The sequence below is a fragment of the Saimiri boliviensis genome, chromosome 19, assembly GCF_048565385.1.
Source record: "Saimiri boliviensis isolate mSaiBol1 chromosome 19, mSaiBol1.pri, whole genome shotgun sequence".
NCBI lineage: Eukaryota > Metazoa > Chordata > Mammalia > Primates > Cebidae > Saimiri > Saimiri boliviensis.
The window spans coordinates 37,845,998-37,918,086 of NC_133467.1; the positions used below are offsets into that span (position 1 = coordinate 37,845,998).

Below are 72,089 nucleotides of genomic sequence, written 5' to 3' on the forward strand. Positions count from 1 at the left end.
ACTGAACAGAGACGTGCATGTGGAAAAGCAGATTTATCTTCTACAGATGAACACACACACACTTTATCAGCCATGTTACATTACAAAACCACCCTCATGACCATGAGAGCTTCAAGGTTCTCTGTTTAACCGTATCAAGTCTTCTTGTGTAAGGACTTTTAGACAACTCTGAAGAGCTGCTTATCTTTTGTCGTGGGTGTTCTTGTCGCCATCTTCATGACTGGCATCATGTATCTATTGTCTACTGAGAGCCTACTATCACTAGTCACCAGGAAAACCTCTTAAGGTTAAGATTTTAACCTCTTAAGATTGTGTACAGTTTATTTAATCTATACACAATCCATGAAGGAAAAGGTATTATATAACTTCCATGTTCAGAGACGAGGCCGAAGCTTAGAGAAGTTAAAGGATGTAAAGAAGTTAAAGCTCCTAAGTCACTGAGCTTATAAGGGAAGGAGCCAGAATATATTCTGAGCTCAGTTGGCCTGCAAAGCCCTCAGTTTTCACTGGAACAGCAACAAAAAAGTTATGCCTGACCAAGGACAGGCTAAGAGGTTAACAGTTTAGAAGCAAAGAAGGAGGCCGGAGGCTCTGAGTCCCTTTCTAACGGGTTGAAAGTTGAAAGAAGCTATCATATGTGATACCATGTGGTGTCTCCAGGCACTACACTCCTGCCTCAGAGAGCTGATTCTGAGGGCTTGCCCTTCTGCGGGCCATCCTCGCCCATGCCCATAGTCCCCAGTGCCCTTGTTCCTACCCTGCTGAGAGGGCTGTAAAAGAGGCCCTCACGTTGACAAAAACACTTTATCTACCACTTAGGGGCATTCAGGCTCCCTATCTCACCCCAAACCCACCATGGAGGCAAATTTGTGCAGTAAGAAGCCTACTAAGCCAGGAATAAACACACACACACACACACACACACACAAACACACACACACACACACACACACACACACACACACACACACACACACACAGCTCCAGTTCCATTGATGTAGGGAAAGTTCTTGGCTTCACTCAGGAAGAAATTCAAAGTCAGCCAGTGGTACAAGAAAGTAACTTTACTGAAGTGGCAACAGAGTTACAGCTCCCTGACTGCTCCTGTGGAGGGCTACCCCATTGGCAGGGCACCCAGAATAGCAACAGGGGGTGGGTTGCAGTCATATTTATCCCCACTTTTAATGACATGCTAATTAAGGGGCAAGTTATTCAGAAATAGCTAGAAAATGGCCAGTAGCTTCTCAGTGTTGCCATGGAAGGGGGTGTTCACTTCCAGGTGTTGTCACACCATTGGTAAACTGTCATGGCGCTGGTGGGAGTGTCTCATGGTGATGGGCAGCAAGAGCAATGGGAGATGCTGCCAGTGCCTCTTCCCTGTTGTAGCCACTCTCCAGTCTGGGCCAGGGACCAGTCTTGCTTGCCTCTTCCCTTATTATCTCCACCCGAAGTGGTCAGTGTGACTTTGGACATGTCATTTCACCTCTCTGAAACTCAAGTTCCTCCTGTGAAATATGGGAAGAAGAACCTTTCAGGGTATGAGAAGTCAAGTTGTTACGTGTGGGAGTCACCTCAGCATCATGGCTGGCACACAGTCTTTTTTTTTTTTTTTTTTTTTTTGAGACAGAGTTTCACTCTTGCTGCCCAGGCCGAAGTGCAATGGCATAGCCTCTGCTCACTGCAACCTCTACCTCCTGGGTTCAAGTGATTCTCCTGCCTCAGCCTCCCAAGTAGCTGGGATTACAGGCACCTGCAACCATGCTCATCTAATTTTTTTCTGTTTTATTAGTAGAGATGGGGTTTTACCATGTTGGCCAGGCTGGTCTCAAACTCCTGACCTCAAGTGATGTGCCCACCTTGGCCTCCCAAAGTGCTGAGATTACAGGCGTGAGCCACCGCATCCAGCCTGCCACACAATCTTTGCACCATCCAGAGCTGCTGAGCCTCAAGCCAAGCCTCCATCTCTTCATTAGTAAATGAACTGACTGTGTAGGACTAGCAGAGTCTCATCCAGACTGTGTTGGACTCCCCAGCATCTCCTCTGCAGTGTCTCCTAATGCTCCTTGTCAGGACGTCGATTTCACCTGAATTTTGCTAAGTCCTGAGTGAAACTTTAGCTGATGAATCTTGGCCTTTGTAAGCCAGGCACTGTCACCGTCCAGTCTTCCCGGTCTTGCCTGTAACCAGCTCCTTTGGCAGCCGGTGTCTCAGCCCTCGTTGTCAGGCCCACCCTGGAGAAAAGTGACTTGTGTCTTGGCCACTGCTGCCACTTCACCAGCCTATGTTTGAAGAGTAATAGCACACACATAGTGTCAGATTCCTTATGCAGCCATGGTTGGCAGGCACATGGATTTGTGGAAACTTTATAATAATTGCAAAGGCCACCAAGCACCTGAAGCCTTCAATTCAGGAAAGGAGATAGACATCATGTTCTTAGCACTCACATGGAAAGACTGGTCACCCCAAATTGGTCACTGCCTCAGAGAGTCCTATACAGTTCTACAAGACAGTAACTACTTACTGTAAAGCTCACTGCAAGTCTGTGTCTAGCTTTTGGCAACACCAAAGTTGTAGAAGTTGAATATTTCTTCTTTATATTCCATAGAGAACTATATTTTTACTTTGGATTGATCTGAAAACAATGGCTCCTAACATTAGCTTTCTAGACTTTGTTCTGAAATAGTGAGGATATATAAACTAATACAAAAGTGACTGGAGAAAGTCTTTAGCAAATCCTTTTGGGAGTAAAAGGACAGTTAGTGAAAATTGCTCATTGTTTTTTCTATTTTTTAATTTTTCAAGGTATATGTTATTATTTATAGATTATGATTCTTAAATGATAGAATGTGTGATCCGTTTGAATATTAGTATCATGGACCTTCCTCTTCTTGGTCTTCAAAAGGACTATTCCCTACTTGTACTTTAAATAACAACAACGATGAGGTTTTAGGGTTTGTCAGTTTACAATGCACTTTCACACGCAGGGTGTATTTTTAATCTCACAATAACTATTTGGTGTAAACAAAGGTTATCACTATATTATAGATAAGAAAACTGAGGCTCAAGGGTTTAAGAGCCTTCTCAAGTCATGCAGCCAGTTACACTGTGGAGCCATGTTGGTCTCTGCACTCCTGGGGATGAGAACCATGCCTGTGACCCTTCTAATCTTCCCAAAACTGGCTTCATCAAGGTGGTCTGAAGAAAATGAATGCTTAGGTTTAACAGCAGCCAGTGGCCTCCAGAATGGCCTCACAGGCCCTTAGTACTCAGCAGCCAACTCTCTTCCTGTTAAAGAAGAACAGGATTTCCAACCCTCTAAAGTAACTTCCTATTTAATGGCCTTCATCTTTGCATGCCTTTGGTGCTCCTTTGTCACTCAGTTTGCAAGAACACCCTGTCATCACCTTTTCATCCTCGATAACAAAACTCCCTGGAAAGGATAGGTGCTTTGATTAATGGAGAAGGAATTAGGAAGAAACTGACTAACCCTAATGGAGACCAGTACCAACAGGTTTGTAGGGTTAAAGCCAGCACAAATCCAGTCTATCCTGATTAGAGGGGCATTGGAGTTTTTTACCAACTTGTTCCTGGAATCCCGCTTTGTCTTTAGATGTGGAGGTATCCACTCTATCCCCATGAGCGTAGGAATGAAGCCCAGGAGCTCTAAAGGGGTGGAAATATGGAGCCAGGCATAGTTCAAGTGACATAACACCCAGCCCTATGCTTTCTGGAGAAAGCTGTGCTCTCCAGAGAAATGGGCAATGCTTTCGTATCAACTCATCACATATTTACTGCAAACCAGCCTTGTCTTCAAAAAGGGAGATAATCGAGAAAAGATGATAAAGCAAATAGACAAGCAATGATAGTGCTGGTAGAGTAAAATAGATGCTGTAAAACGTACCAAGAAAAGAATATTGGGAGCAAGTGAACATGTTTGCAGGAGACTTCATCGAAGTGGGTTTATCTGGAAATAGGTGATGGAGGCAGTGCTACTGGAGTTGTTCTGAATGGAAGTGGGGGCCTTTGCACGGAGGAGGTGGAGAGGAAGCATTCAAGGCAGGAACAAGGGCTGCAGGAAGTCAAGAAGGCAGCAGGAATTGGGGCTTTGCAGGGAATGATTGGCCCCTACTTTACCAGAGATTATGATAGGAATAAAGACATAGTGAGAAAATTAGTCTGTTTCCCTTACATTTAAGTTGATAAACTTTTGACACCACCAGGACTTTGTAGGGTTCTGAGAAGGGGCAGTAATGAAGTAGGAAAAGGAGCGAACTGGTCCTGCCATGACTTTTGTTATTTTCCCTCTGGGAAAAAAAAAAAAAAGGCGCTCGGAGGCTTCCAGTTTGCATGTTCTGGGAGCTCTGCCTATGGATCGGACACCTAGATCTAGGCTATTCGGAGTCCTTACTAAGTGGCAGATTCCAGCTCTTCTGGCCAAACCAAGGACACTAACAATCGCTTTAGCCATGCGCCTGCTGCCTACATCAGAACTCAGAGAAACTGCAGGGCCAACACAACCTGTCCGTTCAGGGATTAGGCCCAGATGGCCTGAGAGCTACTCACTAAGTCACTGGAAACTGTGTCAACAGGCCCGTCTACAGTGTCTGCCTAATCCTCCCTGGCACTTCCAGGGCAGAACTTCAGCATCTGGGCTTCCAGGATCTTCCGATCAGGGACTATGTAGGGTGGGTTTGAGAAAAGAGACTCCAAATTAAGCAGAGAGAAAATAAGAAGGTCCAGAAATTCTCACTGTTCTTTTTCCCTCTAAGAACCATTCCCCCATTACCCTGTCTTTCAGTAAGGATACATGGGCAACAGGGACCAGCAAATTCTCTCATAACCCAAGCAACTCTAGGAAATAGCTTTCTGGCTTTCAGATTTGGTTTTGTTCTTTTCTGAAGGTCAAGCCCAAGATTATGGAATTTGCTCATCTGCCACTTTTTGAGAGAGATGTGAGTGGCCATCCTGCAGCCATTCCCTGTACCTTATGACTGTTGCGTGCTCCTGCGTGAAGGTGAAGATGTCTGGTGAGCAGCATTCTTTAAAGGTTGGGCTTTTTTGGCTGCCTTTATAATGGCAGAAATTTGAAAGGCAGCCATGTCAGGGTTGACACTTATCTGCCACCTGACCCAAGAGGATCCAGATATCCAGGTAGCTTACCAGAGTATCTCTCTGTCCCCTTCATCTGCCAGCCAATGAGGACCTGACGGCAGACACTGGTGAAGCTGCAGTGGAAGAGACGCTTCATTAGACAGACGATGTTTAGCCTGAAGAGCAGTCTGCCCCGGTCTCCTCCGTGTGTGTGTGTGTGTGTGTGTGTGTGTGTGTGTGTGTGAAGTACATCCCTGTTTGGGGCAATCAGGAGATGATGACCATGATGTAGGACTAGAGGGAACCCAAAGAAAAGCACCCCCTCCATGAACTTACAGATGCTTTTGCCAGACATTCTGGATTTTGCCACTGAACAAGGGGGAAGAGGGAAGGAAGGGTCAGTATGAAGAGAGATTCTTTCCTTTGGCTTTGTCCCCAGCATCTCACGGGGCCTCTGGATTTGGGAACTTGCCCTATTTGTTACTGTCTGTGGTTCCACAGCTAGTTCCCATAGTGGTTAAGCTGGAACACACCATGCTGAGCTGGGTTAAGTCAAAGGGTATTTCCCAGACTTAAAATAAGAAACTTCAGCCAAGAGGCAAAGCAGAAGGATTAAGATACTTGGCTCTGAAGTTGAACAGGTTTGGGTTCAAATCCTATCTTTGCCATTTATCTTCTGTCTTTGGGAAGTTAAGTTAGTTCATGATAATTTCTTCATCTATGAAATTGGGATATTATCTTTGCTACCATATGGTTGTTGTGAGGGTTAAATAAAATTATATGTGCAGTTTTTAGCACAGTGTCTGTACATAGTAGGCACTCAGCATTAGCAAATAAAATAAAGTAAAATAAAACTAGCGAACAAGTCACTAATGTCAACCTAAATAATAACCATAGAGAGGATCTCTTAAAAAAGAAAAAGAGATATTTATTTGAGAAAAGGGCATCGCAATGGGAATACATGTGCCATAGCAAACTACATGCATATTCAGGGAGGTAAAGGAAAACTAGCAAAACTAGGTAAAGGAAAATGAAAGTTCTTACAGGAAAAATGATGAAAACTCCATAATTGTATTAAAATGCGTATTCTTGGCTACAAAGATCAATAGCAATGGTGATGCTAGCATAAGGTTGGAGAGGCAGTTGCTGGGCAGCTGGCCTCACAGAAGCGTTTATTGTGTAAGGTCGTTGTGACCTTTGTGCAAGGTTGTGGGTTTTGCAGTCTTTTGTGATGGTTTTGTTATCAGGTGTACAAGCATGAGAAGCCTCTCTTCACAGGCTTCCCTAGCATGGGGCAAGGAAGGCATTAACTTTTTTTGTTTTAATTAAAAGTGAGACCCAACTTTAAAGAGATAAAACTGGCTTTCGTGTGTCTCATACACTAGGTGTGAAAGGCGCTTGCAAAACAAGAATTCAAAAAATGTTCTAAGTAATAACATCACCACGAAAACATGTGTGACCTCCCAGACTGGCTACTTAGTAAAAGTTAACCTCAATAGATATATTCTTGAATATATATAATTCAGATATATATCTGTTTGTATTAAAAACGGAGACAGTCCCATGACTTTGCAGGCTCATGGAGACAAAGAATGTTCACCAGGACCCCAGCCTGTGCCAAACACTGCTGAACCCATCACAATGGAGAGATGCTTTTCTGCCCAGAGGACTCAGCTGCAGAAGGCGCCAAATGTGGTAGGAGGGGCCTGCTAATTAGACCAAAGCAGCCACACATCAGCAGGTGAAACAGACAAGAGGAGGCGGGGCTGGGCTGGGCTAAATCTTGGATGAATCAAGCCTTCCCATAGGGCAGGGTATCCTGTCTAAAACATGAGCCTTGGTTAAAACCCCTGTAAAAGGTTCTCATCACACTGACCTGGTACTCCTCACACCACTTAACAGCCACTTGTCTCATCCCGCCTGGGCCTTAGGTAAGTCCCCTCAGAAGAAACCTCTTTTTCATCCTCAGTGTCTTGGTGATCTGAGCTCATAAACCCGGGACTGTCAGGTATGGGCTGTGCGTCCTTCAGAGCTAGCTGTGGGCACTGGGCGAGCAACGCTACCATTGGGAAACACGCTCTCCTGGAGCAATCAGGCTTTCTTCTCCGGCCTGAGTCTGGCCTGGCAGCAGCTCCTCTCTCTGGAAACTGTGTGGGCAGCTGCTACGGGGCCACCCATGTGCCTTCCTGGATCAGCAAAGGTTTCCTGTTTCTAAGGCTCTGGGAGCTTCTTTGCAGTGCTGAGAGTATGTGGGAAGAGAATCAGTTTATTTATGCCAACCTAGACAATGAGATCAAACTGTGTCATGAAGGGGCTTACTTGATTCCCCTCTCCTACCCCAGGGTGATATTTAGGCAAAATGTTTGTAGATTTATTCTAAGGAATCTAAAATGTAACTAAAAGTTCATCTTATTATTTTTATTGTCTAAAGGTCAATGGTTAAAGTTGACTACACGGTTTGCAAAAAAAGAAAAATATTTTTCATCAATGTTGAGGAAAAATATTCTATTTTTTACCTTGATGAAAAGTTTGCCTGAAATTGTTGGTTACCAGTACCTAGAAAGGGTTTCCCCTGAACAGCCCGCCTTTTGCTATAACCTACTAAGTCCTCAGGGCCACACGGACCTGCTTTTTCCAGCACTCACGTTTTTCCTTCCTTTCTTCTGTCTTCTCCTATGTCTACCTCGTCCCATCCTCACCCTGGTTTCCAGATGCTGCAGCCTCTGTCTCCCCTTGCATTTGAGGCTTGTCATCTTTGATGTCATCTCTTCCTTTGGGTATCTCCAAGGCTTCTGCTTAATGAATCTTCAAGTCTCTGTGCCTCTCGCTCATACAGTCAAACCCAGGCCTCACCTCAGCCTACCTCCAGATTCCTAGCTAATGAAAAAGAAAAGCTTTCCCTTTGATTAGGACCCAACTCATAGGTCACCAGAAATCTGGGCCTGATGGAGCCATATGCCATTTGGGCAAGCTGACTTCTCTGATAGGTCCCAGCACTGCAGAGAGAGGTGACATGCAGAGAAACCTGAGCCCTCAGAACTAGAAGCTCTCCCACCCAAAGCAGGTGGCCCCTTCCTGAGCATTCTCAGCAGGTGGTAGCCCAGCTTCTTCCTAAACAGCTTCCCAAAAAAAGCAAGAAAGGAGGGCTGGGTCCCTGGAATTCCTGCTTGGCTCCCACTCAAAACAAGGGTTGACTCACACGTGTGTTTACTTCCTCTTAGTGTTCCCAGTGGGACCCTAACACCCTTGTGATAAGCAAATAAATCCTGTCCACAGGAAACATTCTAGAAAGCCTATGGCATTTGGGTTCAGGAGAGATGGATTCTAGATGTCTTGTTTCCTTAAAAATTGTGGGCCTAACTTCTCTGAGTCTGTTTCCTCACCTACAAGAAAACGTGGAAAAATAAGGATGACAAGAGAGGATGCACAGGAAAGTGCCTTGTGAGCAGCAGAGTGATTATATAGGTGTGTATGTGTGTTTAATGGCATAATAATTATGTTTAATAGGGAGCACTTAGTATAAGCCAGGCATCTGCCAACTGCTTTTTATGAATTGTGTCTTTAAATAGTCACAATAATCCTGTCGAGTACTAGTATCACCTTCATTCACAATGAGTAAGCTGAGGCATGGAGAGGCAAAGCAGCTTGTCCCAGCTCACACCATAGGCAGGTAGTGGAGCCGACTCAGGAAACTGCCTCCATCCTGTGTGCTCCTTTTTCCCACACATACGATGCATTGCATAGGAAAGGACAAAGGAAACGCAAAAGCAGAGCTGAACACGCAAAGGAAGACCTAGCAGCAGACGAGCTCTAGAGGAAACAGCTGTGGGTGAGTGTGGAGCCTCCGAGGAGACTTTTCATGTTTTCCAGGTTGACTGCAAAGATGCCTCAGTTACTGAGAGACATTAACGGCATCATCGAGGCCTTCAGGCGCTACGCAAGGACGGAGGGTGACTGCATGGCCCTCACCCGAGGGGAGCTGAAAAGTCTCTTGGAGCAGGAGTTTGCCGATGTGATTGTGGTATGGTGTGCTGAGCTGAGCGGAGAGGGACGTAGCAGGAGACTGAGACCTTGTTTGCCTGCAGAGGCCTTGCCTGGGGAGTCTGCAGAGGCAGCAGCTAAACCCAGGCCTGCCAGGACAGATGGCAGCTGTGCAGACAGGAAAAGAGAAGGTGAAAGAACCAGGGATGGTCACAGGAGTTGGCGAGTCCTGGCTCTTTAGAGAAAGTACCTTGGTTTTAATCAATTCTAACTTAAAGATGAGGTAAAAGAGCTCTAAACGGACAACTCAGGGAGGAGCAGAGCCTTGGAATGTTTCACAATGAAAATAATTGCTGCGTTCTTCTGCCTCTCAAACTTGATACAGTGAACATTTCTCACGTCTATCTGAAATGGAATCATCCATTCGCAGGCATTCATTAGAAACCTAGCTCTGGGCTTACACAAAGACGTTACTCAAAAATATTAGCGGACTGATCACATCAGAAATGAAATTTTGAAGAGCAGGTTGTTAATAACTAGGGAAAGACTTTGGGACCCCACCCCACCCCACCCCACCTGGCAAACCAGAACCAAGGCCTTCATGCCCTTTTCTGTCTTTGGTTTGCGCCTAAAGCAACCGGGATGATGATGGCCTTGGGGTCAAGGATATGTGGGCACAGAAGGATGCTGCGTCCATGCTCAGGGCAGCTCTGCAGGCCCACTGCACCCCTCCCTCTTTATCATGGGAAAACATCTGGGCCTCAAAGAGGAGCGCACAGAATTCCCATGGGGCTGTGTTCCCACCCTGCTGCTCTTTGTGCTGAGCCTACTGAAGAGACTAAGGCCTCAGTGCCAGGAGAAAGGTGCCACGGGCAGTCCAGACCAGCAACCTGAAAGCCCAGACGGTTGCACTGTGAATTCAAGAATCCATTCACTCTTCGATAAATCTTTATCTAATTTTCCTGCAGGCCAGAAATTGTGCCAAACAGAGACTACAAAACAAAAAATACTCCCTACACTTAAGGGAGAGAGACATGACTAAAAAAAAAGGGGCAATTAAGTCTTGCTGCTGCTCTAGTCGTACGTGTGTGGACTGTGGGTTCCGAGGCAGGGGAAGCTGGCCGCAGAGTGGACGGGGCCTGCCCACGTCCTCCTCAGGGGAGGGATGCTGATTCCATCTCATCTTCTCCTCAGAAACCCCACGATCCGGCCACTGTGGATGAGGTCCTGCGTCTGCTGGATGAAGACCACACAGGGACTGTGGAGTTCAAGGAATTCCTGGTCTTGGTGTTTAAAGTGGCCCAGGCCTGTTTCAAGACACTGAGCGAGAGTCCTGAGGGAGCCTGCGGCTCTCAAGAGTCTGTCAGCCTCCGCCCTGGGGCCTCGCGGGAGCTGGGGGAAGGACAGAGAAGTGGCACTGAAGTGGGAAGGGCGGGGAAAGGGCGGCCTTCTGAGGGGAGCAGCCAGGGACAGAGCGAGCAGGCTTCCAGAGGGCAGAACAGGCCTGGGGCTCAGACCCAGGCTCAGGCCACCGGCTCTGTGTGGGTCAGCAGCCATGACAGGCAAGTTGAGTCCCAGAGCCAGGAGAGAACAAGCCCACAGACACAGCTCCGGGGGCACACAGAGCAGACCCGGGCAGCTGGAGAAGGCCAGAGTCTTCAGACAAGGGAGATGAGGCCAGAGAGACAGCCACAGACCAGGGAACGAGACAGAGCCCGCCAGACAGGTGAGGCTGTGACTGGATCTGGAACTCAGACCCAGGCAGGTACCACCCAGACTTTGGACCAGGACAGCAGCCACCAGACAGGAGGCACCAGCACCCAGACACGGGAGTCCACCAGTGGCCAGAACAGAGGGACTGAGACCCACGGTCAAGGCAGGAGCCAGAGCAGCCAGGCTGTGACAGGAGGACACGCTCAGACACAGGCAGGGTCACACACCCAGACACCTACTCAGACCGTGGAGCAGGACAGCAGCCACCAGACAGGAGGCACCAGCACCCAGACACAGGAGTCCACCAGTGGCCAGAACAGAGGGACTGAGACCCACGGTCAAGGCAGGAGCCAGAGTAGCCAGGCTGTGACAGGAGGACACGCTCAGACACAGGCAGGGTCACACACCCAGACTGTGGAGCAGGACAGAAGCCAAACTGTAAGTCACGGAGGAACTAGAGAACAGGGACAGACCCAGACGGCGTCCGGCAGTGGCCAAAGATGGACACCAGTGAGGAAGCCTGAGGCAGGAGAGACAGCACTGGGAGGACAGGCCCAGACTGGGGCAAGCACTGCATCAGGAAGGCAGGACCCGAGCAGCCCTGGTGCGACAGAAGGGCGGGGAGACAGACGGCCCGCAGTGGTTGTTGAGGAATGGGTTGATGACCCCTCAAGGGAGAGAGCGATGCTCAGGCTGGACCATGGCAGCCTGCATACAAGTGCTTCCTCAGCACAGGGCCGGGATGCAGCCCAGCCAGAAGAGAAGCAAGGCATCACCGCTAGGGAGCTGTATTCCTACTTGAGAAGCAACCAGCCATGACTCCCCCTGACTCCAATGCCTAGTACTGGAAGAAGATAGCTGGAGACAGGTTGGCTTGTCCCACATGGCCAGTCTAGTGGGTGCATCCCTGGACATCAGCTCTTTCTTATGCAGCTTCTCTGTTAGGTCTTTCTCAATGAGATCATTTCTGCAAGGAGCTTTCTATCCTAAACTGCTCTCTCTTACCTGCTTTGCAGTGCAGACCCTCTCAGGAACAGAAGACGTGGAGCAAGTCACTCCTTTGTACCGAACTGTCTCATCTTGTGGGGGTTTTCAGAACTATTTTTATCTCTGACATCTCTCTATTGCGCCACCTACCCTAATGCATCAATAAAATCTTAAACAACTGGCCTCTACGTCTCATTCAATCACCTTCTATTAACATGGCAGGCCAAGGGCTGTAAACTGGACATAGTCCCTACCTTTGAAGAGCAGAGATGGATCAGCAAAGGTTTCATACCAAAGGAGTTTCCTTTATGGTGGCCCTTAAAGGACAATTAGTATTTATGTAGGCAAAATTCTTGGTCTTTCACTATCTCTGATTCTATAGTGTTAAACTTCTATTCACCTGTCAGGTCACACAGGAAAGCTGATTGAAGATTACCAATAAATGGAAGAAGGCCCCTAGCGGCCGCACAGGGCAAAAATGAGGCTTGTGTTACCAGGTACTGAGCCAGGGGCCACAATTTTGTACTTCCCTTCGTACCTCCCCATCAGTAGCAGCTCGGACCTCTTGTGATGTTTTACCCACCAGATATAAACCATGTTGTGGGGCAGAGACTATCAATTCTGGTTTATTACAAGAGTGACCAGAACAGTTCTCAAAGATTTATAAACCTGACCCTACAGATGTTGGTTCTAAGGTTTGGAGCCAATGAATATTGTTTAGAAATTCCTTGGGGGTTCTTGTGCTTTTGTCGGTACACAAGACTAGATACTCAGAAAGATTTCCGAAGGTAAAATAACTTGATCCTGCGTAAAGCATATTTTTCACTGCGTTAGTGGTTTACAGGAAGTAAGGGAAATCGCCAAGGAAAAACCAAAATGTGGGATAAGCAACAACCAAACAAAAACAAAATGTAAGCTAAATAATGACCTCCTAAGACATCCAGGACCTCATCTCGGAAACCTGGGAATACGTCACCTTACATGGAAAAGGGACTTTGCAGATGTGATTAAGTTAGGGATTTTGAGATGGAGGGAGGTTATTCTGGATTATCTGGGTGAGTCCAATGTAATCACAAGGTTTCTTATATGAGTGACACAAGAGGATCAAAGTCAGTAAAAGATAGTGTGGTGATGAAACCAGCAGCTGTAGCCATGTGCTATGAGCCAAAGAATGTGCAGAGACTAGAATCTAGGAAAGGCAAGAAATTTTCCTCTAGAGTCTTCAGAAGTAACATAGCCCTTCTGCCACCTTGATTTGAGATTTATGACCTTCAAGGCTGTAAGAGAATAACATTTTTGTCTTTTTTTTTTTTTTTGCGACAGAGTTTCGCTCTTGTTACCCAGGCTGGAGTGCAAGGGCGCGATCTCGGCTCACCGCAACCTCCGCCTCCTGGGTTCAGGCAATTCTCCTGCCTCAGCCTCCTGAGTAGCTGGGATTACAGGCACGCGCCACCACGCCCAGCTAATTTTTTGTATTTTTAGTAGAGACGGGGTTTCACCATGTTGACCAGGATGGTCTCGATCTCTTGACCTTGTGATCCACCCGCCTCAGCCTCCCAAAGTGCTGGAATTAAAAGCGTGAGTCACTGCGCCCGGCCAACATTTTTGTCATTTTAAGGCATTACTCTTATGGCAAACTATTACAGTAGTGATAGAAAACTAAAACACGAAACAAAATCCTAGAGCTGGTGTCAGAGTAGTAAAGGGTAAATGTGTGAAAGGCCAGGTGGTTCTTCTGAGGAAAAATGGATTTTCTATCCATTCACACTGGCTTATGCGTATAAAGTCCAAAGAAAAACAGCAAAGAAATGGAAAGACTCAGGGAATATGGCTCCCATAAGCCCTTTCTGGGGGAACTACTAGAGAATAAGTGCACGCACACACACACACAAAAAAAAACCCAGAATCACAGAACTGTCTGGCATACAATCTGATGTGATGAGGCACATTTAAATATATTTACCTCTAGAACTAAGACTACATAATGTGGATAAAGGTGACAGAATAGCATTTCATGTTGTATGCATTGAAAACTTAAATATAATACAGCTAACAAAAAATGAAGGGAGGAAGAGAAGGCATACAGAGAGTCAGCTCTCTGATGGTCTTATGTAAGCATATGCCTACAGGGAAAAACTGGGAGGAAACGGATGTCACTTCACATTAGATATTGAGGAAGGAAGAAGGAGAGCAGGGCGAAAATTTCCAGAAAATTTCATTATTACTTAGATAGGGAGTGAATATGCCATTTATAAAGGGAAGGGGGAATACAGAATACATGTTACTTAAAGATGCACTATAAGGTAACAATACAAATATGAACCTTCCTCAACACCGAAAGACATTTTAGAAAAAAGCAAATACCACAGACAACAGAGGGCATGAAGTTATTTATGTAAAAGATATATGTTTTCATAAATAGGACATAAAAGAGTGTGATCAAATATATTTGTAATAATAATGTCCAGAGCCAAAAACTCACTGTTAGAAGAACAAGTTTTCATATTAGCTCTATACAAGTCTATGCTACTTACGAGAGGTATCCAAATCAAGGAGAGTTGGAAAACAGTCCATAAAGGGGTGATTGAGTGGATATACATCAGGAAAGTGCAGATTAAAACAAAATTTAGAAATCAGACGTCATGATCTTGCTCCCAGATTAGATCAAAACCATTCAATAAGACTAAGAATGATGCTTTAAAATGCCAAATGCAATATTTTCACAATGAAGATATAATGGTTTTTAATATGCATTCAATAATGTGGCCCAACTCTGATGAAGCAGAAAACTACAAGAGATACAAGGACAAAATTAGAGAAAATAACATAGCAATAATAGGGCACTTGAATCATCTCTCTCAGCTCAAGACAGTAAGTGTAGAGAAGAAACAGTACATTCAATAAGATGTAAAGAACTCTACAGACATATAGTCCAGCAAGGTATTAACCTAAAAAGAAAAAAACTATACCTTCTACACATGAAATATTCAATATCAGGTCACAAAGAAAACTTCAATGCATTATTTAAAAACAGAAATAGGCCCAGGTGCGATGGCCCACGCCTGTAATCCCAACACTTTGGGAGGCTAAGGCAGGCAGATCACTTGAGCTCAGGAATTCAAGACTAACCTGGGCAACATAGTGAGATCTCACCTCAACAAAAAGAAAAACGCAAAAATTAGCTGGGCATGGTGGTGCACACTTGTAGTCCCAGATATTCTGGGACCTGTAATCCCTATAGGTATTTACTGGACTTCCTTGACTTTTAAAGTTTCCACATAGAGCCTTCTTTCAAAAAATGTGCATGTTATTTTGGAGACAAGAGGGAACATTTGTGGAAAATACAGAGACTTGATGGGAATTAAATATCTTTATAGTTTCTAAGACAGACTCTATTTTGTTCAAAGGACAGAGAATTCATCCTTCCCAATCATATCAAACACATTAAAATGCACACACACACCACTTAAATATAATCTTTGCTGAAAATTTTTTGAGAAAATTTTTATAGTTTCGTTTATGAAATTAAGATATAAGTTGTACATTTGTCTCATTTTAGCTACGACTTCTTTGCAACTACAGAACACATTTTTGAGAAAAATATAAATATTAAAATTGCTTAACCAGAATTTTTAATCAATACTAAATTTAACAATAAATGAGATTTACAAAGCTTTATATCTAGACATTTAAACTTAAGTGCTTATAAATTTCCTTTGCACATTTGTTTTGGAGCTGACAGGTATACCTATGGAAAGGCATCTATTTATTTTATTTTATTTTGTTTTGTTTTTGCAAACAAGAAAATCTTTTCTTTTAAACCACAAATTGTCAGCAGGTGGCTACAACTATTCATGTTTTATTAAAATCACATAAAACCTAGGTACAAAAGCACCACTGATTATATTGCTCAAGAAAAACTTCATGAAAAACTCAAATACGCACAGTAAAACTAAAACACCCCGGTTTGCACAGCAGGAAATTTTGTATGCCAACTAGCAGAGTCCTAAAAAAAAAAAATCAGCATTTACAAAATACTAAGTAAAAGCAGCTTTTAAAAGTTGACCGAAGAGATACATAAAATCAACCCAATGTTTCATGACAATTCGTTCTCCCTGGTTATCTACAGATTCAGTTTTCTGTGCCCCTTCAGCTTTAGTTTCACCATTTCCAGATGGTGTAGTACTTTCCTTTCCAGCTTTCCTTCATTCTTTGCTTTAACACCTCTGCTAACCTTTGCTCCAGGTTCTTTCTTAGCAGATGTTTTTCTTGGTTTGGGTTCAGGTTTTGGTGGAGCAGGTTTTGCTGACAATCTGGCAGACAGTTTTCTGGGCTCCTGTTTAGTTACTGTGGATCCATCTTTGCCCTCTGTATTCTCCGGAGACTTTCTCATCTGCATAGTGACTATGTCGGTCAGCAAAAAGTAAAGAACAGGCTGGGACTGGGGGTGCCACCTCTGGATGCTGACTCTGCCACTGCTGCTGCTCACGCGCGGGGCAGGGCATAGCCCCTATCTATTTATTTTTGATTCAAATATTTTTGTTGTCTCGTGCAAAGCTCATAAGTGCCAGTCACACTGGATTGGTCATAGTGTGTAAAATGGCCCTGTCCTCAGGGACACTCAGGGCTGAAGCCTTGCTTCAAAGACCCAAAAAACCTCTTTCACCAGGTAGCTTCCCAGTCTGCATAGACAGCAAGTGCACTGTGCTACTGTCCCCTGGTGGCAGTTACGGCTAATACCTGCAAAGGAGCTCCCACAGTAAATCTGATTTTGCTGGAATGGGAAGGAAGACGCCATCAGACGGCAAACGGGCTCAGTGGTGTGGTCTTGGGCACAGCAGCACCCAGGGTAAGTAGCCCTGAAACCTCAGTAGTGAAGCTACTAGTAGTGAGGGCAGCCCCAGGTTGCTCTGAGCCATGGGGCTGAGACAGAGAGAGAGAGAGAGAGAGAGAGAGAGACAGAGAGAGAGAGAGAGAGAGAGAAAGTGTGTGTGTGTGTGTGTGTGTGTGTGTGTGTGTGTGTGTGTGTGTGTTTAAGGAGTGCCCTTCATGGAGCCATTCCTACTGCCCACTGGCTGCCAGCAACTATATATCTACATCATATACAGGGCCTCGGCCCACTGTGTGAGGATGTCCTGATTATCCCACCTGGGAAAGTACATTTCTGGAGCAGTCCCTACAGAGAGCCAGGGAGGTCAACATCCTGTGGCTTTCCCTCCTCAAGGCAGAAAATGACAGTCTGTGCACTTTTTCTAGGAGCCCTGAGACCAAGGCTGTGTAGCCTGCTGTTGTCCTGGTCACTCACAGAGGCTGTGGGTTCAATTCCCAGGACTAATGTAGGCCACTCAGCTCTGTAATTTTGTGTCTGTCAGTCAATCTCTCCCAATCCTCCCCTCCCCTCTACTCTTTCCAATCTCTAATGCCGCCAATTCTACACTCTACTTCCATGGGATCTTTTTTTTTTTTTTTTTTTTTTTTTTTTTTTTTTTTTTTTTAGCCTCCACATGTGAATGAGAACATGTGGTCTTTATCCTTTTGCGCCTGACATTTCACTTAATGTAATGTTTTTCAGGCGCATCCATGTTGCTGTGAATGCCAGGATTTCATTTTTTAAGGCTGAATAGTATTCCGTTTTGTTTATACATATATTGTCTTTATCCACTCATTTGTTGATGGACATTGAGGTTCATTCCTTATCTTGGCTATTGTGAAGAGTGTTGCAATAAACATGTGGTTGCAGGTATCCCTATGATATACTGATTTCCTTTCCTTTGGATACATGCCAGGCAGTGGGACTGCTGAATTATATGGTAGTTCTATTTTTAGTTTTTTGAGAAAACTTTATACTGTTTTCCATAATAGTTGTACTAATTTACCTTCCCACCAACAGTGGATAAGAGTTCCCGTCTCTCCACATCCTCCAGCATCTGTTATTTTTTGCCTAACAGCCCTTTTATCTGGGGTAAAATGATATAGCATTGTGGTTTTGATTTGCATTTCCCTGTTGATTAGTGATGTTGGGCATTTTTTCATATGTTTGTTAGCCATTTGTATGTCTCCTTTTGAGGAATGTCTATTTAGATCCTTTGCCCACTTTTAACAGGATTATTTGTTTGTTGTTGAGTTGAGTTCCTTGCATGTTTTGGATGTTACTCCCTTGTCAGATGAATAGTTTGCAAATATTTTCTCCCCTTCTACAGGTTGTGTCTTTACTGTTTTGTTTCCTTTGCTGTGTGGAAGCTTTTTAGTTTAATATATCCCATTTGCCTATTTTTGTTTTAGTTGTCTGTGCTTTTGAAGTCTTAGCCATAAAATATTTGCCCAGACCAATGTCCTGAAGTATTTTCCCTGTTTTCTTTCAGTGGTGTTATAGCTTTGAGTTTTATGCTTAAGTCTAATCCAGTTTGAGTTGATTTTCATATATGGTGAGAGATAGGGGTCTAGTTTCATTCTTCTGCAAATGGTTATCCAGGTTTCCCAGCACTATGTATGGAAGAGGGTGACCTTTCCCTAGTGCATGTCCTTTGTAACTGCTGAAAAATCAACTGGCTGTAAATATGTAAACTGATCTCTGAATTCACGGTTCTGTTCCATTGGTCTACGTCTGACCCAAGGTTTTTCTCAGGCATTGAATAAGTTTGTACTGAGCAAGCAAGAACTCAGTCAGTGCATGTTTTTAAATTTCCTAAATAAAGAAATCCAAATCCTTTTTTAAATTAAGGAAAACTAGCTACAAATCATCATATATTTATCACAGAGCAATCAGAAAAGACACAAGCAAAGAGATTAATATTTTTTAAAAAAAAGTATTAGAAATAAGCACTGTTATTTAATTTCTCTAGACCCTCTTTTATATGCAAGTTACCATACAAACATCTATATGAAAGTGTATGTCCATATGTGCATATTTATATGTAAATCATACCTATAAACTGTGTATCTATATGCAAAACATACATAATGTATACCTTTTGCAATCTATATTTATAGGCATATATACCTATGTACTATACGAATATGTATGATTGTGTAATAGCTTCTATGGACTATTTTCAGTGATTTAGGGCAGTCCATGTTAATAGAGTTTGATGATTAGGACTGCATGCTTGAGAGCAAGTTTACCTGAGTTCAAACCTTGGCTGTGTACCTTAGAAGAGATGTGTTCTTGATCAAGGCACATGACTTAATTATCTCATCTCTACAGTGGAGAAAATGATGGTAGTTCCTCACAGGTAGTTGTAAAAATAGTTAAATTCATATATTTAAAATTGCCTGACACATGACAGGGTAAGCCCTCAACAAGTCTATTTTTTTTCCATCAACTTTCATTTTAAGTTCTAGGGTACATGTACAGGATGTGCAGATTTGTTACACAGGTAAGCATGTGCCATGGTGATTTGCTGCACAGATCAACCCACTGCCTAGGTATTAAGCCCAGCATCCATTAGTTATTCTTTCTGATGCTATCCCTCCCTGCTCCGCCAGACCCCAGTGTCTGTTGTTTCCTTCTATGTGTCCATGTGTTCTCATCATTTAGTTCCCACTTGTAAGTGCAAACATGCAGTGTTCGATATTCTGTTCCTGAATCAGTTTGCTGAGGCTAACAGCTTCTGGCTCCATCCCTTTCCTGCAAAGGACATGATCTCGTTCCTTCTTTCTTATGACTGCATAGTATTCCAAGGTGTTATGTACCACAATTACTTTATCCAGTCTATCAAAGGAACTGTTATGGGAGTGAACAGACAACCTACAGAAGGGGAGAAAAATTTTGCAATCTATTCATCTGACAAAGGTCTAATATCCAGAGTCTACATGGAACTTAAACAATTTGCTAGAAGAAAATAAACAACCCCACTAAAAAGTGAGCAAAGGACATGAACAGACACTTCCCAAAATAAGACATTCATGCAGCCAACAAACATGAAAACAGGATCAACGTCACTGATCATTAGAGAAATGCAAATCCAAATCACAATGAGATACCAACCATCTCACGCCAGTCAGAATGGCGATTATTAAAAAATCAAGAAACAACAGATGCTGGTGAGGTTGCGGAAAAAAAGGAATGCTTTTACACTGTTTGTGGGAGTGTAAGTCAGTTCAAACATTGTGGAAGACAGTGTAGTGACTCCTCAAAGAACTAGAAGCAGAACTACCATTTGACCCAGCAATCCCATTACTGAGTATATACTCAAAGGAATATAAATCATTCTATTATGAAGATACATGTACGTGTTTATTCATTGCAGAATTATTCACAATAGCAAAGACATGGAATCAACCCAAATGCCCATCAGTGACAGACTGGATAAAGAAAGTACATTTTCAGTGAAGCATTTTTTAAGGTCATTTATAAAGCAAAGAATGTTTGAAGAAAGAGAAAAAGATACAAGTGGTCCTAATCAGACAGACCCTCACCCAATATAGAAGATTCTCATGGACTAGACTTTCACTTTATGAATATAATTGTGGCTTCTAGCAGGTGTTCTAGACCATGGCTTAACTGTGGGGATTTCCATCTCAAAGAAAACCTACAGAGTAGGGTGAAATCCATGTATTATTCTAAATGTACCAGTGTAACATCGACCCTCCTGCCCTCTCTCCCAAGCCCCTGTTCTGTACATCAGGGCCAAATCATCTTCTCATTGTTCCATTTCTCTCCCTCTCAAGACTAAACTACTAGACAAGAGGAGATGAAGTTGATCTCTAATTGGCTTATTTTTCCACAGGATTCAGGCAGAGGAAGGGAGGGTGTGTGTCACTGGAGAAGGCATAGCCAACCATTTTCAACACTTAGAGAGGAACATTTAACAAACTAAAACAATTGGAGCCACACTGACAAGAAATTCTTTTTAATGATATATTTCATCATGTATCATGACATATTCATCATTCAGGTTCTTTTAATTTTTATTCCAAGAGAAAGTCACTATCTGCAGTGGAAAATTCCAATATACATGCTGAAATCTACCTCATATTTCAACCCCAATCCCAAATATAAATAATCACAAATAATAAAGAATGCTGTTATACACTGATTTGCATGCTACTATGAATTTGTGAGCACCAAATTTGTGCTAGCCATACTATAAAATGAACCAGACTTAGGCTCTAGCCTAAGGAACTCTAGTCAAGGAGCTAGCATGAAGTTAATAGATGAGAAATACATTGAAATAACCAAGGAATCTTGGCTCAGAGTGCAAAACCCCATGCCCTCTACCTGTGGACTCCGAAACTAATCTTAGCCTTTATCTGGTTCCAGACGGTTCTGTTAACAGCCACCATCAATTCTGCAACTGGTGTTTGGGGGCACATTCTCAGGTTTAGAGAAATATATGTGTAATGGAACTCTACTCTTCATAACTATAACCTCCTTCTCCCAAAGCAACCTCTCTCATTTCATCAGGGATTTTTTTTCCACTGCCTCCTACTCACAACAAATATAGAGTTGCCCTCTTAAAACTGACAACTAAAATCCACTTCTATGTTCCATGATACACCAGTCAGGAACTCACTGCTCCAATTACCACCAATTTAATGATAAGATCAAAAGCCATACCTACTGTTGAAGTGTTTGTTTGTCTTATAAATAAGTGTTGTAAAATTCAATTACATCACCTTACCCACAATCAATAAAAAAATTAAGTCACGCCTTTACATAACAAAGGGCATCGTTTATCTCAAAATTAAGCAGCAATGCAGGAATCCGAGGTAAACCACAGACATATTTTTTCCAGTCATGACCTGATCTTTCTCACTTAACTGGTTCTGGCATTCTGCCTCTCCTCTAGAGTTTTGCTATCACATTAATCTGTTGATTTCTCTGCTCTACACCCTTACGTAAGCACCTAGGTGGATGTGGGCCTGCAGGTGGCTCTGCTGTTATTTGTGGCATCTGTTGAAACCAATCAGTTTATCCAGCTTGGTGGCATGCCACAAGTGCTAAGCCCACGCTTCTTCAGAGGGAAACTTGACTGGCCATCAAATGGAGGCCCTTTTCATTCCCCCTACACAGAATGGCAACCCTCATGTCTCCCAAGACCCAAGAACTAATGATAAAATTTGTACATGCCAAGCTTTTTTTCAGTTCTGAATTTGAAATTTCTCTGCTCTCGTCTATCTCAGAGTGCTGACCATCACCTGAGAGCATCATGGTGTAGTAGAAAGATGCCAGTGCTGGCCCCTGTTATCAGAGGGACAGATAGACCTGGGTTCAATCCTAGGTCTGCCACCTACCATTTGTGTGGCTTTGGATTTTAGGCTCTTTCTGAGCTTCGCTTTCTTCACTGGAAAATGAAAATTATAATATCTCCCTCAAGAAAGGTTGGGGTAGTACTAGTATCTGTCAAGCAACTTTCATGTAGAGATGTTCGATAAATGTTGGTGCCCCATGCTCGCCCTTCTCCCATCTGTACCAAGTCTTCCCACCATCACAAATGTACTCTCCTATTTTCTCACACAAGAAATTGCCAGTTTCTATTCTTTTTCTCCGATAAGCCTTGCGAAATCCTCATTTTAACCTGCCCCTTTTATCCACAACCTCAGCTCGATAAAGTTCTTGGGAAGCCAGGACCAGAAATGTGTTGTTGGTGGCTCAGTTACCTGGGGCCACACATTGCAAAAAGAATGAATTATTTTTTGAGAAATGTGGAGTGAGATGGGCTAGACACCACTGGAATGGTACTAAATTGGAGCAAACCTTATAAAAATTATGAATGTACATTAAGGGTTTTTAAAATGTTCATACTCAATAATCTTACCTCTGGGAGTTTATCATATTAAGGAAATTATCAGATAAATCTTAAAGATTTGTGTATAGGATATTCATTACAGTATTGTAATAGTGAAAATTCGGAAGCAATCAAAATATCCAAAAACAGAATACTGAAATATTGAAGTAAATACTAGGCTGTCATTAAAAATCATCATTTAAGAGTCCATAATGGCATTGGAATATGCTTAAAATTTGACGCAAAATTGTGAGTATATCATCAATTTTAGCACTATGTTATAAAAACATAAAATCATAATATATAATCTAGCAATTTCACTTTGGGGTATATACTCAAAAGAAGTGAAAGCAAGAACTAGAACTTTTTTTTTCTTTTTCTTTAAAATTATTTTATTGATATATATTAGTTGTACATATTTGGGGATAGGACAGATATTTATTATGCCCACATTCATGACAACATTATTCATAATAACCAAAAGGTGGAAGCAGCCCTGGTGTCTATCAAATGAATGAAAAGGTAAGCAAAATGTGTTATACACACATACAACTGAATATTGTTCAGACTTCACAACCTCAATGACCCTTAAGAACCTTACGCTAAATGATATAAGCCAGTCACAAAAGGACAAATACTGTATGTATAATTTCACTTATGTAAAGCACCTAGAGCCATCAAATTCACACAGAAAGTAGAATTATGATTTCCAGAGTCTGGGAGGAGGGAGGAATAGGATGTTAGTTTTCAAAACGTACAGAGTTGAGTTTGGAAAGATAAAATATTTCTGAAGATAGATGGTGGTCATGGTCGCACAATGAATAAGGGAGGAAATGGTCTTCTTCCACCTTATGCAGCTAAATCGCACCTTTAGAACTGGATTCAGCTGGGGTGACATATAAAGAAAAATATTGGTAGGCTCAAATGCATTTAAAAAGAAATCATCGGGATTATAAACCATGTCATAAGAGGAATGTTTGAAGGAAGCAGTGATAATTAGATGAACAAAAGATTTGCAAGATTCAAAGGGAGCAGGACAATAGTAGAATGCAGGAAGTATAGGATAGGTCCTCATGTAGATAGCATGTGTATCAGAGTATAAAATGCACTAAACAAGTGGATAAAGAAACCGTAAGGTATATGCATATCTGTGGCTATATATATAAAACAAATGGATAAAGAAACTGTGATATATATTATATATATAAACTGTTTTATATAAAACAGATATATATAAACTGATATATATATAATATACATACACACTGTGATATATATAAACTGTTTTATATATATATCACAGTTTACATATATATCACAGTGTATATATATATATGTGTGTGTGTGTGTATATATATATATCTCAGTTTCTTTATCTACTCATCTAGTGCATATATATAGATATATCTATATATATGATGAAATACTACTCAGCTATAAAAAGGAATGAATTAATGTCATTTACAGCAACCTAGATGGGTTCTCCATTTCTGAGTTACTTCACTTAGAACCAAATATTAGATGTTCTCACTCATAAATGAGAGCTGAGCTATGAGGATGCAGTCATGAGAATGACACAATGGACTCTGAGGACTTAGGGAAAAGGGTGGGAAGCGGGTGGGGGACAAAAGACTACAAATTGGTTTCAGTGTGTGACGGACGCACCAAAATCTCACAAATAACCACTAAAGAACTTAGTCATGTAATCAAATACAAACTGTTCACCAAAAACCTATGAAAATAAATTTTTTTAATGGAATAATGGACCATCGTGGAGTCTGTCATTACACTGGCCACTGTGAAGCCAAATTTCAAGTATGGAAATTCACCCAGTACAGTGCAGTGTCACTGCAGCGTACACGGTGTGATATGAGAGTGTGTGTCAGGAAAGCTCCTCTGCCCCAAATTTCCTGCTTTTTATCAGTTTTCCCCACAACTCACAGCTGTTAAAGGATATACAATTTTAACTATACCTTAAGGAAACTTAGCCTCTCGGCCTTACAAGAAGGTTTGTGGCTGTGTTATATAATTTTACAATCTTTCCAACCATCCTAACTGATCTCCCATATTAAAAGGCATAAAATTGTAACTATGTCTTAAGGGAAATTTTAACTTTTTGATTTTCACTTGAGGATCACTTTTTTGGTCCTTCTAAGGCAAAAAATCTGAGGCTATATGATTGTAACCATTAGGGCTTGCACCTGTTATCCTAGTGCTTTGTGAGGCTGAAGCAGGAAGATAACTTGAGGCAGGAGTTCTAGGCTGCAGTGAGCTATGATCATGCCACAGCACTCCAGCCTGAGTGACAGAGCAAGACCTTCTCTAAAAAAATAGTTTTTTAAAAAAGAGTATGAAATGTACTATACTGTATGTGCACATTCCTTCAGAGACAAGGAATACCTGAACTGATAGAATTTGAACTAATTGAATTGAATGGGAGCAAGAGAAGAGCAAAAGGACATTGAAGGCAGATGGAGCAGCTCCAGTGGAAGCACTGGATCATGAAACAACACAGTGGCTACAAAGAACTTCGAGAACTTCCACACGTTTGTACATAGGTCGGTGTGAGGAAGTAGTGGCTGACAAGACAGAGAGGTAGGCAAGGGCTTGATCATTTGTTCGCTGAATAAATATGTATTTAATGATATACCTACTCACAAAGAACTTGCTAATCCATGCTAAGAAGTTTAGGTTTTATTCAAACAGTATTAAGTAACTACTGAAAGACTTGAAGTTCCTACAATTCAATTTGTATTTTAGAACGTTTATTCTGGAGGTTGAGCAGTGGATTATTTAGAGAATGGCAAGATTGGAGGCAAGTAGAGTCACTTAAGAAGTGGTTTCAGAAACCCAGGTTTGTTTTTTTTTTTTTAAAGCAGTGGGCGTGGGGGCGAAAAGGACACGGTTCGAGGAAATCTTTAGATACGAAAATTGACTTAATTGATGATGTATTGGCTTTGGGAAATGAGAAAGAGTAAAGTTCGGATAATTCTTGGGATTTTGTTATGTACAGTGGGGTGACTGTGATGAACAGAGAAAAAATACGATAAGATGAAGAGAAAATTGAAATGGGGAAAATTCTGAAGTTCATTTTGTATGTGTTGACACCTGTAGAAGAGATTGCTAGTCATCTACCAGAATCCATTGTCTCCTTTTTCCCCATAATGGTAACTAGGATGTGGCTGCCCAGCCTTCCTTTGGCACTGTATTTCACAGGTACTCTTTGCAGTGGGGTGGTGGCCATGTGGTTAAGACCTTGCTGGTAGAATGTGACCAAGAGCAAATTGTGCAACTTCTTTCTCACTTGACTAAGAAGAAATCCCTGTCCTTGGATTTCTGCTTCTTCCTCCTTCTACTTTTTGAAATGTTGATGACCAGAATGACCTAGTCAGTCACAAGTTGAGGACATCAGAGCCTATATTAACCTGGGTTTCTGCATATATCAGAGCTGTCTGCTCATCTCAAAAACTCATGTTGAGCTGTTCACGTGATAGAGAAATATGCATATTGTTCTTTACAGTATTTAATTTTAGAGCATTTTTGTTACAGTTGCTTAGCCTGCCTCATACAAACATCTAAATGGAGATATGGACAGTTGACTGCACTAGACTGAAGTTCAAAGGTAAATTTATCAGTTATAATTAAATTGGGTTAACATCAAAGCCATGGCTATGAATAAGTTTCATAAAAAGTATATAAAAAAGAAAAGAAAATGACTTCAGATGGAACACAAGGGAAAACAATCTTTAAAGTGTGCATAGAGGAAAGAAGAGGATATCACATTGAAGTGTAAAAAATATATAAGAGAATTAGAGGATAGGCAGTAATACAGCAGTCAATACCAGAGTTAGTATCATGAACACAGCTGTCAAAGAAAGCTGTCAAAGAAACAAGTTCCATGAGAATATGGAACCCAGAACACCAAGAATCAGCCAAGGATCAGAGATGCAGTTTTTCACACAGCAAGAAAACATCAGGAGACGTTTTCAGTGAAGGTATGTACACATTCCTTTGAGACAAGGAATATTTGAACTCATAGTATCTGAACTAATTCAGTCAATAGAAGAAAGAGAAGAGAAAAAGGATATTGAAGGAAAATGGAGCAGCAGTCGATGTCAGGAGGCATGCAGAAAAAGGAAAGTTTCTAAAAATACCACAAGAAAGTAAGAAACGATCATTATTTTCTCTAAAAGTATAGTGAGGTTGGTGTTGGACTTACAGCTCACGGAAGTGCTAATAGTTTAGAACAGTTACTGGGGGTGAAATAACATGTTGTGGAGAAGCTAGTGTTGAATGATTTTCTCTATGTGTAGGCAGTACGGGGGTGTTAGATGGTAATACTGATCCAAAATGGGTACTCTATGCAGCAAGTATAGTGTAAGAATCCAGGTTAAAAAGTAAAGTATATTGGTGAGAGAAGTTGGAGAACTTCTCTTCTCATCACTTTGATCTTTGTGTCCATAGGGATATTATACCAGATCCGCCATATTATCTGTGGCAAACTTGGTGCCATCACCATCATCACACCTTTCTAAGTCTGGGAGCTACATTTCCCCAAATCCCTTTGTATATTGTTCTGGATTTGAATTTGCCAGTGGGGGAGAAAAAAAAAAAAAAAACTTGTGTAATATTTAGAAGGTGGGAGCAAAGAAGATGCTGTTATTCTTAGGAGGTCAAGGAGGGCAGAAGTGGTAGCTTCTAAAAGTCCTCCACTGTGGCTTTTTCTAGAGATTCTGGAGGCCTACAAACCTCTCTCTCAGTTCTCCTACATTCACATAATCTCTGATTTCTACATGAAATCTCTTATTCCCCTAGTAGTCATGGTGGCTGTCTTCTCCCGACCAAAACCAGATGGTTATGGCAGGCCTAGTGTTGATGTGGCTGTCCTTATCTGCTTTGAAAGCAAAGAAAAAACAAAATCTAATTATTCTGACCTGTACTCAACTCTATTTTCTTGGCAATGTTGCTTGGGAAAACATCTGGAAATACCTCAGACACTGTTGCCTTGGGTTCTTGGATTTCATCACCCAAAAATGCTTCCTTCATTCTTAGGAGCAGGCTTATGGGTTTCCTTCATTCCCACAGCCCTCCAAGCTAACTGGATACTATCATTTCAGACAGAACCTCAGCATTCTTGGCAGCACTTATCAATAGCAGTCCAGCAATGAATACAGGATGTGAATATATCATGGGGCTGACCTGGATCCTCCTAACCCCTTCCTAAGTAGTGATTCACCATGATCATACTCAGACAGTTGTTTAGACAGCAAGAAGGTTCTTTACTAGATAGCTTGGAATTTCATGCCTTAGGTAGTACAGGCTCCAAAGCCAGCTATATACACAGTTTGGCACATTAGTAGGATGTGACAGAGTTTAAAGAGCCAACAACTTTGTCTAGCTTAAAAGATAAGTCCTACTTAGTTCTGGGCACACAGTAAGGGCTTAATTTACTTAGACTGTACCAAACCTGGGTTTTTGAATCCTCTCTGGTAGCCAACTGTTGTGATCAAAATTGTAGATTCTGCAGTTAGTCTGCCTGAGATTAAATCCTGGCTTGATTTGGGAAAAACTGTTTAACCTCTTGGTAAAGCATCTATAAAGTAGGGATAATAAAATGAAGATTAAAGAAGTAACACATTTAAAGTAGTCCATACATTTTGGGCATAATAATAATAATATAAACAGACCTTGGAGTTATTGTGGGTTTGCTCCCAGACCGCCATAATAAAGCAAATATTACAATAAAGCAAGTCACATGAATTTTTTGGTTTCTCAGTGTATATAAAAAGCTGTTTATACTATACTATTGTCTATTAGGTATGTAATAGCATTATGTCTAAAAAATGTACAAACATTTAAAAATATTGGGTCAGTGAAAATATTAATAGAGAAATAGAAATACTTTTTGAAACTAATGAAAATGAAAATACAAGATACTAAAATGTACAAAATGTATGGGATATGGCAAAAGCAGTGCTAAGAAGAAATTTCATAGCAAAATACCTACATCAGACAAGTAGAAATATTTCAAATAACTTAACAATATATCTCAATGGACTGGAAAAGCAAGAACAAACCAAATCCAAAATTAGTAGAAAGAAAGAAATAATAAAGATTAGAGCAGAACTAAATAAAATAAAGATTAAAAAATACAAAAGACTAATGAAATAAAAAGCTAGTTTTTCTGAAAAGATAAAATCAACAAACCATTAGTTAAATTAAGAAAGAAAAGACCCAAATAAATAAAACTAGAGATGAAAAAGAAGATAACACAACTAAAACCACAAAAATATAAAGGATCATTAGAGACAATTATGAGCCATTATACATTAAAAAATTGAGAAACACAGAAGAAATGGATGAATTCCTGGACATACACAAAATACCAAGACTGAACCAGAAAGAAACAGAAAGCTTGAACAGACCAATAACAAGTAATGAGATGTAATCAGTAATAAAAATTTTCCCAACAGAGAAAAGCTGAGAACTGAATGGCTTTCCTGGTAAATTTTACCAAGTTATAAATAATTGACACGAATTTGTCTCACACTTTTCCAAAAAATGGAAGATGAGGAAATTCTTCCTAACTCAATCTACAAGGCCAGCATTACTCTGACACCAGAACCAGGCAAGGGCACAACAACAACAACAAAAACAACAAAAATGAAACTATAGGCCATTATCCCTGAGGAACATACACGCAACAATTCTTAACAAATACCAGCATACTAAATCCAACAACACATCAAAAAGATGATACACCATGATTAAGTGGGATTTATCCCAGAGATGCAAGATTTGATATACACAAATCAGAAAATCTAATACATCATATCAACAGAATGGAGAACAAAAACCATATGATCATCTCAATAGATGCATAAAAAGTACTTAATGAAATTTCACATCCCTTCATGGTAAAAATTCTCAAAAAAAATTACATATAGAAGGAAGATACCTCAAGAAGATAAAGGCCATTGAGACAAACCCACAGCTAACATAATACTGAATGAGGAAAAGCTAGTAGCTTTTGATTTTTAAAACCTAAAAGCTTTTCCTCTAAGAACTGGAACAAGACAAGATGCCTACTTTTATCTCTCTTATTCAACATAGCGAAAGTACTACCTAGATCAATCAGGCAAGAGAAGGAAATAAAAAGTATAACATTTGAAAAGAGGAAGTCAAAATGTCCCCCTTTTAAGATGACATGATCTTAAACACAGAAAAACCTAAAGATTCTACCAAAAAATGCATATCTAATAAATGAATTCAATAAAGTTGCAGGATACAAAATCAACATACAAAAATTAGTCATGTTTTTATAGGCCAATAACTAACTGAAAAATCAAGATAGCAATCCCATTCACAACAGTCACAAGAAATAAAATAAAATGCCTAGAATTAAATTTAATCAAGGAGATGAAAGACCTCTATAATATAAACTACAAAACATTGTTGAAATAAATAAAAGAGAATACAGACAAATTGAAAAATATGCTCATGGATCAGAATTAATATTGTTAAAATGACCACACTACCCAAAGTAATCTACAGATTGGATGGAATCCCTATCAAAATACCAATGACATTCTTCACAGAAACAGAAAAAACAATCCTAAAATTCATATGAACCACAGAAGACACTGAATAGCCAAAGTAATACTTAGCAAAACGAACAAAGTTCAAGGCATCACACAACCTGACTTCAAAATATACTGCAAAGCCATAAACCAAAACAGCATGGCATTGGCATAAAAACAGCAACATAGACCAGTGGAACAGAATCGAGAACCCAGAAATAAATCTACATATTTACAACCAACTGATTTTTTACAAAGATGCTAAGAACATTCACTGGAGAAGGACCACCCTTGTCAATAAATTGTGCTGGGAAAACTAGATATCCATTTGCAGAAAAATAAAACAGGCCGCTATTTTGAGATGCAAAAATCAACTCAAATTGGATTAAAGAGTTAGATTTAATACCCAAATCCATAAAACTACTAGAAGAATACACAAGGAAAATGTATCAGGACATTGGTCTAGGCAAAGATTTTGTGGTGAAGACTTCAAAAGCACAGGCAACTAACTAACTAAATAAATGAACAAATGGGACTACATTAAACTAAAAAGCTCCTGCACAGCAAGAGAAAAATCAAAAGGGTGAAAGACAACCTGTAAAAGGGTAGAAAATGTTTGCAAATTATTCATCCAACAAGAAACTACCATGCAGAATATACAAGAAAGCCAAACAATTCAATGGCAAAACAAATAATAATAATAATCCCATTAAAAAGTAGGCAAAAGATTGGAATAGACATTTCTCAAAAAAAAAAAAAAAGACATACAAATGACCAACAGGTATATGAAAAAGTGTTCAACATTACTAATCATTAGGGAAATGCAAGTCAAAATCACAGTGAGGTATCATCTCACCCCATTTAGAATTGTTATGATTACAATGACAAAAAAATAATGAATGCTGGTGAGGATGCATAGAAAAGGGATCTCTTACACAATGTTGTAAATTAGTGTAGCTATTATGAAAAACAATATGGAGGTTTCTCAAAAAACTAAAAATAGAACTACCATATTATCCAGAAATCCCACTATTATAAATCAATATATCAAAGGAATACCTGCAACCCTGTGTTGATTGCAACACTATTCACAATAGCCAACCTAAATGTACATCAATGAATGAATGAAAAAAGAAAATGTGGTATATATTGATAATGCAATACTTTTGGCCAAAAAAAAGGAATGAAATACTGTAATTTGCAGCAATATGGATGAAACTGGAGGTCATTATGTTAAATAAAATAAGCCAGGCTCAGAAAGACAAATATTGCATGTTCTTGTTCATATATGTGAATTTTAAAAGTTGACCTCATGGGGACAGAGAGTAGAATGATGGTTACTAAATGTTGAGAAAAGGGCAGAGGGGATAAAGAGAGGTTGGTTAATGGGTACAAACATACGGTTAGATAAAAGAAATAAGTTCTAATGTTTGATAGCACAGTATAGTTAATTTACTGTACATTTCAAAATAGCTAGAAAAGATTTGAAATATTCCAAACACAAAGAAATGATAAATGTTTGAGGTGTGACAGGGATCCTAAATGCCTTGATTTATCATTGAACATTGTATGCCTATATCAAAATATCACTTGTATCCCATAAATATGTACAATTATTATGTATCAGTTAGAATACTTTATTGCTTAAAGAATGCTAAAAATTGTCTGAGCCTTCAGTGAGTCACAATCATTTTGCCGATGGAAGGTATCACCTCAATGTTGATGGCTGCTGATGGATTGAGGTGGGTGGTCCCTGAAGGCTGGGGTAGCTATAGCAATTTCATAAAAGAAGACAACACAGAAGTTTGCCTCATTGATTGCCTCTCCCTTTCACAAGACTTCTCTGTAGCATGTGATGTTGTTTAATAGCATTTTACCCACAGTAGAAACACTTTCAAAGTTGGAGTTGATTCTTTCAAATCCCACCACTGCTTAATCAACTAGGTTTATGGAATATTGTAAATCCTTTGTTGCCATTTCAACAAGGCTCACAGCATCCTTGCTAGGAGTAGATTCCATCTTAAGAAACCACCTTTATTGTCCACCCAGAAGAAGCAACATCTCATCCATTCAAATTTTATTATGAGATCGATAGCATTTTAGTCACATATTGAGGCTCCATTTCTAGATCTCTTGCTATTCCCATCACAAATAGAGTGACTTCTTCCACTGAAGTCTTGAACCCCTCAAAGTCATGTATGAAGGCTGGAATCAAGTCTTCCAAACTCCTGTTAAGTTGATATTTTGCCCTCCTCCCATGAATTATGAATGTTTTTAATGGCCTCCAGAATGGTGAATTCTTTCCAAAATGTCTTCAATTTATTTGGCCCAGATCCATCAGAGGAATCACTATTTATGGCAGCTGTAACCTTCCAAAATGTATTTCTTAATATGTTAGCATAATTCTTAAGGGACCCAGGATTTTCAGATTGGTAAATGAGCATTGGCTTCAACTTAAAAGTCACCAGCTGCACTGCTAGCTAACAAGAGAGTCAGCCTATACTTTGAAGCAGCCAGACACTGAAGAAGCAAGCCACACCTGGCGGGGGGTGGGGGGGGCAGATAAGAGGATTAGGCAGACCCAGTTGCACTAAGCAAGGGGTTCTTTCCCCAGGATTTCCCTGTTTTTGTCCCTTAAACTGTTTTTTTTCTCTTTTTCCTTTTCTAATTGAGAGGCCTACTCCCTACTCTGTTTCTGATATGGAAGTTAACAGAGGTATAATCCCTGTTGGCTGAGAACTGCAAATTCAGCAGCGTACATTCGAGACACTCTAAACAGATACAAACAGCCTTTAAAATACCTTTTCAGGTATAAATGCTCTTACGCCAAAGATTGTGTTAACTTGCTCACCACAGAATTCCCAACACTTAGCACAATGCCTAGCTCATGCTTAATAAATACATTTTGTGTGAGTAATTGAATGAATAAATCTCAATTTTATATTTGAGGAAAGTTGGGGTCAGGGAGACTCAATCACTTTACCAAGGAGACACAGCTGTATACTAAAAAGGAGACTCAAATCCAAATCTAGTCCACTTGAGACCTTGTGCCCTTAACTAAGGAAAACTCAGTTCCGGTGAAGCCCTCACTGCCACCCTACAACCGTCAATTTCCTTAATAAATAATATTCCCCAGACACTAAAAGCAAACTGACAGTAGAGAATCCAATCTGGTTGTATCCTACCCAGCAGATGAGAGAGCTGGCCAGGGGCCTGGTTTGTGCTGACAGCCAGGATGAATACTGGCACAGCTACAGAAGTGTCTGGAGGCCAGCTCTTGGCTGTTTACTGCGCCAAGAGCTCAGGACTGGTGTTTGCAGCATAGCAACACTGGAACATGGGGAAGGCATTTGTGCTACAGCAGCCCTAGGCAGTTACATCACATGACTTGACCATATCATAACTAAAACTCCCAGCTTGAAAATGTCCCAGGTGTATCCCAACCCACAGGCCCAAAGAGCAAAACTAGATGATCTTAGACTCTTTAAGAAGGCTTGTGCAACTTTTAATCTCCTTAATACAAGATTTCAAATCTACCAACTAATAATCATCACTTCAGCACTCATTATATATCTACCATGTTAGATATATCGGTGATCTGGTAAAATGATCATATTTTCAAAGCCTAAGAACATGTGCTTTAACAAGATTTTTCCTACTATGTTTCTTTATGCAAATAAGAATAAATTTGATCATAACTATATATTAACAAATCATCTCTTGCATGCATTATTTCAGTAGCTTCATACCTGGTCTCTGCAATTCTTCTCAGTCTATTCTCAACATAAGGGTAGAGTAAAAATTTGAAAAGGAAATCAGACCAACCCCCTATACTAAACCTGACAGTGACTCTACATCTCACTTAAGGTAAAAGCCAAAAGTAGAAGGCCTAAGGATCTAGACCACACGTTTTAAGTACTCACCCTCTTAGTATATCTTCTTTGGTGAAATGTCAAATTTTTTGCCCATTTATCCATTTAGTTGTTTATTTTCTAATCATTTAGTTTTGAGAGTTCTTAATGTATTCTGGATACAAGCCTTTTAACAGGTATGTTATTTGCAAATATGTTATCCCAATCTGTGGCTTATTTTATCATCCTCATAATAGTATCCTTCAAAGAAATTCTATTTTTGTTTGATTTATCATTTTTATTCTTTTATGAATTGGACTTTCAATGTCAAATCTAAGAAATCAATCTAAGAAAGCTTGTATAACTCAAAGTCACAAAGATTATTTCCTCTATTTTCTTCCAATCATAATTTATTCATTGAGGTTTGACATTTAGGTCTATGATTCATTTTAAAGTAGTTTTTTTATATGGTACAAAATGCGGAACAAAACTCTTTTTTATTCTTTTCTCTCTCTCTCTTTTTCCCTCTCTCTTTCTGGCATATGGTTATCCAATTGTTCCAGTTCCATATGTTGAAAAGATTATCTTTCCTCAATTAGTACCTTTGTACATCTGTTGAAAATTAACTGAACATATCAGCATGGGCCTATTTCTGGACTTTATCCCATTGCTCTAAGTGACTAAACTTTGCTGATAAAATAATTTTTTGATTACTGTAGCTTTATACTAAGTCTTGAAGACAACCAGTGTGATTCTTCCAATTCTGTTTTCTTATTTTGTTTTGGCTATTCCACTTCCTTTGCCTTTCCCTTTAAATCTTAAAATCAGTTTACCTATTTATATAGAACAGACCATTAAAGAGAAAGACTGTTAGGATTTTTATTAGGGGGTTGTTGCATTTCTAATAATTGGGGCAAAACTGACAACTTAATTATATTAAGTCTTCTCATCCTTGAACAAGAATGACTTCATTTATTCAGTTTCTTACATCAGTGCTTTGTAGTTTTCAGCACATATGTATTGTATGTTTCTAAGAATTATACCTATTTATGGTTTTTATGATATTCTACATAGTACTTTTAATTTTAATTTCCAATTGTTTATTGATCATATATGGGAATATTTTAAATATTTTTGTATGCTGATCTTATGTACTGTGGCTTAGATAAACTCATTAATTACTTCTAGTGGCTTTTGTATGTGTTTATTTCATTTATTTGTTATTTTCTTTCTTTCTTTCTTTCTTTCTTTTTTTTTTTTTTTTTTTTGAGATGGAGGCTCGATCTGCCACCCGTGCTGGAGTGCAGTGGTGTTATCTCAGCTCAATACAACCTCCACCTCCCGGATTCAAGGGCTTCTCCTTGTTATTTTCTACATTGACAATCATGTTACCTGCAAATAAAGAGTTTTGCCTCTTTCTTTCTAATCTATAGTCTTATTTCCCTGGCTAGGATCTCCATATGATGCTGAGTATGAGAGTATGAGCAGTGAAATTCATGTTCCCAATTTTTTTTTTTTTTTTTTTTTGAGGCAGGGTCTCACTCTGTAGGCCAGGTTAGAGTGCAGTGGTGCAATCATGGTTTACTGTAACCTTGGTCCCTCTGGGGCTCAAGTGATCCACATCAGCCTCCTGAATAGCTACAGGCAGGTGTCACCACACCTGGAGTAATCTATTTATGTTTTGTAGAGACAGGATTTCACTGTGTTACCCAGGCTGGTCTCAACCTCCTGACCTCAAGTGATCCTCCTGCCTCAGTCCCCCAAGGTGCTGGCTACAGGTGTCAGCTATTGCACCTGGTCCATGCTCCTCATCTTAGAGTAAAGCATTCAGCTTTCAACATTAGATAAGACATTAGCTGGAGGAATTTTTTCAATGCCCATTATCAGGTTGAGAAAGTTCTCTTTAATTTATATTTAGCTAAGAGATTTTTAAAATCACAAATGGATGTTGATTTTATCAAATGCCTTTTCTGCATCTATTGAGATGACAGTAGAGTTGTCTTCTTTAGTCTGATATGATGACTGATTTTTAACATTAAAAAATCAACCTTGCACTCCCAGGATAGACCCCATTTGTCTAACATATATTTTTCATACGTGGTTAAATGTGGTTTGCTAAAAATTTTTAAAGAATTTTGGTATTGTTTTCATGAGGAATATATTGGCCTGTAGTTTTCTTATAATCTCTTTGTCTGGTTTTAGTATCAGGGTAATGTTGATTTCGTAGAATGAGTTGGGAAGTATTCCCTTCTCTTCAGTTTTCTGGAAGAGTTCCTGTATAATTGGCATCATTTCTTCCTTAAATGTTTAGCAAAATTCACCAGTGAAGCCATCTGGGCCTAGAATTTTCTTTATGGGAAGGTTTCTAATTATGTATTTAATTTATTTATTAGATATGAGCTATTCAGGTTAGCAGTTCCTTTTTCAGTAAGCTTTACTAGTTGATATCTTTCATGGACTTTGTTCATTTCATCTAAATTGTTGAAATTATTGGCCTAAAGTTATTCCCTCACTATCCTTTTAAGGTCTGCAGACTCTGATTTTTTCTCTCCTGATACTGGAAATTTGTATTATCTTTCTCTCTGCCTAAATGTTTTTCAATTTTATGGATCTTCTCCAAGAATCACATCTGCCTTAATTCATTTTCTATTATTTTTCTGTTTCCTATTTCACTGATTTATTCTTGTATCTTTATTATTTCTTTTCTTCTAATTTTTGGTGAAATTTGCTCTTATTTATTTCCAGTTCTTTATGACAGGAGCTTAGGTCATTGACTTAAGACTTTTCTTCTAATATAGACATTTTAGTGCTATAAATTTAAGTACTGCTTTAATTGAAACTCACAGATTTTTATATATTCATTTTTTTATTTCTTTTCAGTCAGAATACTTTCTAATTTCCTCTTTCATTTGTTCTTTGAACTATATCTTATTTTAAAGTGTTTTGGTTTCCAAATATTTGAGTTTCTACATTCCCTTCTATTATTTTTAATGTAATTTCATTGTGATCAGAGAACACACTTTGTAGGATTTGAGTAATTTTGATTTATTGAGACTTGTTTTATGGTTCAGAATTTTTCTATCTTGATAAATGTTCCACATACACTTGAAAGGAAGTGTATTCCACTGTTGTTGAGTGTTCTACAAATACGAATTAAGTCAAATTAGTTGATAGTGTTCTTCAAGCTTCTATAAAATTACTGACTTTCTGTCTCTGTTTATTAATTACTGAGAAATGGGTTTTGAACTCTCTGATGATAATTGACTATTTCTTCCTGCAATTCTGTCAGTTTTTCTTAGCATTGTAATGTCCTCTTGCTAAGGTGACCTTGCCTGGGTTACCTTTACTGTGCTGTGACCTGGAAACTTTCTCCAGGCTTTAAGTGGAGAAATTGTAATACTTTCTTCATTTATCTTTCCTATGGTACAGTGAGTGAAAACTTTTTAAAAATCTTTAAGTGACAAAATGGGAGGGTAAATCCAATGCTCATTACTCCGTCATGGCCAGAGAATCATGAAGGCAATAACTGAGTATAGACTTAAAGCAGATAAGGGAGCAATATCTGGGACAGAGCACTCCAGAGAGAGGAAACTCTGAGACGAGTATGTACCTGGCAAGTTTGTGGAACATCAAGCAGGCCAGTGTGACTAGAACAGACAGAGTGAGGGGAATAGCAAGAGATGAGGTCAGAGATCGTTTATTCCCTCTCTGGCCTGTGGCTCACTCTGAGCAAGATGGGAGCCACTATAGGGTGTTAAGCAGAGGCGTGGCATGCTCAGACTTCTGTTTTAAAATGTTCACTCTATCTACTGAGTTGACAATAGACCGTAGAACAAGCTTGTCCAACCTGTGGCCACAGGCCACATATGGCTCAGGATGGCTTTGAATGCAGCCCAATACAAATTCGTAAACTTTCTTAAAACAATATGATATTTTTTTAGGGGGGAATTTTTAAATAGCTCATCAGCTCTCTTCAGGATTAATTTTATGTGTGGCCCAAGACAGTTCTTCTCCAAATGTGGCCCAGTGAAGCCAAAAGATTAGATACCCCTGCTGTAGATTAAGAGTAGAACCAGTTGTATCAGTCAGGAGGGTAGTACCACCAGCAACAAATGATGGCAGTTTGACCAGGATGGTGGCAGTAGAGATGGTAAAGTATGCAGATTCTGATTATAATCTGAAGGTAAAATTAGTAGGATTTACTAACAGTTTGCCTGTGGGGATGAGACGAAAAAAAGAAGTTAAGAATGATCTAGCATCCTTTGCATTATACCATACTATTTATCTTTTGTGTTTGGCAAAAAGGTCTAGGGGTGAGCTGTCCCATTAGTGTTTTTACAGAATGAGCATTGCATATCTAATGCTTTTTCTTCTATTCCTTTCCCAACGATCCAACACATATTAGCTCCTGTAAAAATTTACTGGGTGTAAGAATTAAAGCATATAACACTCTCTTTTCAAGTTGAAAAGTGGGTTTGGTGGAAATGTGGATCAAACAGCCAACCTCTGTGGTTCTTAGGATAGAAGCCACATAATCTATATTTAAATTAACATCTAAAGGGTCTTCCCTTACCTATCATTCTCAAACTAGAAATCCAGCCTGCCTTATGACCCACAACCCTATTTGACAAACAGCTCAGCCTAGACTCCAGATTGCTGAGCTGTGGAAGTAATAGGAGAGGGAACAAGTCCTACAGCAAGAAAGTTCTAAACTTGGCTGGTCTGTACCTGCCTCAACTTGCCTCTGGCTTTACACAAAGACTTAATTTGGTTGGGCTTTGCTTCCACTGAACTGTAGCTCCTGGCAACCTTGAGACGCTTGCTGGAGAAAGAAGCAGCTGAAATTAATATGTCGGCTTTACATTTAGGCAGAGGAAGGCTTTAAAGCTGCAGAAAATACACTCACATGAGACCTTCAGCCAACAAATATCTTCCTGCTACTTAGACAAAGCTGAACCATTCATTTCTTCCTATCAGAATTCTATAGGATACGAGGGCAGGAACCAGGAATTAGAGAAGTCAGGAAATCTATAATTCATTAGAAACTACTGGGAATCTGGCTCCTTATAAAAGAGAAGGAACAGAAAATTTCTTCTATCTATAAAACTCCAAAAGATTCCATAGATTTAAATTCTGAGACAAGCAAGTCTTCCTAGTGAGGACGAGGTGACCAACAACCACAACCAAGAAGAGGCTTACAAGGGCTAGAGTGCAAGCAAAGCAAGTAAGATTATTGATCGTAGATGCTGGATAAATCTACTATAAATCCCCTGCTCCCAGAGAATCAGTCATAGACTAAATGGAGTAGAAAGAAGGAGAGAATCTATGTATCCTGCAGGCAAATCCAGGGCCTATGCTTTGACCTGCTGCCCTAAATAAGTGGGTGTGATCTGAAGAGTCTATCTTCATCACAGAGTTTGTATCATCATTATCAACACAAACAAAATCAAGATTATTGGCCCTCTAATCATGTTTAATCAGTGTGGCCCACCAGCCAACTGAGCCAGAACCAAGATCCACTTCCAAGCAGACCAATCACAGGCCACTTTTATACAGTATTCGATGCCCGGAGATGTTGATTAATCCCAACACAACGTGATTGGGGTTAATATATGATTTTAGTTCTCAAAACAAAACTTATAATAGTGATTTTTATGATGGTGATGTCATTCACTAAACAGAAAATATAGTCTAACAAATGCAAAAAATAGTACTTTAAAAAAATTTGTGTTAAAAACAATTTCTACCATTTATTGAATGACTGTTCTGTTCCAGGCACTTGATTTAACTCTATTAAGTTTTGTAACAACCCTGCAAAGAGAATTTCGAACATTCACAGAGATGTGAAGTTACATAACTAGTAAATGGCCGAAGCAGAATTCCAGCCCAGATCTGTCAAATTCCAAGGTCTATACTCTTAGTCACTGGGCTAAACTGCTTTGCTATGGATTTTTGTTTGTTTTAGTTTTTAGGAAAAAGCCAAGAAACATACTCCTTTAAGAGCCCTACTCTGCATGTTCCCTGATTTCTTCTATGTGGACAAGACCTAGGAAACACGTATGAGAAAATTCTTATTAGAAAAATCTAGGCTAATAGCTCCTCCTCTAGGAGCAAAGGTCCCAATCCTTGCTCTCCACGAGTACACCTGCCTTTCAAACCATACTCACCTCAGAAATGAGTGGGATGTCATCAGTGACCACTTAAAAAGTTAAGTATTGGTTTCCCTAGGCCAAGGCCCTGGAGCCTCTCTACTCTAAGTACCCTTGGCTTGTGTAAAACTCGGGGTATTGAGTGGGGCAAGTGGATTACAGAACACAGTCATTCCCTGAGATCTTAGTCACCATAATAGCTATGTAAAATAACTACTCTATCTGCCTTTTGTAATTATCTTGCTAAGCTGGTGATCTAGTATCACTTTTTCAAGACAAGAGTCTCCAAGGAAGAAAATCTACCCCTGAAGAAAAAAATTAGACGTTTGCAGATGTGGTTTACCACAGATCTCACTATACTGTCCTTCCTCTCAGAGTCAAATGTTCAGAAGTTACTTAAAATGAGCAGTCCCATGAAACCTAGGCACTGAAGGATAATTAGTTCCAGAGTCAAGAAATAAGCACATGGGAGGAGTGACTTTATTTACAATAGGTAATGTAAACATAATTAATTTTTAAAATGAAAACAAATGAAATTAACATAGATAATTGCAATAATCAATAATATTGTTGGCTTAATTCATAAATTAATGTTCAAGCCTGATGCCATAACTCATAGGTCTTATATTTATTTTTCCCTATTCTGTGCAAAGATATGTGAGGCAGCCAAAGATATAATTTTTGCTAATTCTTTCCTCATCCATGGTGCATGAAATATCAGCCGTACTCAGTATTGTGGAGCAAATCTATTCCAGATAAAACTTACAGTGATTTAAGGACAGACAGATGTATATTCACAATATTTGTGCACAATATACCCTGGTCAAAATCAAATGGCAAATCCTCTATACCTGTTGAAATAGGTGAGTGTCAAGATCATTTAAGGGTGGTGACAAATAATCCCGAACTCACACATAATTTTGAACCAATATAATTTCACTGAGGACACTGTACTTAGCACTAGGAATTCCATGTTATAGATCTTCAACATATAGTATTTACATTGCATTGTATAGTAATTACATTACTATACATTGTTGTGGGAGTATGGAATTGTGTGTGTGTGTGTGTGTGTGTGTGTGTGTGTGTGTGTGTGTGATGTATAAATAAAACTTCAACAGTTTTCCTGAAGCTCAAATCCTAGGCCAAGTTTCAATCCTGATCTAGCTTAATTATCCTGCTTCACACATTCTTAGACTGCCTCACCACTGGCAGCACATTCCTACAAGGATAAAGGTCATGAGATCATAGAATGTCCTCAAATAAACAAAAATGCCTGCTGAAGTAAATTGTTGAGAGCCACTGGATCAAAGAAAGTCTGGTTACTTTAAATTCATACTCAACAATGAACTCCCATTTTTTTTAACCTTATCATTCTCTTGACTTACAAACTTAGTTCTAAATGCACATTAATGGTTTTAAAAATCAAATTTATGATTTTTTAAATCAAGTTCTAAGATGTCTGTAATTGTCCCTATTTAACAGGTGTGAAAACAGAGACAGACTTAGAAATGTTCCCAAGATATTACAGGTAGTATATGTTGGAACTATAATACAAATTGATGTATGTGTCTTACTGCAAAGTCAATGTTTTTTCTACTACATCATACTACAAGCCAAGAACATCTCCCTAAACTGCTCTTACAGAAAACAGACATGTAATGCATATCAGTGTCCCTGGATCAATTCTCAGGTATCAGCTCTAAATTGAGTTCATTGAAAACCCCCCAAATAGGAGTTCCAAATAGTTACAGCATAGAGAGAATGTTTGGTTCTTATGACAGACAAAGACCCACGCAGTCTCTAAGGCAAGTTCTTAATTTGAACATGACAGGAGGTAAAACAGACTATTCTAACTTGCAGAGCTTTCACCACCTTAAATAAGATTTTAAAAAATAGCACGCATAGTGGCACGTATCTATAGTCCTAGCTACTTGAAAGGTTGGGGCGGAAGGATTGCTTGAGTGTGGGAAATTGAGGCTGTGGTGAGCCAAGATCACACCACTGCACTCCAGCCTAAGTGACAAAGTGAGATGCTGTCTCAAAAAAAAAAAAAAAAAGGATGAGATATAGAAACAAAATTCATCTGGCATGCAGTGGAAAAGCCAAAATCTAAAACATTTGCAGGTCCAATTAAAGTTACTTTTAATATTCTAAGGCATAGCTTCCTTTTCAAGAATCCAGTGGCCGACAGTGCATGAGCTTCACCAAAAGGGCCTCAAATCAAAGAATCTCGTGTTGCCTAGAGCCTGAGCAATGTAGACATAGAATGAGCAGAAGGTGATGAGATGAGTAGCATAATGCAAAAAGGAGGCCCAGCCACAGAAAAATGGTGTAACTGAAGCTGTACCCTACCTCTGGACTTCAGACCTCTGCTTCATTGAACTAAACAATCTTTCAGAACCCAGGAGGGCAAAAGTTTCTGCAGGTATCAACTCAATATTTAAAACCAGCACTTGGAATTCTTTCCAAATAGTGCATAGGCTTTTGCGAAATGGAGACAATAACCATTCTCCAAAATTGCAGCTCAAATAACCTGCTATGTGTCCACTGGGACCCAGACACTAATAACGCCCATGATCATTACAGAGAGAAAACTAAGGAATTGAGAAGTGAGGAAACTCACTTAAAGACACAGACATCATAAAAACCATAACTCACTTGCATATACTCTGTATACACATACACACACACACACACACACACACACACACACACACACACACACATACATACTGTATACTTTAACCCATTTCTCAATTGGAAAAAAAAAAAGTGCAGCTCACTGCCAGCACAGCACTCTGAGGGCAAACAGAAAACAAGTTAAAAGGTTGACATTTATGATATGTGAATGATACCCCAAAAACAGGTGCGTTTTTTCAAAACCACGACTTACCTTCCAGGCAATGCTTTTGACAGAGATGTAGTATTTCTGCCTTTAAAAGACTACTAGCGGCTTCTAACTCATTTTTACCAAACATTATCAAGTACTTTATTTGTGTAAAATGCTGTGATAGATGATATAAACTATTTAGCAAAATAAGTTTGCAATAATTACATAGTGTACTAAGAATGTATTATATGCCAGGCAGCTACTAAGTAATTTCACGTGTTAAGTAATTGCCACCTGTCAGGTAGGTGTTATTGTTCTATTCTATAATTTGGGAGACTGAGGCTGAGAAGATTAGATACTTGTACAAGAAACACAGTAAGAGGCAAAGCTGAGATTATAAATTACGGCTTTCTGACGATAATTTTAGCCATTATGCTAAGCAAGTGAGAAGAGGAAGAGAGACCTAAATGCAAAGAATACAAAATAATGAATAATAGAGTTCTGACAGTGGGCAAACGATGGAGGAGTTTTAGAGTTCTAAACTATAATACTGGAGGGACAGTGCAAAAATGGCTCTAAAATTCTGTCTCATATGGAGGCTGGGACCTTAAAGTCTTTCTGACACAGCAGTCATGTTAACAAAAATGCACTTCTAAAAGACACATAGTATTGAAAACGACCACAATGTCCGACAGCAAACATAACTTTCTGTGTGGTTGTTTTGGTCTAGGATTCCTTGGCTATGTGAGCAATTGATACATCTCAGGGGCATTTTCGTGAACATGTTATGAACAGACACTCATTCTTAGTGTTTACCAAGCTCTACGTCCTGCCTAGATGGTGGAATGAATAAGACATAATGACTTCCCCAAAGGAATGCCCAGGTAGGGGTTCACTGACTCCATATATGTAGAATGTATGTGGGTAAGTGCTAGGCTTTAGCATCCGATGGCATGGATCTCTGTTCTAGTGCTGTTACTGACTAGCTTTGATTTGTAACAAATGCTTACATCTCTCTATGCTTTCATTTCTTCATCTATAAAATGGGGTTATTGTGAGGAATAGAGAGATAAGTGTGTAAACCTACCAGGTACGGAAGACAGGAAGCACTTAGCACTTATTGGTAGCTCCTATCCTCCTCCTCTTCATCACCGTTATCACCTGGTAGCAAAGTACAGAAGAATAGGCTCTCCATGCTTAATACTTACAGCTCTCTGATTATTTTCATTACCCTAGAGTATATTTGATATACTTTCTGAATATAAGTGAACATTTTCCCAAAGATCCAGGCTCAAAGATGCCAGGCTACCAGTGGATAGCAGAGTGCTGGAAGAAATCCCACTCTAAATTCACCCTGAACATTTCCAGAAACATTGTTTTTATATATAACTAATTATATTTTTCTAGCCTAGAAATGAGTCTTCATAAGGTGAGAGAATGTTTCCTCTCTTCCTAACAGCACTCTATATGTTACTTTTTTATATTATTTGGTTTTTTTTTTTTTTTTTTTTGAGACGGAGTTTCGCTCTTGTTACCCAGGCTGGAGTGCAATGGCGCGATCTCGGCTCACCGCAACCTCCGCCTCCTGGGTTCAGGCAATTCTCCTGCCTCAGCCTCCTGAGTAGCCGGGATTACAGGCACACGCCACCATGCCCAGCTAATTTTTTGTATTTTTAGTAGAGACGGGGTTTCACCATGTTGACCAGGATGGTGTCGATCTCTTGACCTCGTGATCCACCCGCCTCAGCCTCCCAAAGTGCTGGGATCACAGGCTTGAGCCACCGCGCCCGGCGTGTTTGTTTTTCATATTATTTGTGGGTTGGGTGTTAACACTCCTAAAATGATGCATCATTTTTGGATAATAGTTATATGTGGGGCCGGGCGCGGTAAAGAGCAATGGCATTGCAATAAGGTAGATACAGGTTCAAATCCTGGTTTCTCTGCCTGCCAGCTGTGACCTTGGAGAAAACCCTTATGCTTTCAGAACCTGTCTCTGAAAAGTGGAGTAATAAACACATATCTCATATGGAGGATGTGAAGACTAAATGAGGGGATACAATCTACTATTAGTTAACCATAGGGTAACTAAGTTAACAATGATTTATTGTATATTTTTAAATAACTAAAATAGTGGAATTAGAATGTTCCTAAAACAAAGAAATGACAAACGCTTGAGGTGCTGGATACCCCAATTACTCTATTGTAATTTGATCATTACACACGGTATGTGCATATCAAAATATCACATGTACCCCACAGTTATATACAACTATGTACGCATAATTAAAAGTATAGATTTTTTAAAAGATTGAGATAATATGTTTAAAGTATTCAGCACACTATCTAGCACATAGTAAATTCTCTTTAAATGTCAGTTTTTATTATTACAAAAAAGACGTGAGTTAGGTGAACCTAGTGGTTTAGATTCACTTTCAATTGAATAAGCATTTATTGTGCACCTTCCAAATATCTTATACTATGCTACTTTCTGTGGGTAACAGATAAAAGAAATGCATAACATGAGTCCTCAAAAACAAAGTCTGATCAAAGTCTGTGCTTTTCACATGAGTATGACCCTGAAAAAAAAAAGTATCTTGCAACCATGTCCTCATACTGGAAGGTGGAGTTGGTACCAGCCTTTCTGCAATCATTTATAGATGAGAATGTGATGGAGGAGGAAGGGAATATTTAGAGGTGGAGTCAGGTTTGATTAAAATTAGTCATCACAGTGTATCTATATAAGGATCATTATCCCAATCCATCATCACCCTGCAAGCTGCATCAGCTTTATCCTACTTGTTCCTTTGGTGAACCAGGTGAGAAATAATTTATCCAGCTACATTTATGAATATTTCATGTTGTCCATAATAGAAATCTAGGGATATGAGCTAAGGCAGAGTTTATATATATTTTGCCTTTGTTTTCTTTTTTGTTTCTTCATTTTCTTTTCTTTCTGTTTAGTTATTTTAGTTTATTCTGTTTTTTTTTTTAATAAATTCATCTTTACGGGGGAAGAATAATGCAAGTAGAAGTTTTCCTTCTTCTAGGCCGTTCCACACTGTTCCCAGTTTTTTTCCAGGCTATTCTTTTCTGGGCTGTCCAGCTCAAACTGGGAAGTAGCTGGGACTGTTGCAGAGGCCCTTCCTTGTTCAGTGTTGGTTCCCAGAATTCCAAGATCTAATTATCCACTAAAACTGCTGCCTGCATTGCTGAGCTCCTCTTCTTGATTAATGAAAGAGAACAGCATTTGGTCAAGTTCTTAATATTAAGAAAGTTCCTAAGCTCTACTATCTTAGGACTATCTTATGGATATCCTAGGGCTATCTTATGCCTCTGAAATACCAAGATATTTTGAGCCCCTTTGCCCATTTTTAATTTGCTAAGGACTTAAGGGTCCAGTTTAGTTTCTGGTGCCCAGAGGATAAATAGATGTGCATGGTAGAAGGTCTGTCATTTTTGACTCAAGAATAGCAGTGAAACTAGAAAGAGGGATTGAGGAAATGGTGTCTGGCTGGTTCTAGAAACTTTGGAAGCCTTAGAACAACACCCAGAACACCAACACACTCAAAGCGTAGAGATATTATGTAGAGATTATACTTTCCCATGAAAAAAATATAGAGATCTGAGATCTACTCTCAGCTGACCCAGTACATGCCATGACTTGATCTTAGAAAAGTAACTCAAAGTTAACACAGTTTATTTTCATTGTGTTGAACAGTAAAGATCATCCTTGACCCATCCTTACTTTTTGACATTTAAAAGAAACAAGAGGTTAAAAAAATCATGAAGGTTATTATTAAAATGAAAACTGCTAATAAATTAAAAGGGGAGAATATGAATAATAGGGTTCTTTGTTTTTCTGTGTCCAGGTTCACTTTAACTTGTAAAAAGATGACCGACCTCTTGAGAAGTGTTGTCACTGTCATTGACGTTTTCTACAAATACACCAAGCAAGATGAGGAATGTGGCACACTGAGCAAGGATGAACTAAAGGAACTTCTGGAAAAAGAGTTTCGTCCAATTCTGAAGGTGAGAACCATGTGCCAGAACTGAAGGCTGCCGGAGTTCTGTACATGCTCTGTTATGTGACCCAGATCAGCTAAAAAGTGCACAGCCCCAGTAGACTCTAAGCAAACTCTATAAGCAGTATTTTGGAGATACCAGAAAGTCTGTTAAAGCAGCATGTTTTTTAAAGAAAATGAATGTTTCGTCTTCACTTTTCCTATGTACTTCCACCTTACAGACTCTCAGACTTTCTCATACATACAGACTTTTCCTCAGAAAAAGCAGAAAATAAGTTTGTTCTAGGACATGCATTAGCAAATTATCCTATCAAATGGAAAAAAACTATAGAAGGAGAAATCATCTACAAGAGGAGCTGACAAAATAGCCATGATTAAGAATCAACAATAAAATACAAGCATTTTATTCCATCTACTTAGGAATGACTCAGTTATTAACTTCAAAATCGTAGATGGTAAATTCTAACATGGAATATATTAACATGTAAAGTTAAAAGTTATGTAAAACTTAAAAGTACCAGTTACTGAACTTGGTTTATTCCACTCCTTCCTATAGGCCTTACCTAAGCACTTAATCCTCTAGCTTAAATCCTTAAAATGTCTTCTTCTGAGTATCTCAATAGTCTGTATTTTCTATTAATGCTTCACATTTACTGGGTTCTATTAACCTAAAGTAATCTTCTATTGGACTAAAACTACATAATGTCAAACATCCACAATTTCATAGCACTATTTGAATGTGTTAGTTGAGTATGCGGGCTAGGCTGACCAGGTCTCTCTTGGTGTGTCATTCACATACAGAACCCAGATGATCCAGACACAGTGGATGTCATCATGCACATGCTGGATCGAGATCATGACAGAAGATTGGACTTTACTGAGTTTCTTTTGATGGTATTCAAGCTGGCTCTGGCCTGCAACAAGGTTCTCGGCAAAGAATACTGCAAAGCTTCAGGGTCAAAGAAGCGTAGGCATGGTCACCAACACCAAGAGGAAGAAAGTGAAACAGAAGAGGATGAAGAGGATACACCAGGACGTAAATCAGGTTACAGACATTCAAGTTGGAGTGAGGGAGAGAAGCATGGATATAGTTCTGGGGACTGGAGGGGAACTGTGAAACGTAGACATGGGTCCAACTCCAGGAGGCTAGGAAGACAAGGTAATTTATCCAGCTCTGGGAACCAAGAGAGATCTGAGAAAAGACACCATAGGTCCAGCTCTGGTCACTCATGGAGTAGTGGCAAAGAGAGACATGGTTCCAGCTCTGGAGAACTGGGAGAAAGAATAAACAAGTCACATGTTAGCCCTTCTAGGGAATCTGGGGAAGAATATGAATCTGGATGTGGATCAAAGAGTTGGGGAAGGAAAGGTCATGGAGGTGTGTCATGTGGATTGGAGACTAGTCAGCATGAATCAAACTCTACTCAGTCAAGAAGTAGAGGACAAAAGCTTGAGTCTAACCATTCAGGTTCAGGAGGTAGTGGGAGGCGAAGTTATGCATGTGGTTATAGCAATTCGGGTGGGTGTGGAAGACCACAAACTGCTTCTAGTTCTTTCCAGCCACATAGATTTGGAGGGCAAGGATATCAATCTAGCTGTACTCAGTCAGGCTGTCAGTCAGAAATTAATGGAGGACAAGGCCATGGCTGTGTCTCAGGAGGTCAGCCCTCTGGATGTGGCCAACCTGAGTCTAACTCCTGTGGCCAGTCCTATAGTCAGAGAGGTTATGGAGCTAGAGAACATGGTCAACCACAGAACTCTGGCGGACAACAGAGAACAGGCACAAGTCAATCCTCTTGTGGACAATACAGGTCTGCAGGTAGTCAGTCTTGTAGTAGTGGTCAAAATGAATATGGCTCCTGTGGCCACTTTTCAAACTCTTCTAGTTCAAATGAATTTTCCAAATGTGGTCAACATGGGTCTGGTTCAGATCAGTCTACTAGCTGTGAACAACATGGAACAGGCTTGAGTCAATCATCTGGCTTTGAACAACACGTATCTGGCTCAGGTCAAACTTGTGGCCAGCATGGGTCTAGGTCAAGTCAATCCTCGGGCTATGACCAGCATGGGTATAGCTCAGGTCAGACATCTGGCTTTGGACAACATGGGTCTGGCTCAGGTCTGTCCTCTGGCTTTGGACAATGTGGGTCAGGTTCAGGTCAATCATCTGGTTATGGCCAACATGAATCAGGCTCACATCAGTCCTCTGGCTTTGGACAGCATGGGTCTGGCTCAGGACAATCCTCTGGTTTTGGACAGCATGAATCTAGATCAGGTCAGTCTAGTTATGGCCAACATGGTTCTGGATCAAGTCAATCATCTGGCTATGGCCAACATGGGTCTAGACAAACAACTGGCTTTGGACAACATGGGTCGGGCTCAGGTCAATCTGCTGGCTTTGGCCAATATGGATCGGGCTCAGGTCAGTCCTCTGGCTTCAGACAACATGGGTCTGGCTCAGGACAGTCCTCTAGTTTTGGGCAACATGAGTCTAGATCAGGTCATTCTAGCTATGGCCAACATGGTTTTAGCTCAAGTCAATCCTCTGGCTATGGTCAACATGGGTCAAGTTCAGGACAGACATCTGGCTTTGGACAACATGAGTCAGGCTCAGGTCAATCCTCTGGCTTTGGCCAACATGGATCGGGTTCAGGTCAGTCCTCTGGCTTTGGACAACATGGGTCAGGCACAGGACAATCCTCTGGCTTTGAACAGCATCAGTACAGATCAGGTCAGTCTAGCTATGGTCAACATGGTACTGGCTCAAGTCAATCATCTGGCTATGGTCAACATGGGTCGAGTTCAGGACAGACATCTGGCTTTGGACAACACAGGACAGGCTCAGGTCAATCCTCTGGCTTTGGCCAATATGGATCAGGCTCAGGTCAGTCCTCTGGCTTTGGGCAACACGGGTCAGGCACAGGACAATCCTCTGGCTTTGAACAGCATCAGTACAGATCAGGTCAGTCTAGCTATGGTCAACATGGTACTGGCTCAAGTCAATCATCTGGCTATGGTCAATATGGGTCGAGTTCAGGACAGACATCTGGCTTTGGACAACACAGGACAGGCTCAGGTCAATCCTCTGGCTTTGGCCAATATGGATCAGGCTCAGGTCAGTCCTCTGGCTTTGGGCAACACGGGTCAGGCACAGGACAATCCTCTGGCTTTGAACAGCATCAGTACAGATCAGGTCAGTCTAGCTATGGTCAACATGGTACTGGCTCAAGTCAATCATCTGGCTATGGTCAATATGGGTCGAGTTCAGGACAGACATCTGGCTTTGGACAACACAGGACAGGCTCAGGTCAATCCTCTGGCTTTGGCCAATATGGATCAGGCTCAGGTCAGTCCTCTGGCTTTGGACAACACGGGTCAGGCACAGGACAATCCTCTGGCTTTGAACAGCATCAGTACAGATCAGGTCAGTCTAGCTATGGTCAACATGGTACTGGCTCAAGTCAATCATCTGGCTATGGTCAACATGGGTCAGGCTCAGATGCAACCACAGGTTTTGGACAGCATGAGTCTGGCTCAGGCCATTTCTCTAGTTCAGGACAACATATATCTGGCTCAGGTCAGTCTACTAGATTTGGCCAATATGGTTCAGGCTCAGGTCAATCAACAGGCTTGGGCCAGCATGTATCTCAACAAGGAGAGTTAGGATCCACAGTTCACAGGAGACAGGAAACTACTCATGGTCAGACAGTAGATACCACTAGACATGGCCAGTCTGGTCATGGACAATCCACAACGATAGGGTCCAGGACAACCAGAAGACGAAGATCAAGCCAGAGTGAGAACAATGACACTGAGGTGCACTCAGGGATCTCACACAGACCACACTCACGAGAACACACTCAGGGTGAAGCTGAATCTCAGGATGGAGACTCAGAATACACAGTTCAGGAAAGACACAGAACTACTCATGGACAGACAGGAGATGATATTGGACATGCCCACTCTGGTTATGGACAAGCCACACAGAGAGGATCCAGGACAACTGGAAATAGGGGATCTGACCACAGTGAGTTCAGTGACAGTGAGGTGCACTCAGGCGTTTCACACACACATTCAGGACACACTCATGGCCAAGCTGGATCTCAACATGGAGAGTCAGGATCCACAGTTCATGGAAGACACAGAACTACTCATGGACAGACAGGAGATAGCACTAGACATGGCCAGTCTGGTCATGGACAGTCCATACAGACAGGGTCCAGGACAACTGGAAGAAGAGGATCTGGCCACCGTGAGTCCAGTGACAGTGAGGTGCACTCAGGGGTCTCACAGAGACATTCAGGACACACTCAGGGTCAAGCTGGATCTCAACATGGAGAGTCAGGATCCACAGTTCATGGGAGACACGGAACTACTCATGGACAGACAGGAGATAGCACTAGACATGGCCAGTTTGGTCATGGACAGTCCACACAGACAGGGTCCAGAACAACTGGAGGACACAGATCTAGCCACCGTGAGTCCAGTGACAGTGAGCTGCACTCAGGGGTCTCACACACACATTCAGGACACACTCACAGCCAAGCTGGATCTCAACATGGAGAGTCAGGATCCACAGTTGATGAGAGACACAGAACTACTCATGGACAGACAGGAGATAGCACTAGACATGGCCAGTCTAGACATGGACAGTCCACACAGACAGGGTCCAGGACAACTGGAAGAAGAGGATCTGGCCACAGTGAGTCGAGTGACAGTGAGGTGCATTCAGGGGTCTCACACACACATTCAGGACACACTCACGGCCAAGCTGGATCTCAACATGAAGAGTCAGGATCCACAGTTCATGGGAGACACGGAACTACTCATGGACAGACAGGAGATAGCACTAGACATGGCCAGTTTGGTCATGGACAGTCCACACAGACAGGGTCCAGAACAACTGGAGGACACAGATCTAGCCACCGTGAGTCCAGTGACAGTGAGCTGCACTCAGGGGTCTCACACACACATTCAGGACACACTCACGGCCAAGCTGGATCTCAACATGAAGAGTCAGGATTCACAGTTCATGGGAGACATGGAACTACTCATGGACAGACAGGAGATAGCACTAGACATGGCCAGTCTGGTCATGGACAGTCCACACAGACAGGGTCCAGGACAACTGGAAGAAGAGGATCTGGCCACAGTGAGTCGAGTGACAGTGAGGTGCACTCAGGGGTCTCACAGAGACATTCAGGACACACTCATGGCCAAGCTGGATCTCAACATGGAGAGTCAGGATCCACAGTTCATGGGAGACACGGAACTACTCACGGACAGACAGGAGATAGCACTAGACATGGCCAGTCGAGTCATGGACAGTCCACACAGACAGGGTCCAGAACAATTGGAAGACACAGATTTAGCCACAGTGAGTCGACTGACAGTGAGGTGCATTCAGGGGTCTCACACACACATTCAGGACACACTCACGGCCAAGCTGGATCTCAACATGGAGAGTCAGGATCCACAGGTGAAGGAAGACAGAGAACTACTCATGGAGAGAGAGGAGATAGCACTAGATATGGTCATTCTGGTCATGGACAGTCCACACAGACAGGGTCCAGGACAACTAGAAAACAGAGATCTAGCCACAGTGAATCCAGTGACAGTGAGGTGCACTCAGGGGCCTCACACACACATTCAGGACACACACACGGCCAAGCTGAATCTCAACATGCAGAGTTAGGATCCACAGCTCACAGGAGACAGGAAACTACTCATGGACAGACAGAAGATAGCACTCGACATGGTTATTCTGGTCATGGACAATCCACACAGACAGGTTCCAGATCTACGAGAAAAAGTCATTTTCAGTCACATAGCAATGAAAGACAAAGGCATGGATCAAGTCAATCTTGGAAACATGGCAGCTATGGATCTGCAGAATATGACTATGGGCACACTGGGTATGGGCCTTCTGGGGACAGCAGACAAAGCAGCTAGAATTGTCGCCTCACATGGTCTATTGGTAGCACTGCAAACAAGCAACTGTCTAAACATTGACAATTATTTTCTAGTTCTGACCTTATAGGATCCAAAGCAACTAAAAGAACAGGAAAACAAGGTTTAATTCATAAACAGTCAATGATAAGTCATGAAAAATCAATTGATTCTCAATATCAGTCTGGACCCATTATAATTAGAAGTCAGGAATCTAGTCATGGACATTCAGTAGTAACTCAGAAACAGTCAAACCACACCCATGTTTGTCCTGGATATAACACAGCCAGAAGGAAGGGATGTACACATAGGCAATCAAGTGACCACCCTGTATTTGGCCATGGACACTCCATATCAATTCATATCCATTTAGAATCTAGTTCAAAGAGAAAACGGGAATCCCATACTGATAGTAAAAGGCATTCAGAAGATGGGGAGAAAGACACTCATGAGCAATTAGGATCTAGGCACGAAAAGTTAGAGTTCAGTACAATAGCTATACATGGAACTAGCCAGCAACATTAGGAAGATACAACTTCTCATGGGCAGGTAAGATCCAGCACAGTTCACAGGAGACAGGAAACTACTGTTTTGCCAGATACCTGTTTTGCCAGACAGGGATCAAGTCATGGGCAATCAAGAGATGCCCAGGGTCAAACTGGATTCAGTGCCAATGAAAGACAAGTATACATCCATGGCCAATTAAGTGACAGTTATGAGCAGTCAAATGATAGCTAAAGTCAAAGATACATTTTCAGTCACTTTCTTGATTGCCAAGACCCTACAGAAATTGAAGAGTAAAATTACAGATATTCATCAAGCAGTACAACCACATGCGGTGGGGGAGACAAAGGCAAGAGTCAGAATCAAGTCTATCAAGAGGTATCAGAATATACAGTCAGGATGTGGGCAATAAACAGAGAAGAGGCTCTGAGGAGAGGGGTTACCATGGAAAGGAAAGAACAGACTCAGGTTCCTTCTGCTTAGTAGCAACATCCCACTCTATGAATATGTCCAAGAACAAAGGAGTTATTACTTTGAATAAGAAACCAACACAAACTAGCCCAAGATAAGAATTAGCCCAGAGAAGAAATGAGACACATACATGAAATAAGGTATTTAACATTATCTCTTCTTTTTGGTAGCAGGGGTATATATCTGTTTTTTCATTTTAACTATAGTTCTGTACTATATTACTTTTATTTGGTGCCAGGTGTTTTTGTAAGGCTCCATGTTCTTTGAACTCCTTGGTTAGAAAATAGTGAATGAAGCCAGGTGTGGTGGCTCCTGCTTATAATCCCAGCACTTTGGGAGGCTGAGGAGGGTGAATCACAAGGTCAGGAGTTCCAGACCAGCGTGGCCAACATGGTAAAACCCTGTCTCTACTAAAAAATACAAAAATCAGCCTGGCGTGGTTGTGGGTGCCTGTAATCCTAGCTACTCGGAAGGCTGAGGCAGGAGAATTGCTTGAACCTGGGAGGCGAAGGTTGCAGTGAGCAGAGATCACATACTGTACTCCAGCCTGGGTGACAGAGCAACACCCATCTTGAAAGAAAAAAAAAAAGAAAATAGTGAATTGAAGAGAAAATAAGCATTTGAGGCTATATTGAGAACTATATAATGAAGTGATTTGGGTGGCTGGGAATAAAATTAAGTTTTTAAAAAATTTATGCATCTCAAAATTTGGATTTTCCAGATTTTGTTTTAATTGATTATTGACAAACCTATCCAGGGAGCTAAATGACATGGTTTAGGAGCCAAAATGTCTCTAGAAACATTGTAACATATTCCATCTTGAATAAAGAATGTTATAGTAGTTTCCCATGTGAATATTCAGTGTATTTGCATCTTATTGTGTCACTACTGGAACTCTGTACAACTATATTTAAATTTATTGTCATGGCCTTCTGGATGCAAGATCCAGAAAATTGTACTGAATAAAATAGACAATAAACTTTTCAACAAGTTATAGTTTTTTTCTCGTCTCCACAAACGGCAAACATAGTTTACTGCCATGGGATCAGATTCAGTTTTCTTCTACCTCTGCACAGCTAGGTGGCAGTGAAGCACTCAGGTCCTAATAATAAAGACTCCAAAGAAGACAAAACTCGAACTACATCTGATCTTTTCCTCAATCTAATCACTGTCCAAAGCATTTACAGAAAGGCTTTATACTGATGAGTTGACCTTAGATGTTCTGGTTAATCATGATTATCATAGCAATTATTATCAAACATAATCCTAAGTAGCTACTTCCTAAGACAACCCAAACTCTGGAAATAAGAGTTTATACACAATAGATTTTCTCTGTCAAATATATTAATGGAAGAATCCATATCAATAGAAGTTAACAGCATCCTGAAGTTTCCAGTAGAAGAAAAACAATTAAAAATATATTATTTCTGCCTAGGAGAAAATACATGAATTTATTCTGAATAGTGAAAGAAGTAATGATGAGTAGAAAAAGGATGTACGAAATGTACTATCCTCAGTAGAAAGTTATTACTATAAAACCCAAAGAAAACGTCCAGAATATCAGAGCTAGTAAAAACTTTAAAGATTACCTCCTTACTTTGCAAGTTAAAATAAAAAAGCCAAGCACACCATATTTAATTAAAAGAGTGATAATTGTCTCCATTAAATTTGGTGCTCCACTATCCTCTTTTCACGCAAAAATCAAGCTATTTTTCCTCCACCTTCACTTTTGGAATTCAAACTAAAGTGAAATTCATCAGTGGGTGTTCAAGATCGCAAGTCCCTACTGGAAGCAAAAGTTATATGAAAAAAGCAAACAAGCAAACAAACAAACAAACAAACAAAAACTGGCTCGTTCTTCTGATTAGACTAAGAATTTGTCTATCTAATCTAGTTTTTAAATATTAAGAAGGACTTGTACTTTATGAACTTTAAATCATGCTATGTAATCAACTGTTAGTTTACTAGTGAGAAAACTGCTCTTATACTATTAATGTTACTCAGCAAAATTACTGTGTATATAGGAGTTAACTCTAAATAATAACCAATTCATACCAATCTATCAATCACCATTTATTCACTGAATAAATACTAAGTATCAAAGAACAATTAGAAATGTAAATCTGATATTTACTTTCTTTCTATTATAGGTAAAGTAAGTCTTTTCCTATAATAAGTAGGTCTTTTATAGGTAAAGACTTAGTTTACCATATAACTTATAAATTATACCAGAAGTGCTAAATAGAAAGTTACACATGTCCCTTCAAAAATAAAAGGAAAGATAAAAATAAGACACTAGGTATGGTCTATAGAGAGAAAGGTTAAAAACTGGAGTGCTCCCATGTAAAACCTCTATGGACAGTTGAATTTCTTAGATGCTGTTCAGCTGGAAAGAGAGGAGAGTCATAGGTACATACAGTTAGAGATTTCCCCTCTACTACCATCTTATAAGAGAAATCCACAGCAATAGGACAGATTAACTTGCCTATATTGTACAGCTAATTAGAAGTCCTGCTATGACCAAGGTACAGCTTTCTGAATCACAAGCCAAATCTTTCTATTGTGTCAGTTAGAGATTTCCCCTCTATTACCATCTTATAATAAGTAAGTCTATTATAGGTAAAGACTTACTTTATATAGTAAGTCTTTATATAGTAAGTCTTACTCTATTATAGGTAAAGACTTACTTTACGTATACTAGAAAGAGAAATCCACAGCAACAGAAGAGATTAACTTGCCTATACCATGCAGCTAAAGTGCTGCTATGACCAAGGTATACGTTTCTGAATCACAAGCCAAGTCTTTCTATTGTGTCAGGGCATCTGCACTCATTCCACATATCTATAATTCCACATTCCACAGCTAGATGGCAGTGAAACACTCAGATACTAATAATAATGGGTCCAAGGAAGGCAAAACTCAACATCTGATCTTTCCCTCCATCTAATCACAGTCCAAAGCCTTTACAGGACAGAAAGTCTTTATCCTCTAAATATACATTTAAAAATGTCTAAAGTTTCGGGCCGGGCGCGGTGGCTCAAGCCTGTAATCCCAGCACTTTGGGAGGCCGAGGCAGGTGGATCACGAGGTCTAGAGATCGAGACCATCCTGGTCAACATGGTGAAACCCCGTCTCTACTAAAAATACAAAAAACTAGCTGGGCATGGTGGCGTGTGCCTGTAATCCCAGCTACTCAGGAGGCTGAGGCAGGAGAATTGCCTGAACCCGGGAGGCGGAGGTTGCGGTGAGCCGAGATCGGGCCATTGCACTCCAGCCTGGGTAACAAGAGCGAAACTCAGTCTCAAAAAAAAAAAAAAATGTCTAAAGTTTCACTGGTCCCTGAATCAAGATTAATGTGCCTTTATTATATGTGTGTGTAAATGTGTATGTGTGTATATATAAATATATAGGTTATATACATAAGTCCCATAATCCCTTGACCACAACCAATTGAAATTTAAATACAATATATTCCAGTTCGCTGAAACTCTCAATAATATGTTTTAATCAAAAGGGGCAATTGTTATAAATTAATTATTAATTTATAATATAGTAATTTATAAATTAACTGTTAATTAATATTTGATTAATAATTAGCAAGATTAATTAATTTATAACCATTGCCCCGTTTGATTAAGACATTAATGAGAGTTTCAGCAAACTGAAATATATCATATTTAAATTAATATTTAATATTTACATTAATTATTAATAACAATTGCCCTGTTTGATTAAAAGTATTACTACACCAGAAGTACTAAATAACTGATAAATTACACCAGAAGTACTAAATGACTCAGAAAGTTACACATCTCCCTTCCAAAATAAAAGGAAAGATAAAAATGAGACATCAAGTATGGTCTACAAAGATAAAAGTTAAAAACTGGGGTGCCCCCATATAAATCCTCTGTGGACAGCTGAATTTCTTCGATGCTATTCACATGAAAGAGAGATGAGTCATAGGTACATAGGGTGGAGATTTCCCTTCTACCACCATCTGTGTGGTAGCAACCTATAGATAATGCGTTTCTGTGCCAAGAAATACCCAGTAATGTCAAACCATGGCTGACACTGTCAGAGGGAGTACATGGTACTGAAGAGGAATGCTAGATAGCCAAACGGGAAGAATGAAAGATAAAGTCCCTCTTCTTGCAAACTTTCTAGATAAAGACGACCTTTGGATGAGGGAAACTGAAGGTCGGCTTGTACCAGACACACTGCATACACTGGCTGTTCTGTTAGAGTTTAATACATGGTCCCTGTGTTCCAAGAGTTCTTGATAACCAGAAAAGACTTCCTGATAGAACATGCTGAGTGAAACCTTTGTGAAGCACTCTAACACAATCAAAGGTGAGTATGTAAGCTGTGGGGAAATGAGCAAGAAAAAGTAGAAAAATTTTAAAAAGTAAAGATTGAGGCAATTATGGATTTGGTTGGAAATTAACCAAGCCAGCAAACAGAGGGAAGCTTCCTCTCTAATAATGAACTATTCGACACAATTAAAAGGCCACTAACTCAGACTTTGAAACTGGTTTTAAGCAACATCTTACTGAATCTTTGAAAAACATGGTAAGTGAAAGTGATTGAAGCCCTCCTTAAAAATGCATAGAATTACCAGTAGAAGTACGTGTATTTTTTGCCTTATAAAGCCATCTAGCACAAAGAAGTATGAAATTTGCAAGGGAAAATGTGTTCATTTTCCTCTAAAAATCTAAAGATTTTTTAGATATATTATCTCATATTATTTTTTGCATTTTCCCACAATGTACATTAATAAAAATCTTATGTCCTCTTACGTCCTACAAATAAAATGCAGTAATTAGGAAAAGCAAGAAATGGAGGATCGCCCTCTGGTTCCAAATGACTTAGATGTATTTCTGGCTTTACCACTTTTTCTAGAATTAAAGCTTTAAGAATTGGCAGGTTATCTGTTCTTAATTAGAACACAGAAATGAAGGGTGGGAGAGGCAGTTTCCCCTACTGAGGATATTAGAGAAGAGGAAATATAGAAAGACCCTGAAATTCACAAACAGGACAATCTGCTTTGGCTACAAGAACAAGATCTAAGGAGCTCAAGAATTTACATACAAGTACAGACAGATTACCCCCTAGTTTGAAGTCATTACTTTAATATTCCTTGGAGGCTGATTAAAAAAAAAAGAAAGAAAGAAAAAATCTGTTTCAGTCTACTAGTTGTTGCTTTCTAAAACTTGGTACAAAATATTCAATATTTGTGTTATTTATTTCACTCTGGATTAAAGAAAGAAAATTAAAATTTGCTGAATGCCTACTCACTATATTTCAGACACTTGCTTTAAAACAACTTTGCAAGCAAAAAATTAACCATACCTTACAGACAAAATTGAGGGTCACAGAGGTTAAAAAAAATTCGAACACTCAGAGAATACATGTCAAATGTTACTTTCCCTCACTTTCACTCCTCTAAAAATCACTTTATGCTTCCTCTTTTAGAACCAATAGACTAGATAGGTAGATCAATGATAGGAGATAGAGATAGATAGATGACAGATAGACTAATAGATAATAAATTTTAAATAGATTTAAAGTTTTTTTAAATGCTAAAATATTCTCCATAACTCACTCAGTAGTATCTTTCTTTCTCTTTTGTCAAGGGGGCTTTAATAGGACAGTAGTTCAACCCTGCTTCTTCCTTCATTTCTCAAGATGACATTTTGTCAGCTCTGATGTTGTTACCTTGCTAGGCTAGCTGAATGTCTTAAAAACTAATCAACCAATAAACAAATAAAATCATGTCTAATTCAAACTGATTGTTTTCAAGTAGCATTAAAAGATGTATTAGAGTCTGCAATTCTTTCCATTTGGTGAGATTTCAGAGGATGGACAAGGGTTTTGTTGTCTCCCAAAGCGTACACACAGGCTCTAGATTTGAATACTTGCAGATTAGGGGAATAACCAATAGGCTTCATTTTCCAGCAACATTACTAGCTAGTTCCTTCTGTTCTTTTCTTTCAAATACTTGCCCTATTCTTCCTAATAACCTTTCCTGACGAGTTTTGTCAGGCCTGAAAGATAGTTGGTTGAGCTCCACCTATGTGTGACCAAACATTCATATTTCTACAGCTCTCCTGCAACATATAATCCAAGAATGTGGACTAGGCTGATTAGCAATCTCTCTATGATTATTTTAATGACAGAATCCAGATGATCCAGATAATGTGGGTGTTGTCAACGCAGCATTAGGGTCACTGGTTCACTCAACTATTCATTGGAGAGAAGTTAGTAACAACTTAGGTGACAGATAATGTAGTTGATACTGAAATTAAAAATGTGAGAAGACTTTGCCCCTGTTCCTTTCTTTATACGTTCATCGAGGAGACCAACATATGAGAAAATGACAGATAGGAATACTGTGGCAAGTGCTATAATAGACACGACCAAACAGACATGATCAAGGAACTATCATTGATCATGTCAATTACAGCACTCGCCGCAATATGATCAGTATGTGAAACTGCCTCTCCCACCCTTCATTTCTGTGTTCTAATTAAGAACTGATCACCTGCCAATTCTTGAAGCTTTAATTCTAGATAAAGTTGGTAAAGTCGGAAACACATCTAAGTAATTTGGAACCAGAGAAATCTTAAGGAAAGAGGAGAATTTACAGTGGGTCTCCAGAGATGGTCAGGAGTTATTCAGGTTTATCTAAGGAGACTAACTACTCCAGCCATTTGTTAAGTGTACACAAAGTCTTAAAGTAAGAAAGACCATAGTGAGCTCAGGGAATCTGAAAATAATCCAGCACAGCTAAGACACAGATTGTATGTGGAAGCATAGCAAGAAACAATGTGGGAGCAATAGGCATGGGAAGACTCTAAAATGAAAATAAAGATAAGTTTCTTGGGAATGTTTTCTAGCAAGTTAAATATGAATAAAAATCAAGATACTATGGAAAATTGTTAACTTTTTATTTAAAATTGCCTAAATGGTATGATTCCACTGTATTAAATAAATCTTGTCTAACTCTCCATCCAGCTGCACAAAAAGAAATCTGAAATAATATTTTCCAAAAGTTAACATTGATTATTTCTATATGATGGAATTGGTGATGATTAGTTGCTGTCTTCTATTACAGTTTTCTGTATTGCTTGACTATTTTATCATTAAGAAGCATTCATTCTTTCAAACTTAAAAAGTCATTAAAATAAAATACAAAACAACTCATATGTTTACATTCACTCGAAGTATAGACAGAGAGACTTTGGAGCAAAAGAACATGATTCAGATTGACAAAGAATAATTACTGCTCCAGGAAACTGGGAAAGCAAGGTCTCTCAGACAAATGAAGAGAGGTCAGATCAAGAATGTGTAGTCAAACTCATTCAACAGAGTGAGGCTTAAACTTAGGTTATTCATCTAGAAGGAGGTAAAGTGTTAACATAATCAGAGAATAGAGGGAAAAAATCTAACTTTGGTGGAGATCCAAGAAATTTTATGAAAAACTCCCAAATTGATTTATTTTGTGTGGTAGATTTCCAAGCTTTGGTCAGCATTTCTAGCATATAGGATCTGTTTTCTATTATGAATTTGGCTCTTGTCAGCCTGCTAGCTAAAAAATATGATTGCAAAAAAATCCACATCACTTAGATTAAAAAGTTAAAAGTTATTCATAAAAACAAGAAATTGAGCATGATGACTATGTCCAGGATGAAGGTGAACAATAGTTTTCTCCATGTTTTTTTATTCATTTAATGAATAATTATTTCTACAGAGAAGTAATTCTCAGTAGAATTGGTAGAAGTAATTCTTGAGGATTTCTGCCTCAAGTTCCATTTTGCTCTTAAAAATTACTGAGAAACCCGAAGAGCTTTATATGTGGATTATATCTATCAATGTTTTCCATGTTAGAAACTAAAACTGAAAAGTTTCTTAAATATTTCTTCATTTAACAAGTCCATTACATATTAACATACCATATTTTTATTAAAATATGACTATTTTTCAAAAACAAAAAATTAATGAGAAGAGTGGCATTGTTTTACACTTTTGAAAATCTCATTGATGTCTAGCTTAACAGAAGACAACTGGATTATAGTACCTACTTCTGCCTTCAAGCTGTTGTGACATCACACATCTGAAAAACTCTACTGTATACTTGTGAGAGAATAAAAATTAAAAAGACAAATAACATCTTAGTATTATGATGAAAGTAGTTTCGACTTCACATATACCCCAAGACTACATATTGAGAAGCATGGCTATAGAAAATTCTAGCAAGAACTTTAAAAAAGAGTAACTCTATTATTTGTTACAAGATCTTTAATAAGCATTCTAGGCCTTGGACCCTCTATGGGAGAAAAAAGATAAAATGTCAGAAATATGAGGCCAAATTTTGGAAGAAACTAACATCGATTGAATGCCTACCATTTTCCAGGTTTTGGACAAAGCCAAAAGTTACTACTGGTTTTCTCAGAATTCAAAGAGTTTTCCAGCCTTAATAACTATTTCAAAGTTTATCACCTTCCTCCAAGAGCTAAAAAAAATCACAGGCCTAGCCTACTGGCTTAGGAATTTAAACTTCTTGTTGTAATGCCAATAAATTTCACTACAGCTCCTTTTTTTTTTTTTTTTTTTTTTTTTTTTTTTTTTTTTTTAATAGAGTCTCACTCTGTCCCCCAGGCTGGAGTGCAGTGGCACAATCTCAGCTCATTGCAACCTCTGCCTCCTGGGTTCAAACAATTCTCTTGCTTCAGCCTCCTGAGTAGCTGGGATTACAGGCACACACCACACCCAGCTAATTTTTGTATTTTAGTAGAGATGAGGTTTCACCATGTTGGTCAGGCTAGTCTCGAACTCCTAACCTCGTGATCTGAAAAATTATCTGTTGTTTGTTTTCTATGTGCCAGACAGTGGTAAAGGGCTTTACACGAATTATTCCATTTAATAATAATATTAACTTTGGTAATCAAACATATTTCATAATGGATGAAACTTGGTAACTGTTTTTGGTTTTGTGTTTAGGAGTTTGATAAACGTAAAGAGAAAAACAATAGGACAAAAAAAGAGCCTCAAGGATCACTTTTAACAGAATTTCACAGCTGTAAGGTCACTGAAGATCACCTAAGTCAATGGCTCTTAACCTTTAGCTGTTTTCTTGTTCCAAAACCATTTGAGCATCTCTCTCCCAAATGCCCTTCCCCTCAAAAAATTGCTGAGACTCAGCTACAAATGTTTCATTATAATTTCAGGGATTTTACAGATGCTTTAAAGTCCACTCATAGATATTGCCAGCTTAGAAACCTCATGATATTCCTTTTATATTTCACTTGAAAAAAAGTGAATTGCAATGTCACACAACCGATAGGTGTCAACTGTTTAATCAGAATAACACTGCACACCAGATCCCAGCCCAAAGCTTTTCCTACCATGTCATGTTGTCTTTTGGAAATAGAACCAAAGAAAAATGAGTTAGTGTAAGTGTAGCTGAAGTTAAAGGTGACTTAATATGAGACCATATCTTTTCAAGTGGTATCAATGTTTTTTCTTATTTTTTAATATAGACATGTTATATGAATATGCACCATATTTTTCTCTAAAAACAAACAGACATCAAGCCTGCCAGTAAAATAAGCCAATATATTACTGTAAATAAATAAAATTGACATCAAAACTATTCTCCCATCTATTAATTATATGCATAAAAATTACTGAACACGTCATTATTAATTTATACCATGCATTCTTTCAACAGAAACATATCACAAGTAAAAAACATTTTAAAACTTGATTTTCCTTATGAAATGATACAGAATTACATTCTTCCTTTGAAAAGTTTGAATACTTGTAGATATACACTACAGCCTCCTCTGACCTTCACCCCAAATCCAATGACTTCTTTTCCCTACCTAGGAATAATCATGGAGAAATTGGGCTTGATTCTCTTCTGACACCTTAAATATATTTTTATAGACATATATATATACACAGAAAACATTGAACATTTAGTTTACATTTTTAAGTGGAATGTCTAAGTGAAAATGCAGATATCTCTTCAACACAAATTTTAATTCCTTTGGCTGTACACCCAGAAGTGAAGTTGATGGATCATATGATAATTCCGTTTTTGTTGTTGTTGTTGTTTTTTTGAAGACCCCTATACGATTTTCCAGGCTGGCTGTACTAATTTACATTCCCACCCAGACAACTGGTCATCTTAACATGCTGTATTTCTCAATTTATTCAAATTTTCTTTTATATCCTTTTGTAAGTTTTTTTTTTTTTCCCTGTAAGGTATTTCATGTTTTCATTAGGTTTATTTGGGAGTTTAATTTTGTTGTTAATATAAACGATATTTTTCTATCATCTTTTTGAGTTGGTGACTTCTATTATATAGGAAGATATGAACTTATTCATTTTGATTGTGTATTTGACTATCTTGCTGCATTCTTATTATCTTCAAATGTTCGTCAATTAATTTTGGAGGGTTAATTTTGTCTGAAACTGATGAGCAAATTATCTTTCTTTCAACATTGATTCTACAGTTATTAATTTTTTATTGTGGTAAGATACATATAACATAGAATTTATCATTTTAATCATTGTTTTGGTAAACCATTAAGTAGCATTGGTACATACATATTGTTGTGTAATAATCATCAACTTCCATCTCCAGAAATTTTAAGTCTTCCCCAAGCTGAAACTCTGTACCTATTCAACAATAACCCTCCATTCTCCCCTTCCATCAGCAGCCATCATTCTCTTTTCTGTCTCAATGAATTTGTCTACTCTAGGTACCCCATCTAAGTGCAGTCATACATTGGTCTTTTTGTGTCTGTTTTCTTTTGCTTGGCATAATTTCTTCAAGACTCATCCATGTTGTAGCATGAATTGGAATGTCATTTCTTTTTAAGGTTGGATATAAATACCATATTTCATTTATCCATTAACAAAATGGGCATTTGGGTTGTTTGTACTTTTTGGCTATTGTCAATAATGTGGCTATGAACATGAGTCAAAAAATATCTGTCCAAGTCCCTGCTTTCAATTGTTTTGGATGCACAGAAGTGGAATTGCTACCTCATTTCTTATTGATTAGGACTATGTAAATATTAGTACTCATAGCAAGCATCCACGTCTTCTTTCTGACTTCAATGGCATTTTTCTAATGTTTCAGCATTTGAAGTACAGTATAATGTTTGCTATACATTTCTGTTAGATAACCAATACCAGATTTAGAAAGGTTCCTTCTATTCCTAGTTTGCTGAAAACTTTTATTACAAATGAGTTTAAAATATTATCAAATGTCTCAATCTACTGAAAAAATATATTATTTCCTTTTTCCATTTATTTTTAAAACTATATTAATTGATTTTCAAAAGTTAAACTGATCTTGTAATCTTTTGGTAAACCATATTTGGGAAATACATTTGGGACTCTCCTGGAATTGATATGCTAATATTTTATTAGGATATTTGCACTTCTGTGTTCATTAATGAAATTAATCTATAGTTTTATGTTCTTGGGCTTTCACTACTTAATTTTTGTACCAGGATATTCTAACTTGATAAAGTTGGTTGGGAAATTTTTATTATTTTCTGTGCACTGGAATAGTTCATGCAAAATGTGGATTTTTTCAAAGTTTGGTAGAACTAGCTAAAACTAGTAGGCCTCCTGACTTTGGAGAGTTTGAAGCAGTCTTTCATGGTTGAAAATAGAAAGTCAGATGTAGATTCCTTGACAGTTTATATTTTCTTACTAACTTAACCATTTTGTGTTGTTTTCAACTTCACTGATATTTACTTATTATAATATTCATTATTTTCAGCTTTTTGAAGGTATAATTGAAAACAATGTTCTGTTTTTAAATCATTCATTTATCTGTAGTTATTTTTGTTGCTTTTTACTGTTCTTTAATCCTTTGCAAAATGTTATACCTTTAATTACCAAAAATGCTTTACCTTTAATTCTATTTTATCTGCTGTTAATTGTATTAGTGTTTGCCTGCCATATCTTTTCCATCCCTCTTTGTTAATCCTATTTTGTCATTGTTTTAGATATGTTTTCAATAAACAATATACAGTCAAATATGGGTTATTTATTCAACTGAATAAATACTATGTTAGTTAAATTAACATAATTAAAATAACAATTTCAAAAACATAAATAGTTTAAACTAAATAACAGAGACATTTAGAGTTGATACATGCCGAAGACAAAAGACCCAGAATGGTTGGAAATAAAAGAATTTTTTTTAAAAAACAGGCTAATATGAACCAAAGTAAAGCTCTTAATATCTGAAAAAGCATCTGGGACACTATTATATGGAACAAAGTACATGTAATTGTCATAAACATGTGGATCTAGTGACTCAGGCTCAACATACATCAGACAACTAACAGAACTACTGGGATAAATAAATAAATAAATGTGGTTTTAAGATTTTAACACTCTTTCAGAAACTATAGCTCCAGTAGACAAAAAGTGAGCAGAGATATCAGAGATATAAGATACCTAAAAAATAGAATACCCAAAGGATTATAAATCATTCTATTATAAGGACACATGCACACATATGTTCATTGCGGCACTGTTTACAATAGCAAAGACCTGGAAGCAACCCAAATGCCCATCAGTGATAGACTGGATAAAGAAAATGTGGCACATATACACCATGAAATACTATGCATCCATAAAAAATGATGAGTTCATGTCCTTTAGGGACATGAATGAATCTGGAAACCATCATTCTCAGCAAACTGACACAAGAACAGAAAACCAAACACCGCATGTTCTCACTCATAGGCTGATGTTGAACAATGAGAACACATGGGCACAGGGAGGGAACCATCACACTGGGGTATGTTGGCAGTTGGAGGGCTAGGGGAGGGACAGTAGGGGTGGGGAGGTTGGGGAGGGATAACACTGGGAGAAATGCCTGATGTGGGTGAGGGGGGATGGAGACAGCAAACCACCATAGCATGTGTGTACCTATGCAACAATCCTGCAAGATCTGCACATGTATCCCAGAACTTAAGGCACAATTTAAAAACTACAAAATATCAAGTTCAAGCTACTAAAATCATAGAACTCTATCTATTAAGTTGAGAATATATATTCCTCTAGAATACATCATACAGTAAAAAAAAAAAAAAAAAAAAAAAAAAAAGACCATCTGGACTATAAAGGAATAAATTCTGGAAGATCAGCATATATAGCCTATATAATCTACGACTATAATGTAGCAAGTAATTAATAACAAATAAATAACCTTTTAAAAAGCTTATATCTTTGGAAACCACACAGTCTTTGGGTGAAACAAAAATATGAAAAGAACTGAGAAACACCCGTAGAACTAAATTGTGATGAAAATTTTGGAGACAGGGATAAAATAGTTCTTGGAGCAAAATTTATGGCAAAAATATTTATTAGGAAAAAAAGTATAAAAAGAAACCTAATTCAAATAAAACCACAGGAAAGAAGCAAGAAGGAACAAAATAGTAAATACAAAGTTAGAACTAAAGAACAAAATGATAAGAATTAATAAAAACAAAAGCTATTTCTTTGAAATGTTTGATGAGATGGGCAAACTTCCAAGACTGATCCAAGAAGAGATAAGATGAAACACAAACATATCAAATATATAACAAGAAAGGAGACATGACCACTGAACAGAAGCAACATATTTGAAAACTTAGATTAAAGGGATCAATCCCAGAAAAAAAAAAAAAAGATAAATTGCCAAAATTGGTACAAAAAGTAGATAAATTCCAAAGGATCTTAAGTATTGAAAAATTTAAATAAACGAAACTACATGTTCTGCACATGCACCCCAGAACTTACAAGCACAATAAATAAATTTAAAAATTTTAAAATAATAATTAAAGATCTTATTTTCCATCCTTAACAAAATTATACCCAGATCACTAGAGATTTCTATCAGACTTTTAAAGAACAGTTCTAATTTTATAGGTCTTCTAGAAAAGAGAAAAAATAAAACTTCTCCAACTAATTCTATGAAATAATATAATCTTGATTCCAAAATAATATGGGCAATAAAATAAAATTATAGTTCCATTTTACCTCTGAATATATATATATTTAAATCCTAACTAAAATATTAGCTAATTATGTCCAAAAGCGGATTTTAAAATTATATATAAATATAAATACATATATAATTATTACTTCAGGATGATAACAGGATGCAAAAACTATTAAAAAACATATAATCTATCTTTAAAATTTGCTACATTAATATGCTAAAAGATTAAAATAACATGTTCATCTCAATGCAGAAAATACTTTTGACAAATCTCAATGCTCAAACTATAAAAAAATAGAAATTTACTAATTTGGTAAGTGTTATGTATCAAAAAATACAGTATATCTCATAATTAATGGAGAAACCTTAGAGGCATCCCCTTCATAAACAAAATCAGGAGCAATATCATTATTAGTGTTTAACATAGTGGGGTGCCCTGCCCAATGCTATAGGGAAAGAAAAAGAAATAGGTACATTGATTGAAAAAAAAAAAACAACAAATGATATTACCTGCAGATAATATATGCTCTCTTGCTAGAGAAAAGCACCTAATTAACAAAGTATTACAACTAATAATTCAGCAAGTTTATCAGAAACAGTCAAGTTACAAAAATTAAAAGTGCTTTTATCTCCAGCAATAACCAGTTACAAAACGTATTTAAAAACAAGATATCATTCAGAGCAGCAACAAAACGTAAAATAACTAGAAAATAATGACAACATATAATACCTCCATGTAGAAAATTTTTAAATCTAATGAATGATATAGAAGATCATCTGAATAAATGGAGAGACATTCCAAATCTTGGATGGGATGACTTAATATTATAAACATGTCAGTTCATATTAATCAATAATATGAATAATTCAATACAATCACAAATACCTCAAAATATTTTTGTTAAATTTTTTGAGAAGTTCGATAACCTCAAGTTTTTTATGAAAGAATAAAGATCCACAAACAGGTAAATCAACATTTCAAGAAAAAGGCAGAGGTACTTGCCCTACCAAGTATTAAGACATACTACACACAGTAATAAAACAATGTGATATTACTGCAATGACAAATAGATCAGTGAAACATGATAAGGAGCTTAGAAATGTAACTATGTTTATATGGAAACTTAACGTATAGTAAAGTGGGCACCATACATCAATGGAAAAGGAGAGATTAATAGGAGTTGCCAACCTGGCTCATGCTGTAGATAAAAACAAAATTGGATCTTTACCTAAAATCACATACAAAGACACTGCAAATGAAATAAATATCTGAATGTGAAGCTTAAAACAACAAAGTAGAGAGAAGAATATATGGGAAAATATCTCAGTAATGTCGGCACAGGAAAGAACATTGTAGACAAGAACATCATATGCACACATAATACAAAAATAGTGATGACTTTTATTACATTATAATTGAAGATTTCTGTTCAGTGAAAGACACATGGACAAAGTTAACAGAAAGATAACACGTTGAAATTTTTTGCAGTATCTAAAACCAACAATGTACTAATATCTAAAACATACAATGAATGTCTTAAAGTAAAATAAAATTAGCAGAAAAATGGGCAAAGTATTTGAACAGGCAATGTGTAGAATAGGGTAATCAAGATGGCTGACACATATAAATAAAGATGTTGAAACTCATGAATAAGGGAAATCAAAATAACAGTGAAATGGGCTGGAAAAAGTTAGGAAACTAGATATTGCTAGGTGTTGGCAGGGATGTGGGTTTAGGAAACCTCAGGCACTTCTGGTAAGAAAGCAAAGCTGTTCTGGAGAGTTATCTGACAGTATCTAGTCAATATCAAGTGTACACATAGCTTACAGCCCAAAAGTTCTACTTCTGTGTGTATGGCCCCCAAAAATATCTCCCAGTGATCTATAATGGGTATATGTAAGAGGATGTTCATCACAGCATTATTTTTAGTGGTGAAGAATTAATTAGCAGCAATCTGAGTGTTCACCACCAAGGAAATGCAGAGGTATACTGAGTAGATGCAAAGCTACAGCAGAGGTAGAAGCAGTGGTCTAGATATACATACTGCAACATGGATACTTAATTTAAAAAAGGTGAAAAAAAAAGAATGAGATCTAACATAAAATAGCACTTACAAAAAAGTAAAACTCTACGACCATAAAAGTAACAATACACACTTTACCAGCATCTGTACAAAAAGAGATATATAGTAAACTCATTAGAATAATCATCTGGTGAGGGAGGAGAGGAGGACTGAGAATAAAGAATGTGGATGAAGGTTAGCCAACTTTTCCAAAGAAGAACTTGCATAGCTTTATAATTATAATGTGTCATGAAATAAGGAATATGATCAACTCAAATCTCTATAGCTAGGATTTAAAAAAAATAAACATTGATATCCTGAGTGCTGATGGTCTCAGTTCAGCAAAAAGTCTGAGGACAAAGCCTACGAAGGGTTCATTTTGCAAGCATGCGTAACAATAGAACATCCTTGGTGAAAGCATAGGAGAAAATAAAAGGTCTGAAACCTAAAAACAAACGAATTCTGGATCTCTGACTTCAGAAGACAAAAGAAAAGAAAGACAAGGAAAATTGAATCATTTTTTGTAGGAGTGTTAACTTAAAATTACACAATTTATAAATTTTTAAAGGAGAGTTATATTTCTTATAAAGGGTTAGTCATAATGGTGACAGGCAAATTCTGACAGGCTGGGAAGCATGGCCTCTGGCTGAAGCCAGAAAGGCAGGTACTTCAAGGGAGGAGGGACTGGGGTAGGAGCTTTATGTGGAACCAATTGACTAAACATACATATTCAATGGGTTACAGAAGGAGCCATGTCTAGGAAGGTAGTCCTCCTAATGCACACATACTGAATAAATGCGCATGTTACATCTGACCTATGTTCACCTTGGAGTGGAGACTTAATATTTAAATATACTAATATTAGGCTTTGTAAGGTCTTTTCAAGATACAAAGTCATTCACGTATGCAGCCTTTGTAAACTGGCCAGAATCCGTCCACAGTCAGTGGTCTTCTTATCAGGAGAAAGTTATTGAAATAGTCTCTTGTCTAATCAAAGCTGTAGCTCTAGTTTATAGAACAGTGGGATGGAGTCAGTGTCTGGCAGTAAATGAACTACAAATTGTTTTGTAAAATATTGCTCACTTGGAGGCCAGTGCTTGTTTAGCTGCTGGAGAAAAACAGAAACCTTATGGCATTTAGAACATAGTTTATTCTTTAAGTGCAGAAGTGTGTGACTTAACCCTTGCCTTTTATGGTCTTAGCTTCTGCCTATAATTTGGTATCTTACTGCCACAAAGAGTCTGTTCTATCAGTCTTATATTCTCTATTTGCACATCAGTGCTGGCCAGTTGTGTCTAAACCCTGCAAAAGTGAGGGGATATAATAAGATATGTCTGACTTCCTGTCCCATCATGGCTGGGAATTCAGTTTTTAAGATTTATCTAGGGTCTACTTGGCCAAGATTTGGGGGTGGGAGGGGGCTGTTCAGTCAGTAGAGGGGTTTGGGATTTATTTTTAGTTTACAGGAGAAACCATGCTCAAACTGCCAAGTAGGTTCCAGTGTCGAGCAGGGATAGGGCCACAGACACACACTCCTGTTTCCAGAGACATTCCTCAGGCAGGCCTCGTGTACTTAGCCAGGACCCTGCTCTTACCCCCAAAGGAATTTATCCTTTTAAAACTATAATATTCCTCTTATCTGACTGTTCTAATGCACAGTGGGGTAACCATAGTTATTAATAGGTATTTCAAAATACCTATTAATAGAAGAGAGAATTTTGAATGTTCTAACCATAAAGAAATGGGAAATGTTGGAAGCGATGGATATGCTAATTACCCTGATTTGACCATTACATAAGGTATATAGGTATACAAACATCACTTAAATATAAATATGCACAATTATTCGATGTCAACTAAAAACAAAATGAAAGAAAGTATAATGTGATAATACTGTTTCAGGGATCTGACCTTTGAACTGAAGAAAAAGAGGCGACATGAAAGAACTGAGGGGAGGGCTTGTTATTCCTCTTCCTCCCTTTCTCTATTGCCGCCTTGCCTTGACCTGTCCCTGGCTATTTTGCTATGTTTCTTATATTTATTATGATTGCAGAAAATAAATGGCAATTATATCAGTTCTAATTCTACTTGAAGTAATCGAACAACTCACACTTTATTAAATGAAAGGGAGAATTTATTGGTTCA

At 38.8% G+C, this 72,089-nt stretch overlaps 2 protein-coding genes and 1 pseudogene across 4 annotated transcripts; 2 read left to right on the forward strand and 1 right to left on the reverse strand.

Moving 5' to 3' along the window:
• Positions 1–6,913: 6,913 nt before the first annotated feature.
• Positions 6,914–11,954, forward strand: CRNN (cornulin). 2 transcript variants are annotated; one of them, XM_039459997.2, is made up of 3 exons: positions 6,914–7,022; positions 8,962–9,112; positions 10,267–11,954. In XM_039459997.2, the coding sequence occupies exons 2-3, from the start codon at positions 8,975–8,977 to the stop codon at positions 11,602–11,604; spliced, it is 1,476 nt and encodes a 491-aa protein (XP_039315931.1). In that variant the 5' UTR covers positions 6,914–7,022; positions 8,962–8,974; the 3' UTR covers positions 11,605–11,954. The 2 variants fall into 2 exon arrangements, with proteins under 2 accessions (XP_039315931.1, XP_074245777.1); XM_074389676.1 differs by lacking the exon at positions 6,914–7,022 and having other exon boundaries at positions 8,923–9,112; positions 10,267–11,949.
• Positions 11,955–15,381: 3,427 nt separating this feature from the next.
• On the reverse strand, positions 15,382–16,248 carry LOC120360181 (high mobility group nucleosome-binding domain-containing protein 3 pseudogene; annotated as a pseudogene).
• A 143-nt stretch (positions 16,249–16,391) lies between these two features.
• On the forward strand, positions 16,392–54,853 carry FLG2 (filaggrin 2). Of its 2 annotated transcripts, none has more exons than XM_074389845.1 (3): positions 16,392–16,621; positions 46,785–46,944; positions 47,739–54,853. In XM_074389845.1, the coding sequence occupies exons 2-3, from the start codon at positions 46,807–46,809 to the stop codon at positions 52,887–52,889; spliced, it is 5,289 nt and encodes a 1,762-aa protein (XP_074245946.1). In that variant the 5' UTR covers positions 16,392–16,621; positions 46,785–46,806; the 3' UTR covers positions 52,890–54,853. The 2 variants fall into 2 exon arrangements, with proteins under 2 accessions (XP_074245946.1, XP_039316020.2); XM_039460086.2 differs by lacking the exon at positions 16,392–16,621 and adding an exon at positions 45,685–45,731.
• Positions 54,854–72,089: the final 17,236 nt, after the last annotated feature.

What these genes read in the sequence shown, in the direction of transcription:
- CRNN (XM_074389676.1), top strand. Translation starts at nt 8,951, where the DNA reads ATGTTTTCCAGGTTGACTGCAAAGATGCCTCAGTTACTGAGAGACATT. An exon ending in AGTTTGCCGATGTGATTGTG is followed by an intron (nt 9,113 to 10,266) that starts GTATGGTGTGCT and finishes TCTTCTCCTCAG; the next exon opens with AAACCCCACGATCCGGCCAC.
- FLG2 (XM_074389845.1), top strand. Translation starts at nt 46,807, where the DNA reads ATGACCGACCTCTTGAGAAGTGTTGTCACTGTCATTGACGTTTTCTAC. An exon ending in AGTTTCGTCCAATTCTGAAG is followed by an intron (nt 46,945 to 47,738) that starts GTGAGAACCATG and finishes ATTCACATACAG; the next exon opens with AACCCAGATGATCCAGACAC.